This window comes from Pseudocercospora fijiensis, assembly GCF_000340215.1.
Source record: "Pseudocercospora fijiensis CIRAD86 unplaced genomic scaffold MYCFIscaffold_1, whole genome shotgun sequence".
NCBI classification, from domain to species: domain Eukaryota; kingdom Fungi; phylum Ascomycota; class Dothideomycetes; order Mycosphaerellales; family Mycosphaerellaceae; genus Pseudocercospora; species Pseudocercospora fijiensis.
The window spans coordinates 10,032,965-10,103,510 of record NW_006921532.1 but is presented as its reverse complement, the minus strand read 5'-3'; the positions used below and the strand labels follow the sequence as shown (position 1 = coordinate 10,103,510).

The following is a 70,546-nucleotide window of genomic DNA, read 5'->3' as shown; positions in this document are numbered from 1 at the left end:
TATCTAAGTTGTAACGCGAGTTAAAGTACGCGAAGCCGATAACTAAGCTATAACTAAGTATACTAAGCCTTATATAAACAGGGTCTAGAGAGGTTACCCTATAATAGATAGGATCGATAGGATCGCTAGGATCGCTAGGATCGCTAAGATCGCTAGGATCGCTAGGATCGCTAGAATCGATAGGATCGATAGGATCGCTAGGATTGCTTAGGATCGCTAGGATCGCTTAGGATCGCTTAGGATTGCTTAGGATTGCTTAGGATTACTTAGGATCGCTTAGGATCGCTTAGGATCGCTTAGGATCGCTTAGGATCGCTTAGGATCGCTTAGGGTTCGTATAACTTATAACTAAAAAATAATACCTTATTCTCTACTAAAATTAGAACATTTTTCTCTTATATTACTAAGCCGTAAATCTTCTAGATAAAAAGATATAAAGAAAAGAAAAATTGCTTTTCTAGAGATTCTACTTCTAGTTTATTTTTTTCTAGTAGGTTTGTATTACAGTTACTCGCGACAGATCGTTAGGTAACTTCTTATTACGTATAAGCCGAGGCTTCTTTAGAGAGGCTAACGTAAGCGGGAGGCTAAGACAGAATAATTGGTATAAAAGTAATTCCAATTAGTAAGTAGGTAATATAAGTTAAACGCCTCGAGCTATAAGGGCATCCCGGCGTTCCTAAATATAAAGGAGACATCTTGTCTATAGTCGTAAGCGACGCTATCGCTCTCGACCGCTCCTATCGCTCTTAGTAAGATAGAGCGATAGCTTAGCCCGCTAGTCTAGCGTCGCTCTAAGATTATAATAAGGACTCTAACTAATCAGATCCGTAACAGTTTGCGGCTTAGTAATTTAGTAGGAAAGCACTCTATCTTTAGTATATTATTAGAAAAATTTAAAATTTCTAGATTTCCTAAGAAAATAAAGCTAGGAAAAAGAAATAAGTAATATAGTATTTTAGCCTTTCCTAAGTTATACTTTACCATTTTTAGAAATCTAAAAGATAGAGCTTGAAGCTCTACTAAGTAATAAGACTATTGTCAATTTTTCAGTCTTAATACTAAGTAGTTATCTTAGAATCTAGAAAAGAATCTCGAGTGTACTTTTTTTACAAAGTTCTACTTATTAAGCGCCGGCTTTTAAAAAAACTATAACGAAAAAATTTTTATTTATAAAAAACCTTAAAACCGCTAAATTATATATATATTAGTACGTAATATCCCGAAATACCTCGTAGTAGTAGTATAGTAATCGTAGTCGGCTCTAAGCCCCGCGTCCTTTATATTCCTAGGAATTTCGGCTATTCCTAGGAATTTTAGATAGCTCCGTACTTCCTCGAATTTCGGGATAGCCTATCCTAGGGATCGCTTACGATCGATAGGATCGCGACCCTACGATCCTATCTAATAGGATTCTTAACCTATAATCCTAAGGATCCCGAGCGCCGAGCGATTCTATTAATAAGATCCTCGCGATCGGGAAAAATGTTTCCGTAACGTATACTAAGTTTTATTTAGAACGCGCTATATAGTAATTATAATCCTAAACGCTTATACTCAGTCTTATCTAGAACGCGTATAGTAAGTACTATCTAGAACGCGTATAGTATATCTAATTCGGAACGCTAATAGTAAGTACTATTAAGAACCCTTATAGTAAGTAGTACTATCTAAAATACCCATAGTAAGCCTGAGTGCTATTTAGAATGCCTATAGCAAGTCTAATCTAAAACGCCTATAGCAAGTATTACTAGAAACGCTTATAGCGAGTAGTAACATTCGAAACGCCTATAGCGTTAACTATCCGAGATACCTATAGTAAGTACTACTATCTAAAATACCTATAGTAAGTGCTATTTAAAATGCCTATAGCAAGTCTAATCTAAAACGCCTATAGCAAGTACTACTAGAAACGCTTATAGTAAGCAGCAACATTCGAAACGTCTATAGCGGTAACTATCCGAGATACCTATAGTAAGTAGTACTATCTAGAACGCTTATAGCAAGCACTATCTAAAACGCCTATAGCGAGTACTCTATAGAATACCTATAGCGAGTAGTACTATTTAGAACGCGTAGGATAAGCCTTATTTTAAACGCTTAGTATAGTTAGTCCTATATAAACCGGAACGCGTATAGTAAGTCTAATCTAAAACGCTTATAGAAAGTCTTATCTAGGATATATAAAGTAGGTCTAAGTCTAATCCGAGACTAAATACTTATATTAAGTACTGTTTAGAAGGCTTATAGCGAGTAGTACTATAGCGATAACTATCCGAGATATCTATAGCGAGTAGTACTACCCGGAACGCCTATAGCAAATACTATCTAAAACGTATATAGTTAAATAGGATTTAAACTACTTATAGCGAGTAGCCTATATAACGCCTACTACGAGTACCCTATAAAACGCCTATAGCGAGTATTCTATAGAATATCTATAGCAATTAGTACTATCCGGAACGTATAGAATAAGCGTTTCGAGTATACTACCTCGAGTAAATGCCGCTAGATTAGGCGTAAACGACCGATATAGTATTAGAAATACTACTATCGTAGCCTTACGATGTATACTATAACTCCTACGCCCTCCGGACGCCCGCGAACTAAATACTACGACTCCTACGACCTCTAAACCGCTCGCAAACTAAGAAATTTTAAAGTTCCTCGGCTATAACGAATTAGATTTAGCTTTTAGCTTACTTTAAGCTACACTAAGGCTAAAGGGGCCCCATTCTTTGACTTTGTTAAGTTATTATATTTTAGACGTCCTAGTATATTACTTTAGCCTCTTCGAACCTCTCTTTAGCTACTAGTTTAAAATATATTAAGTAATATATAGATAGATCCTTTTCCTACTTAGATAATATTAGAGAAGCCTAATTCGTAACTAATTCGTAAGCTTCTCGGTAACGCTACTTCCCTAATTTATAGGGCTTAGCGTACTATAAAAACTCTTTATTTACTCTCTCTCCTTTCGAGTTCTTTAGCTATTATTATATAGAGAAATCTAACTACTATATCGTTCCTATATACCTATTTAATTACTCCTCTTATAGTATAATACCTCCTATTCCTCCGGGGGAATAGCTATATAGACTCGAGACTCTTTCGAGCCTAGTCCGTTACTAGTATAGTACCCTACCTACTCTTAGCTACTTGCGACGAATACCGTAGTATAAGAGAACTAGGAATAACGTTAAACCCCTAGACGTATCCTTACAATTAAGCTCTCGTAGTACTAGCTAAAAGATCCTAGATACTTATATACCTACTAATAGGAACGTACTACTAGGAACGCGAAGCCCTACCGAGACGGCTACGGAAGATAGCTCGGACCTAGTCGTATCCTCTAAATTTCTAGGCTTCTTAGAAGAAGAAGACGCTAATAGGGACTAATTCGAGGACGCTCCGTCGACGTTCTATACTAATTCCGGTATCTAAACCCTATCGGCTATAACCGATACTATCTAAGAGGAGACTACTCCTTAACTAGTCTACTAGAAAGCTAGGCTTTAGGAAGAAATTAAGAGACTTAACGAGGTCGATATAACTACCCTCGGTAAAGAAGAACTTAAGAGATATCTTAAGCGCTCCTAAGCCCTAGTTAATATCTTTAAATAACGTTACGGGAAGCGTAAGCGTACTAACTCGTCCTCGTTAGAGAACCGAGCCGATAACGAGATCGTACCGAAGTAGGGCTATAACCCCCTTCGAGATCTACTATAACTAAAACCCGCGATCCTAAAGACTAAGCGCTAGGAAGACTATAATATCTAGTATACTAATATTAATACCTAGTAGCGAGTAGCGAATGCGCTATAAGATAGTAATTGCCGTATCCGCTAGGCAATCTAAGGTATCGAAGAAAAGTCGCTAGTAAATATAGTTAGCCGCCGAGCTAATACTAAATCGCCTATATAGCGGCAACTAAGGGATCTTATTAAGGGAACTATTAAACCCGCATCTACGCGACGTAGTAGGCCTACTAGAGCCTACTATAACGTATCCTTTAAGTAAGGCTAGTCTATCGGGGAATTCTTTAGATATATAAAAGTCTAAGAAGACAGTCTATATACGTTCTACGATATTAACGATACTAATACGGGAACTATAAGCTTATACTTTACTAAGCTCCCTAAGTATATTACTAATAAGATAGTAGAGCTAGACTTCTTATCTCGGTACTAGAACCTAGACGAGCTCGACTCCTAGAGGTTAAGGCTAATTATCTCTATCTCGTTAAGACTTAGACTAGCGGAAGCTCGTCTAAGCCCGCGGCTACTAAGGGCTAGAATTAGAGTAACGCTAATAAGGGGTTAAAAGACCGCCGAGGCGACTCTAAGTCCTAAAAGAACCGCTAGTAAAAGGATAAGAAAAGCGACAACGCCTTAGAGTAAAGTAATAAGAAGTACCTAAAGCGGGATAAGGATACTCCTTCCGCTAATAAGAAGGGCTCGGAAAAATAGCTACCCTAGCTACAGATAATAGTACCTAGGACGATATCCTTATTACTAACTTGTCTAAGCTATAGCTAGGGCCAAAGTTAAAAGGACGAGAGAGATATATTTACGTAGATATCTATATCGATAGCGCTCCGAAGCCGCTTCGGGCCCTTATCGACTACGGCGCGTAGCTAAACCTAATATCTACCTATACCTTATAACTTCTAGACCTCTAACCCCTCGATATACCTACGCTAAATACGAGGTTCCTTAATAAAAATAAGATAACGCTCTTTAAAGCGTATCGTCTTTCTATATCTATTTAGGATTACCTTTTAATAGAAAGAAAGATAAACTAGATCTTCTAGGTAGGAGCCTTCTACGGCTATAATATAGTCCTCGGATAAGACTAGCTCGCGGCTACCTCGCCCCTTATTAATTTTCGGAAGGCTACCTTTATATAGAATTCTAATAATAATAGTACTAAAGTAAGAGCGACCGCCGCCTCCGTTCTTACGTCTATTATTAACTATACGAGCTATCTCTCTCTAGAAAATAGCCTATATATAGTATCCCCTAATACCTCCGACGACTCTAACTTTAGGCTAGCTCTAGTACCTATACGTAAGGATATCGCCGTAGTCGCGGAGCCTATAGGCTCTTTCGCCCTTAAGTATATACTCTATACTATAAATAGATAAGACGGAGGTAATCGTAACCCTATATAATATAGATTAGGTAAGTAGGTAGATAGTATAGTTAAGAGCGTATAGTATTCGATAAGGTCTATAAAGGAGGGAGAGGAAGGTAAGGAAATTAGGCTAACGCTAAGCGCTAAGCCCTAGACCCTATAGTAGTTTAGGTTAGTTTAGTTTAGTTTACTAAGCCGAAGATCTAGTCTAGTTTAGGTTGGTTTGCTAAGCAACTATAGGAGTAGTAGGTTCGAACTATAGAATTTATCGGTTTCTAAGAAGTATAAGAATAGATACGTAACTCGAAGCAAGCCCTTTATAAGATACGAGAGTATAGCCGGCAGCGTAGCCGGCATTTTTTAGTTATAGGAAGGTACTTGTATAATCCTAAATCTATAGACAATTAGCTAAGGGCACTAACTAATTAAAAGTATATACATATATAAGCTATTATAGTTTAGTTTAGAAACTATACTTATTAGGTATAAATTTCATCCTTTAGCTCGCTATTTAATTCCCTAACTGCTTAGTAGAATAGCCTTATCTAGATCTAGGTAGAACTTATCGATTTCCCTAGAAGCCCTTCTTAAGAAGTTCTAATACTTTTTTACTAAACTATTCTCTAATATTAAGTACTAGGATAGCTCCTCCCTCGGTATTAGTATAGTATATAAAAGAGCTACAAAGCAGCTCTATACTACGTTCTACTAGTTACTCGCTATACTAAGGCCGAATGCTGGCTCGTTTCTTAGAACTCTAAGTTATTTAGTAGATATAAAGGGTAGGGCAGGTAGTAACTCCGTATTATATAAGGAGGTAGAGGCTACTATAGAGGAGTCCTTTAACCTATAGAAGATAGTAAAAGATATAGAGGCAGCTATAGGTCTAGGTACCTAGTTGAATTTCTAGTAGGTAAAGTATAAGGATATTTAGAGGGAGTATTAGGTAGAGTTACGAAGGCAGGTGTGTAATATAGTCTAGAAAATGGGGATAATGCCTCTAGCTATAAGTATTAGGTTCTTTAACCTTCCTCCTTTTTCCCTATTTTCTCTTTATAAAAATCCAATCTGGTGCAAATTGGCTAGAATGTCTATCTTCTTTCAGTTCTTTAAAAGACCTAGCAGCGTAGCCGGCCTTTTTACTCCTTAGTACTAACGGGATTTTCGAAGACTGCTATTCCGTACGGCTAATAAAGTATACTATACTATATATATATACTTAGAGAGTATTTAGAGCGCGGTATATAGCGCCGTATAATAGCGGCTTATTTCGTATATAGAAACGCTTATAAATAATACTAAGAACATCCTTCCTACTAGAATATCCTTCCTACTAGAACATCCTTCCTACTAGAATATCTATCCTATCTAGTACTATCTCGAATATAGATATTCTAGCCTTTAAGAATCTAATCGAAGGCTTTAAAATCCTTATCTGTAATCGTAATACGCTTTACGTAGATAGCTGTAAGGTTAACCGCTAAAATAGTATTAGTATAGTTCGAAAAGAGGTAGAAGAGAAATATATATCTAAAGATACGAACTAGATAGGCTTCTAAAGCCTCTTAAAGGGCGTCTATTACGGAGGCTTAGAAGCGATAGTCTCGTGTAATATACTAGGCAATTTCGCGAACAAGTCGTTAGAAAGGAGCTTTACGGATTAGGAGTCTAGCGTCCTTCTAATATATCCGAATCTAACGAAGGGCTACGGCTAAAGAAGGATTAGTAAAAAGATAGTAAGAATGCCGGCTACGCTACCGGCTACGCTACCGGCTATAGATAGGACTTACTTCCTAGGCGCTATCGACGCTTCGTACGATTATTACTACTAGTAGTAGAAGCGTTAGTCGTCGTCTTATATAGAGCCTTACCCGCCGTCGTCTTACGCGGAGCCTTACTCGCGACGCCCTTTCTAGTACTAGAGCTAGCGGTAGTAGTAGTAGCCTTCTTACGTTAATATACTATACTCGTTCTACTATTTCCGGTCTTATTACAACCCGTAGAAGTAGTAGGTTCCTTCTTACGAGGCGTCGTAACTTAGTTAAGTAGACTCGGTATTATAAAAGTCGTCGAATTAAGGAAAAAAGTGCGTTACGAAGGTATACGAAGGCGCGCGCGGAGCGAGGGTATTACGGAGTTAGTAGATATAGAGCGTAGAGATATAGGTATCGCTACGAAGGTTAAATATAGCGAGAGAGGTAGTATCGCGGTATCGCTAGGCAATAGAGTAAGCGTCGCGCAAGCCTATATTATAGTAACGTTAGAGTAAGGAAAGAAGGCAAGTACGGCTAAAAAAGGCAGATACGGCAAACTTTAAAATATAGCTAGTATATCTAGCCGGTACAGCAATAGGCAAAAGCCTCCTTTTAATAAATAGTCGGCGTAATAATAGTATCCTACTATAGTATAGATATTCTTTAGTAATTCCCTTACTAGCTATAGTAATCTTATAAGTAACCTAGGCCTATTACTAGGAAATATAAGAAATATTAGGTAGGCTATTGTTAGAGGCTATACGTAATTAGCATATAACTAGCTCGAGTAAAGCTAGGGTCTTAGTGCCTTAGGCAGGGCTTAGCGCTTAGCGTTAGGCTAACTAGCCTGCCTTCCTCCTTCTCCTCCTAGATCTCTATCGAATACTATACTAACCTACTACTACCCTATCTACCCGCTTACATAACCCTGCTTACAGCTATACTAAACAAGCTAGTTATTTAGTAGGAAAAGGCCTACTACCGTCTCTATATGCCGGCTACGAGTGCCGGCTATCGCTCTAAATTCAACTCCGCCCTATCTCGGAGGCTAAAGTACCGAGCGGAAATCCTATAGCTTATATTTACTCGGTTATCGCGGAGCGATTATAGGTAAGGTATTAGAAAAGTATATAAAAAGTACGAGAAGAGCATCCTAGGATATAGGTCGTAAGTAAATAAGAGTAGCACGCCTAGTTATTTATATAGTACGTTACTCTATACGACTAAGAGCCTATATTATCTTATACTTCGCTTATAAGACCTCGACTTTACTAGTATACTATCGATCTCCTCCTCGGTTGCTGTCTTAATTCTTCTTTAAGTTACCGGACTTAGTACGTATCTATAGCTATATAATAGCGCTACGTATTATAGTATACCTCTAGATTTAACTCCGTCGTATCTCGAAGGCTAAAGTACCGAGCGGAAATCCTATAGCTTATATTTACTCGATTGTCGCGGAGCGCTTATAGGTAAGGTATTAGAAAAGAGTATAAAAAGTACGAGAAGAGTATCCTAGGATATAGGTTGTAAGTAAATAAGAGTAGCACGCCTAGTTATTTATATAGTACGTTACTCTAAATAACTAGGAGCCTATATTATCTCGTACTTCGCTTATAAGACCTCGACTCTACTAGTATACTATCGATCTCTTCCTTAGTCGCTAATACGCTATCTTAATTCTTCTTCGAGTTGCCGGACTTAGTACGTATCTATCGCTATATAATAGCGCTATATATTATAGAGAATCTCTCGTTAAAGTTTCTCTCTCGTAGGCTTACTATCTGCCTCGTAGTATAGAGGATTAAAGTACTAATACTAAAGAATCTCCTTATAGTTAGGATACTAGGGCTCCTTAGGACCTTTATATTTTAGGTCTAAATAGAGACGTATTATAAACGTTCTCTCGCCCTTTCGCTTACTACCCGCTAGGTCGCGATATACGAAGAAACTAATCTAAATATAGCTCGTCTCTATAATAGCCGGGTAAATATAGAGCGCTAGGTTTCTACTTCGTACCTTAGATTTAGGGATAGCGCGGAGATAAAATTAGAAATATAGCCGGTACCTATAGCCGGCAAAAGGATACGAAAATAGGCCTCCTCCTAGGTTAATCTAACGACTAAATACAATTTCTAACTAATCCGCTATAAACCGACGCCGAATTTTAGCTAGAAGCTATATATCTTTATTTTAAAGAGGAACCCGCTTCGTATAGATAGTAAGGAGGTTTAAAAGCTTAAGCTCGGTTACGAGAAATGCCTCCGTAGCTTTCTAAAAAGTACTAATCGCCTTAGCCGTAAATTGTATACTAGACCGAAAATCTAATATAATTTCTCGGACGAGTCGCTAGAAGAGAGTCTTAGGGATTAAAAGCTCGGTCCCTCTTTTGTTTTAGAAAAGCCGGATCTAGCGAAGGGCAATAGTATTTAGTTTAAAGCGCCGCTTCTTTATCGTCGAGTACTACCTTATACCCTTTTTTTTAATAGAAAGATAACTTTTCTTCGCGATAGCCTTCGTTTGCCTACTCTTTTTAGCCTTCTTCTATCTACCTAAAGCCTTCTTGTTTTTTAGTACTATTTTCCGAGGAACCCCCTTCCTTCGTATATACTATAGACAGTCTTACTCTTCCGATATTTCGTTCTCGCTACGGTCTCCCTATACTTAGCTTACTTTACCCTTGCCCTTTAGGCTCTAAAGATATTCCTATACGCGTTTAGGCGACGAGGGTATATCGGTAGGACCTAGAAAATTAATAAGCCTATAATCGTAAGGAGACATTTATACTTCTTGCCTTCTAGATTAAATAGTCTTCTATTAAACCGTCCTAGTAGGTTATCGTTAGATTCGTATAAAGGATAGTAGCTTAAGGAAGGAGAGGCGGCCGGCTTAGGAAGGCCCGAAGAGCCGAATCCTTAAGGTATATTTATCTTTAAGAATATAGGGAAAGGGAAGAAGGAGAGGAAAAGCAAATAGAGAATTAGAAATAGTCCGTAGATAAGCGGGGTAGGTTGCTATAGTAACTAGTCTATTTAGGTCCTAAGAATTCGAAATATATTAAAGATATATACTAGCTATATATAACGGCTATATTACCTTCTAAGTAAACGCTTCGTCTCCTTAAAGCTACTCTAAGCCTATATACGTTTCCGCTTCTCGACCTAGTATCGCCTTCTATTTCCGCCTTCCTCCTCTTCGTTATCGCTAATTAGGGTTTCGCTTAGACTAAATTTCGTATTCTCTTCGCGCTCCTAGGTTTCTTCGATCTTAAGGTTTTCTAATTCCTCGATTAAGTCCTTTAGTATAATCTTTAGTATCCTACCTTAGCGACTCTAGTAGAGGAGATAGTATTAGAATACTATAATAGATTCGAAGGTAGTAGGCGAGTATATTCGATTAAAGCGGCCCTAGTAACGAGCGATACTAGAAGACCTCTTATAGCCTATACCTACGCTTAGTATAGCGAGGACGTCCCGAGCGACCGACGCTATCGTTAGAAACTTAGGCTCTAACCGCTACTATATAGCGAGAATATCGTCTCCGAATTCGTCTAGAAGACCGGTAAGATCTAGAGATTATTAGCCCTCTTTCCGAGCCTATAGGTTTAGTCTTTACTCGCGCGCTAATAGAGATCGAACTCTTCTTTATTTACTTTAGTAGTTGCTTCCTCTTCTGCCTCTACTTCCTACCTACGAAATAGGTATAATATCGGAGCCTTCTAAACCTTCTTTTTCTTTATAGAAGCTACATTTAGACTAGTTTCTTTTCGACGCTCGTAGAATATCCTTTCTAGAATAGTCTAGTAATACTTAGACTATTCCTCGTCCCTCTTCTATTCTAGCTTCTACTAGTATATATCCTTTTCTACCGGGTTAAGTAAGTACGTAACGCTATAGATATCCTCGAACGACTAAAAGGTAGCACTATAATATTTATATAACTTAGTATAGGAGGTATCTATAGCTTTCGTTATAGCTACTTTCTAGGGAACGCTCTTCTTAGCTAGCTTAGCTACGGTTTCGTCGAGCTCGTTAAAGAGCTAGTTATAGTATATAAAGATAAGGTAGATCGTCGGTCCTCGGGTTCTTCTAATCGTAGTAGTAACCTTCGCGTAATACTTGCTAATATTAACGAGATACTCTACTTAGCGCTATTCGGCGGTAGTAAGCCCGAGCTACTTAATACCTTCGGAACTCTAATAGATCTCGAGAGCGGTACGTAAAGTATATCCTCTCGTAACTATATAGAAAGTCGAATCGAACTAGGTCTTAACGTCTTAGGTAAAACGGAGTAGGCGCTAAGGAGGCCGCTTTTGCTATCGCTTATTCTATACGATATTCTAGGTATCGGTTTTAGGGCGCTCGATTAGGTTCTTTTAAATAGCCTCGAATCGGTTATATTTCTATAAGCTCGAGTTCGTATATATTACTAGACAACGAAGCTAGAGAAAAAGAGTTAGAACTATACTAGGTTACTAGCTATAGGTACCGGCTACAGATAAAAGTTATACCTTATATAAAACGAGAGCGAGGCTCTCTACCTTATCCCGTCTTATTACTATAACGAGTTTCTCGACTTTCGACTTTGCTTTATCCTTATCTAGGATCTTCTATTAGTTATCGTTTAATAGTGCAATTTTAAGCGTTTTAAAGAGGGCTCGGATCGCGATTTAAACTATATAAGCGAGGTAGGGAAACTTCTATAGGGATATAACTAGTAACGACGTCGGCTCCGATTTAATAGGGCTAGGGCTATTACTAGGCTCCTCTTTATCGTTATTATCGTAGGTATTATTGTACGTATCCGGAATCGTAGCGATCTTAATATTCGGAAGATTAAGCTAGATTATAGACCTTATAATCTCCTCTACGTACTCGACCCTATCGATACAATTAGTAATTTTAAAGATATATACGAGTAAATTGTATATATAACGTCTTATATAATATTCGATTATTACTAGCGTTATCCGTAGTAATCGAGATTAGTTTCGTTATTACGCTAACCCTATCTATTGCCGTATAGATAAGCTTCGCTATATCCTTACTAGTATAGGAACCTAGAATTTTAGGGAATTCGATTATAAGTTCCTAGAGTTTCTAATCTAAATTAATAAAGTATAGTATAATCGAGAGGAAGGAGGCTCTTATAGTCCGGCTTAACTAGCTATCGATAGTAATAGCTACTCGGCGAGTATTACGGAGGATCTCCCGAATATCGTCTAACGTAGCCTCTTTATTCTTTTCGAATATAATACGCTAGGTTGTCGCGCCGAGAAATAGGGAAGGGCAGTTTATAAGATATAGGTATATCTTCTATATAGACTCCCTTTCGTAGAAGTCTTCCGAAAGACTGTTTATAGCTAGTATTTCGTTTACTAGTTACTTAAAGTCTTCGGGGGAGAAATCGGTAGCCTTTAATCCTAGAGCTTCCTTAAGCGTAGCCTATAATAATTAGCTAGATCTCTACGCTTAATTAAAGTAGCCGGCAGCTATAGCCGGCAGCTATAGCCGGTAGCTATAGCCTATAATAGCCGGTAGCTATAGCTAGTATTTTAGAAGACGTACCTCTTTCTAGAACGCTATATCTATATTAACCCTCCTCTCTCCTTAAGATTCCCGATACCGTTTAGAATAGAGATAGTTAGTAGGCGATAAGTTCCTATCCCCTAGTTTCGGGTATTTTAAGATTAAACCGTAGAAGTTATAGACAATTACTAGTTAACCTTTAAGTCGAGAAGTCGTATAACGGTATAATACTCTCTCTATAAAGAACTTCTAGAATATTGTAATAGGGGTTATATTAGCAGGTAGATAGGGTAGTAGTAGGTATAAGTAGTATTCGATAAGGATCTAGAAGGAGAGGGAGGAAGGTAGAAGAGTTAGCCTAATACTAAGCGCTAAGCCCTACCTAAGGCATCGAGACCCTAGCTTCACTCGGCCTAGTTATATACTAATTATATATAGCCTCTTTAGCCCTAATATACGCTTCCCTTCTAAAGGCCGCGCCCTCGTAGCCTTTCTACATTCCAATCTCGACCTCTATTACTACTAACTTAGCAAATCTAACAAGCTGCTTAGCCGCGCTAAATTAAACACTTAACTACCTAATTATATAACTATATTAAACCTTACCTTCTAATCTAATGTCTAACTCTAACTGCGCTATCCTTATATATAATAAAGTAATATATAACTACGAAATTAAGGACTATCGACTAATTACAATACGAGCGCGTCTTCCCTACTATAATAGGTAGACGTACGAGGTATTGTAGCATTGCCTCCGTTCTAAGTAATATTATCCGAGTTCTTTACGTCTACTCTAAAAGACCTAGAAATGTCCGCTTCCGAGGGATTGTTCTTATTATTACGAGGGCTATTATTGTTCGTAGTTTCGCTAGCCCTAATTAGTTAGGTTTAGTAGCCTTTAATTGTTAATTAATCTTATCTTTTTAAAAACACAGTTTGTCTAGTTTCTATAGGTAAAGGCTATTATAAGTGCAATAGTTAAGGTTCGCCTCGCTTAAAGGGTCGGAAAGATCGAGGAGTAATCTATTATCCGTAAGATCGACCCCGGCTAGCTTAGCTCTATATTTTTGCCCTTAGTTAGTCTATTAATTGCTTAATCTTTTAAGCCTCGAGCCCCTCGAATAGCTCAATCTTTTTTAGCTTAGTTAGTATAGTACATTCTGGCCTTAGACCGCGGTATAGGTAAGGTTGTTCTTATAGGTATAGTAACGATAGCAAGTAAGGTTAATAATAGTAGTAGGTAGGTAACGTTAATAATAGCGGCGCTAGCCGTCTTAGCTCTAACTTTACCTTGTTCTTTATTTCCTCCTTTAACTAGTAACACACTTAGTACTACTATTACTAATATAGCCGCGCCGTCCTCTAGCGTAAGCGCGACGCCGTCGTTATTATTATTATTACTATTCGCGCGCGCGCCGTCCTCGCCGACCGCCTAGGCCTCGATAGGATAAAGGAATAAGAGGGGGACCTAAATACTAAGAGGAGGGCCTTATAGGGCGCATTAGTAAAGAGGTAGAGCTCTTAAAAGAGTAGGCGATTAATTAACGCGTTATAGCGCGCTTATTAGTACTCGGTGCGCGTTCGCTATCGTAGTATAGCTTCGTTATCCTTTACTAACAATTGCTTGCCTCTAATTAGCTAGCTAATAGCACCCCGGGGGTAGCATTAATCCTAGGTCTCTTTAGCGACTTCTAGCGACATTATAGGCCCTTAGCCTTCTTCTTGTTCTTTATACTAGTCTAATACTTATCTAACAACTTAGTTATATCCTCGAAGGAGCCTTTAGCTTCCTAGAAGTCCTATTTAGGCGAATAGCCTTACTATCTTAGTAGGTACTCCTTCTTGCCTTGTCTAGTCTAATGCTTTAGTATTCGTTCGACCGACTATAGCTCTTTACTATTAGCTAGGACTTCCTCTAACTTAGTAGGCGCTTTATCGCCTTCGCGCTAGTAGTATAGCTTAAGAAGGGACATATAGAAGGTATTATAGATAGTATAATAAGGAGGAAGCTATAACTAGTAGGCCTATATACCCTTAGCCTCTCGAATACGGAATAGGCTAATATATCTTAGCGCGAGCTTAGGCCTTGTTTTGCTATTAGGTAATAGGTATTTACGGATGCGGAGGTTCTTCGTACTAAGTATAACTATATCGCCTTGAAAGGTTACTAGCGTATAGCGCTTATCGTAGTAGGTCTTTTAGTACTCTTAAGCCTTTATTAGCTTCTTAGCTATCTTAGTATAGATTTCCCGTATCTTCTAGATACGTTCTATTGCCGCTAGTATCTCTAGTACTTAACGCGCTTCCCTTTCCTTACGCTCGGCCTCGAGCGAGGTAAATAGGTCTTGTGGTAAGGCAGCGTTTTAGCCCATTATAGCTATATAGTGTAAAGCCTTAGTTAATAAGTATATACTATTGTTATATACGAATTCTATAGGCTATAGGAGGTTAACCTAGTCTTTAGGGTTCTTATTAATGTAGCGGCGTAGGTACTACTATAAGGTAGCATTCTGCCTCTCTATTTAACCGTTAGTCTATAGGTAGAAGGCTATTAATAGCCGATGCTTTAGTCTTAGCTATAGGCATATTTCGCTCTAATAGTACGATATTAGTGTCGATCTACGATCGGATACTATCCCCTTAGGGGTTCTCTAATAGGTATAGAGGATATTATTCTATAGCGCTTCTGCTATATTAATAGCAGTCTAATCCTTCCGCGCCGGGATATATCGAGCGCCTTTAGTAAATCGATCTACTATAATAAAGATAGTATTATATATATCCTTGCTACCCCTACGCTTAGCAGGAGGAAGGCCTATAATAAAATCTATTATAAGCTCTACGAATAGCTTCCTAGGAATAGGAAGTAAAGACAACTCGCTAAATAGCAAGTGTTTTAGTGCCTTAATACGCTAGCATACTACGTAGGCCTATATATATTCTTTTATATACTGTTTACTATTTAGCTAGTAGTATATACGCGATAGCAGCTCGTACGACCTCTCTATGCTATAGTAACTAGCAAGCTTACTATTATAGTGTCAATTTAAAAGCTCTTATCTAATCGATTTTTTAGCGGGGATATAGTATCTACTCTTAAACTTTAAGTAACCTTTGTCGTCGATCGACTAATTATTACTCTTACTAGATCGAGTCTTTCGCCCACTTACGAGCTTATTAATACGTTTAATAGCAAAGGCGTCCCTCTACTAAGTACGTAATAGCTTATCTATAAACGATTAACTATCCCTATTTGTAAGGTTATTTAATAGCACCCTCGCTATTAAACGAGGTACGTATTATATATATCTAATAGTACTAGTAGCCGGAACTACTGCAACCTCTTCTATAGTACTATCGCTATATAGGCTATTACTATAGATAGCAATGTCTTTAATCGAGTTATTATAGCTTAAGCGATCTACGTCCTTTCTAACGTATACTAGAAGAACGACAACTCCGCTATAGCATTTGTTGCCGCCGCGGGGTCCGGAAGTCCGCTTATCCTACGCTTGCTTATTAATAATATAGGCTATAGCAATCTTATACTATAGGGTTAGAAACAATGAATTAATATACTAAGTCTCGCTATCGTAATTAGGTCGCCTCGATAGGCTATCGGTAGGGTTGCTTACGCCTAGCCGGTATAATATATTAAAATCGAACCTAGCGAGGTAGACGGCCTATCTAGCCTATCGACCTATAACCCTTATAACCTTAGTAATACTACGTAGGTTATTATAGTCTATATAGACCTAAATAGGGTACTAAGCACTATCGAGATAGTAGCGCTAATACTTAAAGGCTTCTACGATTGCTAAGAGCTCTTACTTATAGGTCTCGTAACGACGCTCTATATCGATTATCTTTTGTAAAAAGAAGGCAATCGGGTGCTAATAGGTATTATTAGCCTATTATAACATAATAGCTAATATAGCGAACTATAAAGCGTTAGTCTTTATTCGGATCTGTTTGCTTAGTACAAAATAGTATAATAGAGGGACTTTAGTAAAGCGTTGCTTTAGACCGTTAAAAGCGGCTTGTGTTTTATTAGTCTATTTAAACTCCCTAGAAGGGTTTGCCTTAGTCTTAGTAAGTTCAGTTAGTAGCATTACATGCCTCGAATAGCCCTTAATAAAGCGGCGGTAAAAGTTAGCAAAACCTAGGAACGATTAGAGTTCTTTAACGCTGCTAGGGGTTAGCTATTTAGTAATAGTTTTAACCCGATTAGGGTCGGCCTTAACACTATTAGTTAATACGAGGAATCCGAGGAAGGACACCTCTTTTATAGCAAAGGTGCATTTAGAAGGCTTATAATATAGGCTATAGGCTCGCAGGCGGTTAAGTACCTTACGGACTATAGCCTAGTACTCCGCAATATTAGGTAAGTATATATAAACTAGGATGTTATCTAGGTAAACTATATAGAGGTAGTCTAATAGGCCTAAAAGGGCCCGATTAATATAGGACTAGAATGTTATAGGGGCATTAGCTAGGCCGAATAGCATAACTAAATACTCGAAATAGCTATAGCGAGTACGGAAGGCTGTTTTCTATTCGTCGCCTTTGCGAATACAGATACGATAGTACGTATCCTTAATGTCTAATATAGTATAGAAATAGGCGCTAGAAAGGCGATCGAGGGTCTTATTAATAAGCGGAAGTAGGCAGCGGTCCTTAAGAGTAACAGCGTTAAGCCTACGGTAATTAATATATAGGCGTAGGCTACTATTCTTCTTTAGGACGAAAAGGATTAGTGCACTAGTAGGGCTGTTACTATACCGGATTCGACTATTAGCTAGATTCTTATCTAGATATTTACGCAATATAGCAAGCTCTCGTTTACTAAGGTTATAGAGGGGCCTAAAGGGGACCTCTTTGCCCTCTATAATATTAATCTTATAATCCGTCTCTTTAAATATAGGCAATGTTAATACTAGGTAGTATTTAAATATATTAATATAGGTTTCTCGAATAGGCTATAGTATACGAGCAAGCTAATTAGGGTCTATACTATTAGGGGGTATAGGTTTATCGTTATTACCGCTAAGTAGGTTAGTAGTCGGATTAGCTAAGGCGGAGGCTAGTATTAGGTTGCTAATAAACAGGACCCGAATATCGTTAGGGCACTCGCTAATATTAATATACTTAATGTCTTCTTTCCTAGCGATTCTAAATCGCTACTATTAGAGGCCTAAATCTATAGTTATAGCGTAGTGCTTAAGAATAGGGTTGCCGATAACAATATCGGATAGAAGGTTGTCTATATCTACTACGTAGGTAGTAAAGTCTAATAGGCGCTTATTGCCGAGGTCGTCTCTTAGAACTATAGGAATATAGTAAGCCTTATAGGTTAAGTGCCGAGCGTTATTAAACTAAGCAAGGGTTAGTATATTAGTTCTCTTTAGTTATCGAAGGTCTAATTACTTAGCTAGGCGGTAGTTAATAAGGGCGCTAACTAAATTGCCTAGATCTAGCATAACCTTAGTCTTATAGTTAGTTCTATGCGTGTCCTATATAAGACGGGTACGTATAATAGCTAGTATAATGTCGATAGTCTTACGCCGTACAAGGCTAATAGTTAGTGCGGCGCTTACTCTTTTTTCGACTAGTTAGAAGGGCCTATAGGGGTAGTATTAGCGGCCGAGAGGTATCTCCTATACTTAGCGGAAGTACGATTAATTCGGGCCTAGTCCTTAGGTTTGTCGTATTAGCCTAGTAGATAGCTAGTACTATTATAGTTAAAGCACTTTAATCCGGTTAGGAGATTGCCGTAGCTATTATTGCTACTATTATTAGCCGAGCGGTTAGTACTATAGGGATACGAGCCCCTTCTACGGCCCCTATCGCAGCCTCCTCTATATAGCCGCCGGCTACGGCCTCTTCTACGGTCGTTATTACTGTTCCTATTGTTAGCATCATTGTTCTAGTAGGAACCTTAGTTTCCTCCGCGGCTACGGTTACTACGGTTAGTACTAGCTAGTCGGATCCTCGATTCTAGTCGTTACTAGAGCTAGACAGCTCGTTTAGCTGTTTCTACTTCGACTATAAATTAAATACGTATTAGGTTAGCCTATTTAAATATACGGCGGCGGTCTAATTTAAGGATAAGCTCCTACCTAAGCTTTAGGCGTATTTCCGAGATCTATATAGAATTAGTTTTAGCCGGAAGGTTATCCTCGAGGGTCTTTAAATAGGCCTTAAATAAGCGAGCCGATTAATTAGTCTTTTGTTTAGCTCGAAGGTACTAGTCCTAGGCGTGTTGTTGCCTTAGTATAGGGTTTCTAAGGGTGTCTAGCATAATGGTTTTATAGGTTTGCTACTAAATAGCGGTCTGATTATTAAGGGAGTCGAAATAGTTATCCTAGGTGCGTTTTAGGTCGCTATTAATGTACTATATAGCGTAGACAACTAATAAATAGTCGTCTAGAAGGGCCCTCGGTATATTACGCTAGTTAAGCTTATAGTTACGAATATAGTCGTTATACTGCTTTCGACTAGAGCTATTAAACACGGTATAGTCCTTAAGTTTAGCATCCTTCTTTTAGATAGGGACGGGCAGTAAAGAAGGCCCTACTACTAGTTTAGCATTAGTTGTTAGGAACTCCTAAAGGCGGCGAATCTCGAGGAGGTTATCCTTTAGCTGCTACTCTTAGCGTAGGGCAGTAAGCCTGTTTTAAATAGCTTCTTAAAGTCTCCCTACTAGTTAGGGCCTAAAGGCTAGCTAGCGATATCGTCGATTAACAATATTGTTAAGAATATCGTTAATAGGCAATTCTAGATTATTACCTAGAACTATAGGTTCCTTAATAGGCTCTATACTACTAGTATTATTATTACTAGCGCTACTAGCGGCGCCGCGGTTATTATTGTTGTTATTTCGTAATAAGCCGGCTATTGTAATAAGGTATAGTACTAACGATATATTGTAGCCCCTTATAGTGCGGATATAGCGGAATTAGTAGGTATCGGCGGTTGTTTTTAGTAGAATAGTACGTATAGGTCCTATTATTCGGGCGTAATATAGTTAAATCGATAGTCTTCGTAGCTATACCGCTAAAAGCTTGAAATAAGGACTATCTAGCTGCTACCCTTAAAGGGTAGATCGAATACTATATAATAGGGGTTATATTAGTAGGTAGATAGGGTAGTAGTAGGTACAAGTAGTATTCGATAAGAATCTAGGAGAAGAGGGAGGAAGGTAGGAGAGTTAGCCTAATACTAAGCGCTAAGCCCTATCTAAGGCATCGAGACCCTAGCTTTACTCGGCCTAGTTATATACTAATTACGTATAGCCTCTTTAGCCCTAACAAATATATCCGTTCGCTCCTTACTACCCTATCGTATCGAGTACTTTTAGAGTTTATACTACTTTAAGCGTAAGTATAAAGGGAACTATATCTTATAGACCTATTAATTAAACTACTCGGTATACTCGGGTTTCTAAAGATACGCCTAGCTAGCCTTTTTAAAGATATCCGGGTTAATATACGATATTCTTATATCTCCGAATAACCTTCTACTTAGACTCCGTAAAGGTAAGGACTAGGTAGTAGCACCCTATAATAAATTCCTACTACTAGGATTAGGAGAGGATAAATCTAGCCCTAACCGTCGTCTAGTACTCGATAGGCTCGAAGGCGAGTATATAACCTCCTCTCGACGTTATCGCAATCTCGTTCGTATAGTAGACTATTTCGACTATCGTCTCGTTATTACGCTTCCTAGTATAGCGCCTAGTATATATATAATGTCGGTCGGCATGTTTTAAAGTTTTATATAGTAAGGTAAAGAGTAGTAGATATATACTAGTAGCTATAGGGAAACACCCTTTCTTTTATAGTATCGTATCGTTAGGAATAGCTAGGTAGTAAATAGCTAGCTACCTTTTTTTTGTTTCCTAGCTACCCTAGCTAGCCTAACTACTAGACTTTTTTTCCTAGCTACCCTAGCTATCCTAACTACCTAAAATTTGCCTTCTATACGGCGGCTCTCTCCTACTAACGGAACCGAGCTACTATACCTAACGAATCTAAGCTCGTTTTTAGTCTTAATCTATCCTCTTTCGGTATAAGATACTCGATAAGCAAATACTTAGGCCGAGTCTAACTACGAAATCTAATACTAACTAATAGCTCTATTAACTAATCCTAATCCTCGAACTCCTTCCGCTTCTTAGTAAAGACCTTAAAGAGCGCTCGAGCTTCGTCGGGTATCTATAAAGTAGTCGAGATAAAGCCGTATCGCTAAAATAGGTAATCCTTCGGAGGCTTATATAGAGATTTAGAGAATTCTAACGCTAACCTATCCTACTAGTAGCTTAGATTCCGGATATAAGCCCTCTCTGCCTTAGTAAAGATTTTATATAGTAGTAGTATTCTACCCTCGAGAAACGCTTTCTATTTAACTATTAGTATCTGCCGGCTACGAACGCCGGCTATATATACCGAGTATAGAATAATTACCTATACCCCTTCCTCCTTTAGTAACTCTTCCGCCGTCCCTAGATACCTAGCCCCGATTGCATTAATCGTAAGCTACTTTGCCTTTATAGGCGCAAAGGCATCGCTCTAATACTAATAAAGAAATTTCTACTCTATATCGAGGATATAAAGACGACTAGTCTCGATTCTAATCCTTACTAGCTTTTCGTAGTAGCTTTAACGATAATTTTCTAGATTAATAGGACTTATGCCTTAGCCCTTTACTAGTACCTCGTCTCTTTAACTATACTCAATCTACTCCTAGCGCTTATCGTCTATAGCGTTAGGCTCTAAGACTATACCTATTACTAGATCGACGTAAAGTATCTCCTCGCTTTTTTTAGTCCCTTTATTCGTAGTATTAAGCTGTTTCGCGGCATTCTAAACTCTAGTATTATTATTCTTAGGTATCTAAATATCTCCGTTACTATCGGTCGTATCGATAGAGGTAGCGGCTATAGGTCTAAATGCTATTAGTTAACGTCTTAAAGAAAAAAATGCCGGCTATAGCTGCCGGCTATCGCTGCCGGCTATCGCTGCCGGCTATAGCTACTAGCTATAGCTACTAGCTACGGCTATCGGCTAGATTAACTTACGCTACTAGAAACTTACGCTCGAAAACTAGACGTAATTCCTTCCTCCTCTTAGCCTTCTTTTAGGTTATCTTCTTATTCTAACCTTTACTTTTTTCTATAGGCGCTAGCTATCGATAGAATACCTTATTCCGAGCCTTTCTTCTCTTATCCTTCGATCTTTTATTCTTATCTATCTTCTACTTTCTCTCGCGGTCTCGTACGGAATTCTTCTTCGTAGAGTACTCCTCTTTTGTCTTACGCTTTTTTCTTAGATACTTAGGCAAAATAGTACTAGTTATTCGAATTAGTAATAGATATACGCTTATAGAAAAAGAGAAATAGACAAAGAGAAATAGACAATTTAGTAGGCGTTTACTAACAAATTAGTCGCTAAGCCTTTCTTAGCCTAAGACTAAACCCTATTTATAAGAATCCGACGCCCTATATTTATAATTTCCCTAATATAATAGGGCTAAAAGTATATAACCCTACGTATACTTAGTAGTTACAAAAGCGCTTAAGAATAAAAGATTATTAAAGGCTCTTATAAGGCGATTATAGTCATTTCTACACTCTTTAAGAAGGAATACGATCTACAAGTAGGATATATAGAAAGTGTTAGGGCTAGAACGAGAAGAGATAGAGTAGATCTTTAATATTATAGGTAAGGTTAAGTAGTAGAGATATACGATTTAATCTAAGACTACTACTAATTCCGCCTCTTCTAACCTTCTTAGATCGAGACAGAAATAGTAATATTAGCCTTAAAGAAGAGTAACAATCTTAACTATTAATTATAGTCTTAAACGGCGAGATTGAGCTAGTAGTATTTAGAATATATCGATAGCAATTTTAGTACTTAATAAGATTCTAAGTATAGGCGTAGTTCGGTAAGTAAAAGCGAGTATAAATATATACTAACGGGCCGTACTAAAGCAAATCTAGCGATTGTCTGTTTATATACTCTCTTTCCTTTTTAGTAAAGCTTTCGTAATAAAAAGCGGCTAGGTCTAGACGTCCGTAGGAAGCCTAGCTTTTAGTGTTAGTAGTATAGTAACGGAATTACTTGCCTCCTATTAGGAACTAAGAAAGAGTTAAAACTTAGATACTTTCTAGCTTACCTACTACTACTTCCTAGTATTTTCTTATTCGTTAGATATTATTAGTATATTTTACTAGGGGCTGTTCTCTCTAAAAGCGCTTCGATCTTCGCGAAATACTAGGACTCTATTAGTTATTAAGCTGTGCTCTAGAAATGCTAGTATATCTACTAACTAAATGCTTTACTAGCCTACGATATTAGAGGCCGCGTTAATATTAAGAAGTAATAAATTATTATTAAGTATATAAGGTTAATATACTCGATCTTTAAACGAGTAGATATTAATAGTATTATACTAATACCTCGTTAGCTTAACTCGAGTCTCTAATACGAAATAAACGTCGCTTTTTTTAATTAGATAGATAATATCGCTAGTATATTATAGATCGAGAATATAACCCGTAGTAAAGCTATAATATAATATATCGAAGTTAAGATTATATAATTTATATTAGGTACTAAAATAGAAGATATACTCGCTCTATATAACTTAGGCTACTCGTCTACTAATAAGGGACCTTAACTTAGAACTTCTCTAGAGAAAGATATAGAAGTCTTCGTTAGTAAGCCTACTACCTACTATAACTTCCTTCCTAAGGCTAAAATTAAACTTCGCTCCGTTAGGGACCTTTACGCTTTTAAGATTCGTATCGAAGTTAGATATAAATCTAACTAGTCTTATAAATCGACCTAACCCCTCCGTCGTTATAAGTTTAAAGTAGAGCTTTTTAACGCTATTAAGTAGGTTAAAATTAAAAAGCCTTTATTATTCCTATTAATTAAATAATAAGGAGATACTTAAATAGTAAAGGACTAAGGCGAAGACAGTCTCTAGTTAGACCTGCCGCGTAGGCTAGTTTGCTAGCGCCTCCGCAGGGTAAAGAAGGCCCGAGATCCGAGATAAGATAAAGGAAGTCACATACGAGCTTACAAGCGATGCAGCCTAAGAAGGAGGCAGGGCGGAGAAGGCAGGGAAGTACAAGCAGTGGATTCAAGCAAGCGCAAAAGGCTCATTGCCGAGCAAGGACGCAATTACAGCTCTAGCAATGTTTCCTGGCTAAACAAGCGCAATTATGGAGAGCAGGATAGAGGCGTAGGAAGGAGGCCGAGTATCTGGGCAAGTCTGATGGGTTAGAGGAACAACAGCACCTGTGAGATATTTTCTAACCTCGCACTAGCTGTATACAGTCGCCTATGCGAGACGAGAAAGCTGTTGTGAAGTGCTCTTACGGCTTTGATAGAGATATGGATACGGTGCGACTATTGTTAGAACTGCAAAACGTCAATTTCCGAACGACCTTGCATTGTTTTGTCATAGTGTGTCGATGTTTCTCCAGCATTTGGATCCTTGATGAGATCTCGGTTCAGATCCACAGCCGCTATAACAAGCATTGAACAGGATCGAGAATCCATCAAAGTATATTAAATAGTCAGATGATGTGACCTGGGTTCGTAAGCATTGAGCATTATACAGGTTGATGCATATTTCACATGACATGCCAAGCAATTCTTCTGGCGCTTGCACTCCTTCATCTGGCGTATGATGCCATGCTTTTGATGGTGCTAACAACGCACTTCCTAGGGCCCGGGCCCTGCACCTGCGTTGGAGGTCTGAGATTGACGACAACCACAGGCTGATGTTGAGGCCTCCCAATTCAGTTAGCGCGGCCGGACCTGCATGACGACTTCCGGATTTGTTGACGGTCGATGCGAAGCTTCTCTTTACTTCCACGCCTCCCAAATACCGCCGCTCCTTTCATCAAGCTGTCGAATCCCCGACGACTACCTCGAATCCCGCAACCAATAGGCCCGGCGGCTCAGCCAAGCAAGTATGGCGGATATACCGATCAAGGTGAAGCATCAAGGCAAGACCTACGATGTAGAGGTCTCACCTGACGGTACTGGTGAGGAGCTCAAGATGCAGCTCTACTCTCTCACGAATGTCGAGCCTGAGAATCAGAAAATCCTCGCGAAGAAGATGGTCAAGGATGATACGCCATTGTCGACGCTCGGGCTCAAGGCTGGACAAACGATCACTCTGGTTGGAAATCCTTCGGATAAAATCATGAAAATTGCGCCGAGGGAGAAAATGAAGTTTGCAGAGGACATGACTGAGGCAGAATTGGCGCAGCAAGAAGGTGCAACGCCTGCTGGCTTGCAGAATATGGGCAATACATGCTACGCAAACGCCACACTCCAAACGCTGCGATCTGTACCAGAGCTGCTCAGCGAACTCAAGACCTATCGACCTGCTGCACCGACGGCTGGATCCTCTTCATCTTCGCTGTTCTCTCCAGAACAACTCGCGCAGGCCGGGATCTCTGGCCTCGGTGGTGGACAGGACCTGACGCGTGCCCTTGGCGACCTATTCCAGCAGATGAACGAGACACAACAAGGCTTCCCGCCGATCATGTTCCTGACCGCTCTCCGACAGCAATTCCCTCAATTTGCAGAGAAGGCGAAGAACGGACATGGGTACGCGCAGCAAGATGCAGAAGAGGTGTGGTCTCAGTTGGTGCATGTGTTGCACGAGAAGCTCAAGCTTGAAGGAGATCCAGAAGGCTTTAAGACGTGGGTAGACAAATACATGGGGGGAAAATTCGTGGTCACAACTAAATGCGAAGAGGCGCCGGAGGAGGAAGCTGTTGTTAACACCGAGAGCTTCAATGACTTGAAGTGCAACATCCAGTCGGACACGAATCACATGCGAGAAGGTCTCAAAATTGCCCTGGACGAGAAGTTGGAGAAGAACTCGGAGTCTTTGGGTCGAACGGCAGTCTACACTCGCGAATCGCGGATCGATCGCCTGCCAAAATACTTGCCGATTCACTTCATTCGCTTTTTCTGGCGAAAAGACACCGGAAAGAAGGCCAAGATTTTACGCAAAGTCACATTCCAGCACGAGATCGATGTCACCGAGTTCTGCACCGATGAACTCCGAAAGAAGCTAATTCCTGTTCGTGATCGCATACGTGAGGTGCGCAAAGAGGAAGAGGACGTAGAACGTGCCAAGAAACGGCAGAAGCGCATGCAAAAGGAAATGCAAGAAGCAGCTAAGACAGGGGCAAGCGTGCGTAGCGACGAACCGCTTCAAAAGAAAAAGGAAAAAGAGGAGCGGGATCGGGATCGGGAGGTGAAGGCCAAGGGACCTGCAGACGAGTCGGGGCTCGCTGAAGAGAAGAAGAGCAACGGAGCGCAGCAGGATACCGAGATGGGCGGCACCGAGGAGAAGTTCAAGACCGACGAGGAAATCGAAGCAGAGCGAGCAGCATCAATTCTCGCCTCGAAGAAGGAACTGCTGTCGCTGGTGCACCCTGACTTGAAGCAGGATCCTACTGCTAACCAGACCGGTCTGTACGAGCTTCGCGGCGTCGTCACGCACCAAGGCTCTTCGGCAGATTCTGGTCACTACACGTCGTACGTGAAGAAGTCTGCACCAGCAGGCAAGGCTGAGGATGGCAAGTGGTGGTGGTTCAATGATGATAAGGTACAGGAAGTGGAGAGTGAGAAGATCGAAACGCTCTCGGGCGGTGGCGAAAGCCACAGTGCACTCATTCTGCTGTATCGCGCCGTTGAGCTGCCGGTCGTGGAGGAGAAGTAGGGGAAGTGCAGGTGTGCAACGGATCATCAGCAGGACGTCGCACTCCCGTTGTGTATAAAATGATCGAGACACACGACAGGCCAGGCCAGGCGTGCTTGGTACGTTCACAAGTGCATTGATGGCATGGCATGCGAACAGAGAACCGCGTTCCTTCCTTCCGTACGTACCTGTCTTCAGTATGCAAGTGGGTCCCTGGCCGTTTCACACGCGACAAGCACAAAGCTCCCGTCTTCCGAGCCCGCCTGCTCCCTCTCCCTCTCTCCCTCTCCCCTCTCTGGCGATATCCTCCAAATACTCATCAACCAGACCGCATTTCACCTGGCATTCCCAAGCGCCATGGTCCGTTGACTATCATTCGCGCATTCTTCGTGACTTTCTCTCATCCTCACATCATTCGTTGCTGCTCGACCCGCCGCCTACTTGCGGTCACCATGTTCTACAGCGCTGAAGGTGACGAGTCAACGCGCTTCACGCATCTGAGGGCATGCATGCACTGACGCTGAAGTAGTTCTTACCAGCCGCAAGTATGGCGTGGCAACAGTTTGGTAGGTCGTTCAGCATGACCAGTATAGACGTGTCGACTAATGCCCATGCGAAGGCTCGTCGCCACTCTGGGCTCAAAGTCAACCCTCAAAAAAGTGTCACGCAAAGCCATCCTCGACGTGGACGTCGTCAAGGCATGCGAGACCATCGAGAATCCAGACGCACCCATGGCCTTACGCCTCCAGAGTAATCTGCTGCAAGTATTTCCTCTGCGTGGCTTGACAGCAGTACTGACGCGTGCGCAGGTACGGTGTGACGCGTGTCTACGCGCAGCAGTGCGTCTATGTCTTAAGCGATGCAGAGTCTGCGCGCAATAATATGCGCGCTATGCTCCGAGTGGTGCATCAGGCTGAGCTTGAGAAGGAAGGAGTGAACAAAAGCCGGTATGTTCTGGACCGCGACCTTCACGCTCATCGCGCGAACCCACTCTGACACTATCACAGCGTGGAGCAACTCGTATTACAAGATGACCCGAACTTCTTGCCAGGACTGGATCTTATGCCACAGGACTTGGAGGATCTCGACCTTCGCATCGACCTCAACGACACACAGATGAGCATTACGCCCGGAAGCTTACGGTCGCACCGCAACAATGGCTCGCAGCAAAGCATCGGTGGACTGAACCTGCCACCTTCGCACAGCTCCCCCATTGGCGATGCAATGGGAGGTCGCGATATATTCAGCCTTCGCGGCCACTCTGGTCCGGGCAGTGGTTTGAGATCCGCGCCAAAGCTGCTCGAGGACGATGATCTGGGCCTTGACCTTGGAGTTGAGACTGTGCGCCAACGGATGACACCGTCTGGCAAGCTCCTTTCAACTTCTGATGTTGCAAACGACGCAGGAGATAATGGTGCGCCTGATCAGCCAATGGTGAGTGCTCAATTCTGACATACATATGTACACGTGCAATGCTGAACTCGCGCAGCTTGATGAATCCATGAACAGCAACAATGATGAGAATAATCTCGACACAGTCTTTGCAGACACAGCTGCGTTCAACAACGGCGGAGACCAGGATGCAGGCAACAGCGAATCAGCCAGCGCAATGGCAGCTGTGCGCAAGGATGGAAAAGCACGCACGAAGAAAATCACTGCAATGGACAAGCATACCACACTACACAACTCCGAACTCGCCGAGTGGAGTCGCAACTACGTGTCAAACATGCTCAAGGAGGGCCAAGGCAAGGAGACCGCTCGCCTCAACCGTATCGCCAAGAAGAATGCCGAGCACTGGGTTCTGGAAGCTGGTCTAATTTTCGGTCAAGGCCTGCGTGGACCTCTCGACATGTTCTCCGGTGCAGCCCTTATTGAAGTCTTCACGGGCATGGAGCCTAACAATGGCAAGAAGCGAAATCTCGATGACCCGGAAACGGCAAGCAGTAGTCCCAAGCGCTCCCGAATCAGTGGTCCGTACTTGGATGAAATTGGTGCCGGCGAGATTGTTCGATACGATAACGATGACGTCCAAACGAACCTTGACAGCGATCAGGAAATCGAACACGGGCGAGAAGCTCCTACTCCTCTCGGAGATCGCCAAAATTCTAGCATCTTTCCGTGGAACAGCCAGGGCGGCATCAAAGATTCTCGCGGTGGGGGTCTTCCAACTTCAGTCTCATTTGGTGGTGCGGCACTCGACCTTGTACATTCCCGCCGCGGCAGTCGGTTTACATCAGCATCGCCACTACTCGGTCGCGGCATCAATCCTGACGAGGTCAACTTCCAGCTCTCAGAGATCCATTTGTCCGGCGAGGATGAATTCGAACTTTACGGCGCAGCAGCAGTCGTCGACACTCAGAAAGCGGCAGAGTCTCAGTGGCAGCGTGCCGCCTTGACCGGGGAAGCATCGAATTTCCTGGACTTTGTGCAGAGTGCTATCGACCGTGAGGATGATGGTATGCGTAGTGGCATTGCATTCGAGACACTGCTGCCACCGGCGAACAATACTTACATTGTGGCGGCCCAAGCTTTACTGCATATTCTGAGCCTGGGATCTAAGGGAATATTGGAGATTGAGCAGCGCGAGCATTTCGACGAAATCTGGCTTAAGACTACGGCGATATAAGATCGCAGTAGAGGATCTTATACGAATTATACTACTCTCGCTCGACTAATAGATTCTAAGAGTAAGTAGAATAATAATATGTAGATAGTAGTTTAATATAATATAGGTTAGGTAAGCAGGTAGATAGTATAGTTAAGAGCGTATAGTATTCGATAAAGTCTATAAAGTAGGGAGAGGAAGGTTAGGAAGTTAGGCTAACGCTAAGCGCTAAGCCCTACCTAAGGCACTAAGACCCTAGCTTTACTTAGCCGCGGCGGTTATATACCTTCTATATACCCTCTAATATAGGCTTCCCTTCTAAAGGCTACGCCCTTATAGCTATTTCCTATTACTCCCCTCGCTAAGTTACTAATTATAATAAGCCGCGCTTCTTACGCGCTAAATCGAACGCTTAACTAAATAATTACGTTACTATTAGTCTTACTCTTAAACCCTACTTTAATATCTATTATATAATAACTACTCTTCTAACTAAGCTATTACTACTAACCCCGTAGTAACGGTATATTAACGCTATTATAATATAGTAGCCTTAACTAATAACGACGCGTATACCTAGCTATAACTAGGTATAGGGAGTTATAGTAATCCCTTTACGCTTAGTTATTAGTCTCTCGAGGTCTTATCCTATTTCCTTAGTAATAAGAACTATTCCTATTACGTATAGTTTACTTTAGCTTCCCCTAATTAGCTTAGAGCGTAACCGTAGGTATAGGTACTTAGGCTTCGGCACTTTTCTAAGGTTACTAGGCCTAATAATCTAGTAGCGACGACCGCCTAGGTCCTAGTTAGGTAGCTATTAATTTTACTAAAATTCGTGCGGCTAATTTCCTATAGCGGCACTTTACTTCGAAGTATATAAGGTCGAAATTGTAAGAAGGGTATGTTAGCAGGTAGATAGGGTAGTAGTAGGTACAAGTAGTATTCGATAAGGATCTAGGAGGAGAGGGAGGAAGGTAGGAGAGTTAGCCTATTACTAAGCGCTAAGCCCTACCTAAGGCATTAAGGCCCTAGCTTCACTCGAGCCTAGTTATATACTAATTACGTATAATCTCTTTAGTCCTAATATACGCTTCCCTTCTAAAGGCCGCGCCCTCGTAGCTAGTCTATATTCTAACCTTAACCTCTATTACTACTAACTTAGCAAATCTAATAAGCTGCTTAGCCGCGCTAAATTAAATACTTAACTACCTAATTATGTAACTATATTAAACCTTACCTTCTAATATAATGTCTAACTCTAACTGCGCTATCCTTATATATAATAAAGTAATATATAACTACGAGAATTAAGGACTATCGACTAATTATAATACGAGCGCGCCTTCCCTACTATAATAGGTAGGCGTACGAGGTATTATAGCACTGCCTCCGTTCTAAGTAATATTATATCGAGTTCTTTGCGTCTACTTTTAAAAGACCTAGCAATGTCCGCTTCCGAGGGTTATTCTTATTATTACGAGGGCTATTATTTACTATCGTAGTTTTACTAGCCCTAATTAGTTAGGTTTAGCAGCCTTTAATTATTAATTAATCTTATCTTTTTAAAAACACAGTTCGTCTAGTTTCTATAAGTAAAGGCTATTATAAGTGCAATAGTTAAGGTTCGCCTCGCTTAAAGGGTCGGAAAGATTAAGGAGTAACCTATTATCCGTAAGATCGACCCCGGCTAGCTTAGCTCTATAGTTTTTGCCCTTAGTTAGCCTACTTAATCTTTTAAGCGGCTTAAAGTTTTAATTAAACCCTTAGCAGGTTCAATCTTTTAACTTAGTTAGTATAGTGCTTTAGGCTCGTAGTATAGGTAAGGTTGTATCTATAGGCGTGGTAACAATAGCAAGTAATGTTAACAATAGCGGCGCTAGCCGTCTTAGATCTTTAGGGTTCTTATTAATATAGCTGCGTAGGTACTACTATAGGGTAGCATTCTGCCTCTCTATTTAACCGTTAGTCTATAGATAGAAGGCTGTTAATAGCCGATGCTTTAGTCTTAGCTGCAGGCATATTTCGCTCTAATAGTACGATATTAGTATCGATCTACGATCGGATACTATCCCCTTAGGGGTTCCCTAATAGGTATAGAAGATATTAGTCTATAGCGCCTCTGCTATATTAATAGCAGTCTAATCTTTGCGCGCCGGGATGTATCGAGCGCCTTTAGTAAATTGATCTACTATAACAAGGATAGTATTATATATATAATATATCCTTACTACCCCTACGCTTAGCAGGCGGAAGGCCTATAATAAAATCTATTATAAGCTTAGCAAATAGCTTCTTTAGAACAGGGAGTAAAGACAACTCGCTAAATAGTAAGTACTTTAGTGCTTTAACTCGCTAGTATACTACATAGGTCTGTATATACTCCTTTATATACCGCTTACTATTTAGCTAGTAGTATATACGCGATAGTAACTCGTGCGACCTCTCTATACTATAGTAACTAGCGAGCTTACTATTATAGTGCCTCTTTAAAAGCTCTTATCTAATCGATTGTTTAGCGGGGACATAGTATCTGCCCTTAAACTTTAAGTAACCTTTGTCGTCGATCGACTAATTATTACTCTTACTAGATCGAGTCGTTCGCCTACTTACAAGCTTATTAATACGTTTAGCAGCAAAGGCGTCTCTCTACTAAGTACGTAATAGCTTATCTATAAACGATTAACTATCCCTATTTATAAGGTTATTTAATAGCATCCGTACTATCGAACGAGGTACGTATTATATATATCTAATAGCACTAGCAGCCGGATTAACTATAGCAGTGCTTTAATCGCTGTTACTATATATAGCGATATCGACTAGGGAGTTATTATAACTTCTCCTATCTATATCCTTAGCCCTTGCCTTAATACGCACTATTAATATAGTAAGAGCATTAATATGCTTTAAGCCGTCGCGGAGTCCGGTAAGCCGCTTATCCTACGCTTGCTTATTAACAATACGGGCTATAGCAATCTTATACTATAGGGTTAGAAACAAAGAATTGATATGTTAGGTCTCGCTATCGTAATTAGGTCGCCTCGATAGGCTATTAGCAGGGTTGCTTACGCCTAGCCGATATAATATATTAAAATCAAACCTAGCGAGGTAGACGGCCTATCTAGCCTATCGACCTATAACCCTAGTAACCTTAGTAATACTACGGAGGTTGTTATAGTCTATATAGACCTATATCGTATATTAAGCCCTATCGAGGTAGTGCCTCTAATACTTAAAGGCCTCGACAATAGCTAGCAACTCTTGCTCGTAGGTCTCGTAGCGACGCTTAGCGTTAATTATCTTCCTCGAAAAGAAGGCAATCGGGTACTAATAGTAGTCCTTGTCCGATTATTGTAATATAATAGCTAATATAGCAAACTGCGAAGCGTTAGTCTTAATACAGATTAGTTTGCTTAGTACGAAGTAGTATAACAAGGGGACTTTAGTAAAGCGCTTCTTTAAACCGTTAAAAGCGGCTTATGCTCTACTAGTCCACTTGAACTCTCTAGTAGGGTTAGCCTTGGTTTTAGTAAGCTTAGTTAGCAGCACTACATGCCTCGAATAGCCCTTAATAAACCGACGGTAGAAGTTAGCGAAGCCGAGGAATAACTAAAGTTCCTTAATACTAGTAGGTATTAGCTACTTAGTAATAGTCTTAATCCGATTAGGATTAGCCTTAATACTATTAGTTAATACGATAAAGCTAAGGAAGGCTACCTCCTTAGTAGCAAAGGTACATTTAGAGGGCTTGTAATACAAGCTATAGGTTCTTAGGCGATCGAGTACCTTACGGACTATAGCCTAGTACTCCGCAATGTTAGGTAAGTATATATAAACTAGGATATTATCTAGGTAAACTATATAGAGGTAGTCTAACAGGCCGGACAAGGCCCGATTAATATAGGACTAGAATATTATAGGGGTATTAGCTAAGCCAAATAGCATAACTAAGTACTCGAAATAGCTATAGCGGGTACGGAAGGCTGTTTTCTATTTATCGCCCTTGCGAATACAGATGCGATAATAGGCATCTTTAATATCTAATATAGTATAAAAACGGGCGCTAGATAGGCGATCGAGGGTCTTATTAATAAACGGAAGTAGACAACGGTCCTTAATAGTAATAGCATTAAGCCTACGGTAATTAACGTATAAACGCAGGCTACTATCCTTCTTAGGGACAAACAGGATTAGTGTACTAGTAGGGCTATTGCTATACTAAATTCGACTATTAGCTAGGTTCTTATCTAGGTACTTACGCAATATAGTAAGCTCTCGTTTACTAAGGTTATAGAGCGGCCTAAAAGGTACCTCTATGCCCTATATAATATCGATCTTGTAGTCCGTCTCTTTAAACATAGGCAATGTCGATACTAGGTAGTGTTTGAATATATTAATATAGGTCTCTCGAATAGGCTATAGTATACGAGCAAGCTAATTAGGGTCTATGCTATTAGGGGGCACAGGTTTATCGTTATCTCCGCCGAGAAGGTTAGCTATCGGATTAGCTAAGGCAGGTGTTAGGTTGCTAATAAATAGGACCCTAATATCGTTAGGGCACTCGCTAGTATTAATGTGTTTAATGTCCTCTTTCCTAGCGATTCCGAATCGCTACTATTAGCTACCTAGGTCTATAGCTATAGCGTAGTGCTTAAGAACAGGGTTGCTAATAATAATAGTAGCTCCCCTATATAGGTTGTCTATATCTACTACGTAGGCAGTAAAATCTAGTAAGCGCTCGTTGCCGAGGTCGTCTCTTAGAACTATAGGAATATAGTAGGCTCTATAGGTTAAGTGCCGAGCGTTATTAAACTAAGCAAAGGTTAGTAGGTTAGCCCTATTTAATTGTCGAAGGTCTAGTTGCTTAGCTAGGCGATAGCTAATAAGGGCACTAACTAAATTTCCTAGGTCTAGTATAACCTTAGTTTTATAGTTAGTTCTATACGTGTCCTATATAAGACAGGTGCGTATAATAGCTAGTACAATTTCGATAGTTTTACGCTGCACAAGGCTAATAGTTAGTGCTGCGCTTATTCTTTTTTCGACTAATTAGAAGGTTAGCCTATAGGGGTAGCGTTAGCTGCTAAAAGGTGCTTTCGGTAATCGGCGGCAGTACGGTCGATTCGGGCCTAATCCCTAGGTTTGCCGCATTAGCCTAGAAGATAGCTAGTACTATTATAGTTGAAGCACTTTAATCTAGTTAGGAGGTTGCTATAGCTGCTATTAGTCGAGCGGTTAGCGTTATAAGGATACGAGCCCCTTCTACGGCCCCTATTACGGCCTCCTCTATATAGCCGTCGGCTACGGCCTCTTCTACGGTCGTTGTTACTATTCCTATTGTTAGTATTATTGTCTTAGTAGGAACCTTAGTTTCCTCCGCGGCTACGGTTGCTACGGTTAGTACTAGCAGGTCGGATCCTTAATTCCAGTCGTTACTAGAGCTAGACAGCTCGTTTAGCTATTTCTACCTCGACTATAAATTAAATGCGTGTTAGGTTAGCCTGTTTAAATACACGGCGGCGGTCCAATTCGAGAAAAAGCTCCTATCTAAGTTTTAGGCGTATCTCGGAAATCTATATAGAATTAGTCTTAGCCGGAAGGTTATCCTCGAGGGTCTTTAAATAGGCCTTAAATAAGCGAGCCGATTGATTAGTCTTTTATTTAGCCTAAAGGTACTAGTCCTAAGCATATTGTTGCCTTAGTATAGGGTTTCTAAGGGTGTCTAGTATAATGGTTTTATAGGTTTGCTACTAAATAGTAGTCTAATTATCGAGGGAGTTAAAATAGTCATCCTAGGTGCGCTTTAGGTCGCTATTAATGTACTATATAGCATAGACAACTAGTAAATAGTCGTCTAGAAGAGCCCTTAGTGCATTTCGTTAGTTAAGCTTACAATTACGTATATAGTTATTATATTGCTTGCGACTAGAGCCGTTGAATATAGTGCAGTCCTTAAGTTTAGTATCCTTCTTTTAGATAGATAGTAAAGAAGGTCCTACTATTAGTTTAGCAGTAGTTGTCGGGGCTTCCTAAAGGCGGCGAAGCTCGAGGAGGTTATCCTTTAGCTATTGTTTCTAACGCAAGGTAGCGAGCCTGTTTTAGGTGGCTTCTTAAAGTCTCGCTACTAGCTAGGGGCCGAAGGCTAGTTAGCTATATCGACGGTTAACAATGTTATTAAGAATATTGTTAACGGGTAACGATAGGTTATCCCCTTCGATTATAGGTTCTTTAGTAGGCCCTCTAGTAGGCTCTTTAGCAGGCACTTTAGCAGGCACTTTAGCGGGAACTATGCTACTAGCGTTGTTATTGCTAGCGCTACTAGCGGCGCCGCGGTTGCTGTTGTTTCGTAATAAGCCGGCTATTATAAGGGGTAACACTAATAATATATTATAGGCCCCTAAGATACGGATATAGCGGAATTAGTAGATATCGGCTTAGTGCGATTAATTTAGTATAATAGGCCGTATAGAAGGCCTTACTTAATAATTGGTACGGTTGTTTTAATAGAATAGTACGTATAGGTCCCGTTCTTTAGGCGCAATATAGTTAGATTAACGGTTTTCGTAGCTATACCGCTAAAAGCTTGAAATAAGGACTATCTAGCTACTGCCCTTAAAGGGTAGATCGAATACTATATAAGAAGGGTATGTTAGCAGGTAGATAGGGTAGTAGTAGGTATAAGTAGTATTCGATAAGGATCTAGGAGGAGAGGGAGGAAGGTAGGAGAGTTAGCCTATTGCTAAGCGCTAAGCCCTGCCTAAGGCATTAAGGCCCTAGCTTCACTCGAGCCTAGTTACATGCTAATTACGTATAATCTCTTTAGTCCTAACAGAAATCTAGTAGTTAGATTTACTTAGTCGATTTGTAACGTACCTTAAAGGGTTATAAGCTCGAGGTCTATATCGTATCGATAAGAGCGATTCCGGGTATTACCTATCTATAGTTTTGCTAGCACTAGGCAATATTAATAATCGGTAATAGCCGGTAGTTAGCGCGCCTTAGCGCTAGCTTTACTTCTTCCGCTTTCTAGACTTTATCCTCTTTATTACGCTTATAAAGCAACTACGATTAGCTATTACCCTTTTTCGTATTTCTAGTATTATTATTACTATAATAACTAATCGCCTACGCTCCGCTAGCGCCGTCTTTGTCCTTATCGAGTAAGGCGCTATTAGGATAAGAGGTAGATATAGGAAGTAGATATAAGTATAGTTAAAGGATAGCTACTATAGGCGGTATAGTCTTAGGTTCTATAAGCACGTTATTTGCTATCGGCTAATAATAGAAGTAGTAGAATAGGCTATTAATAGTAAATAGCTAATACTACCCCCGGGGTATTATTATTTCTACGTAGCGATACTGTCTTATATAGTCCTCTTAGCCTTTTTCCTACTATCCTTAGTAGCCTTATATTCTTATAATAACTCAGTTATATCCTTAAAGGATTTTTTAGTCTCTTACGAGTCCTACTTAGGGGTATAGCCTTACTAGCGTAGTAGGTACTCCTTCTTGCTATTTCTTATCCGATCTTTCAGTATACGCTCTACCTACTATATCTCTCTACTATTAGCTAATATGTCTTTATACTCGGTAGGGGCTTCGTAGTCCTCTCGGTAGCAATATAGTTTAAGGAGCGATATATAGAAGATATTAAAGACAGTATAGTATAGTAGAAGCTATAATTAGTAGGCCTAGCTATTGCCCTTCGGTTCTTAAATACGGAAGGGGCTAATAAGCCGTAGTGCTAATTTAGAGCGTGTTTTGCTATTAGGAGAAGGTTATTTACGGATACGGAGGTTCCTAGTATTTAGTATAACTATATCGCCTTATCGAAAGGTTATTAGCGTATAATACTTACTATAGTAGGTCTTTTAGTAGGCCTATACTTTTTTTAATTTGTTAGCTATCTTAGTATAGATTTCTCGTATCTTCTATATACGCTCTATAGCCGCTAATGTTTCTAATTAACCGGCTTCCCTTCCCTAGCGCTTAGCCTCGAGCGGTAGTTATTATAGTATAGCTAGGTTATAGCCTATAGTAGTATAGTAGGGTAATACCTTAGTTAATAAATAGATAGAGCTACGATATATAAACTCGGCTAGTTATAGGAGGTCTACCTATTTAGTATTAGGATCTTCGTTAATAAAACTACGTAGGTACTACTAGAGGGTAGTATTCTATCTCTTAGTCTAACTATCGGTCTATAGATAGAAGGCTATCGATAGCTAATGCCTTAGTCTTAGCTATAGGCACTTTTCGCTCTAATAGTGCGATATAAAGATCGAGCTACGGTCTAATACTAGTCCTTTAGGGGTGCTCTACTAGGTATAGAAGATATTATTCTTAGGCTATAGCGCTTCTACTAGGTTAACTAATAACTAATCTTTCCTAGTAGGAATATATCGAGCGCTCTTAGTAAAGCGGTCTACGACAACTAGAATAGCATTAAATATATCCTTACTACTACGCCTCTTAGCGGTAGGAAGACCTATAATAAAATTAAGGGTAAGCTTAGCGAATAGCTTATTTAGAATAGGAAGTAAAGACAGCTCGCCGGATAGCAGGTATCGTAGTGCTTTAACCCTCTAGTAAATAGTATATATATTTATATAGTTCTTTATATCCCGCTTACTATTTAGCTAAAAGTATATACGCGATAGTAGCTCGTACGACTTCTATATATTATAGTAACTAGTAAGCTTACTATTATAGTATTACTTAAGAATCTCCTATCTAATCGATTGCTTAGCGGCTATATATTAGCGGCCTTATAGCGTAGGTAACTAGCACTATCGACTAACTAGTTATTACTCTTACTAGATCGAGTCTCGCGTCTATTTATAAGTCGAGTAAGGCGGGCAATAGCAAAGGCGTCCCTCTACTAAGTACGTAGCAGCTTACTTATAAAGGCTTAACTGTTACCTTATATAAGGTCGCTTAATAGCACTCTCGGTATTTTACGTAGTACGTACTATATATATCTAGTAGTACTAGTAGCCGGATTAACTATATTAGTACTATCGTCGCTATTACTATAAATAGCGGCGTTAATTATAGTATCCCTATAGTCTATATTAGCGTATTTGTTCTTCTTTACGCGCACTATTAATATAGTAGGAATACCCTTATACTATATACCGTCGCGGTATCCGGAGGTCCGCTTATCCTACTACTATATAGTAATATCTATAGCAATCTAATATAATAGGGTAGGAAACAATAAGTTAATAGACTAGGTTTTGCTATCGTAATTAAGTCGTCCTAATAGACTATTAGCAGGGTTACTTACGCCTAGCCGATATAGAATATCGAAATCAAACCTAGCGAGGTAGACGGCCTATCTAGCCTATCGACCTATAACTCTAGTAACCCTAGTAATTCTACGAAGGCTGTTATAGTCCGTATAGATCTAAATAGTGTGCTATATACCGTTAAGATAGTGCCGCTAATGCTTAAAGGCTTCTACGATTGCTAATAGCTCTTACTTATACGTCTCGTACTAGCGTTCTATATTAATTATCTTCCTCGAGAAGAAGGCAATCGGGTACTAGTAGCTATCGTTACTACTGCCTTATTGTAATAGAATAGCGGATATAGTATACTATAAAGCGTTAGTCTCAATTTTTAATAGCTTAATTAGGTTAAAATAGTATACTATATAGCAAAGGAGTAGTAGTAAATCGCTCCTTTAAATAGTTGAAAGCGGCTTATGCTTTATTACTCTTTCTAAGCTCTTTCGAAGGATTGTTTTTAGTTTTAGTAAGTATAGTTAGTAGTACTATATAGCGTAAATAGCCCTTAATAAACCGACGGTAGAAGTTAGTAAAACTAAGGAACGATTAGAGCTCTTTAACCGATATTAGCGTAGGCTACTTAGTAATAGCTTTAATACGATTAGGATTAGCCTTAATACCTTTAATTAAAACTAAGAAGCCTAAGAAAGGTACCTCCTTAGTAGTAAAGGTATATTTTAAAGGCTTACAATATAGGCTATAGGCTCGTAGGTGATTAATAACCTTTCTAATAGTAGCCTAATAGTTAGCAATATTAGGTAAATAAGTATAAATTAGTATATTATTAAGATAGAAAATATATAGGTAGTCTATTAGGCTAGATAAGGCCCTATTAATATAGGATTAGAATATAGTAGGGGCATTAGCTAGCCTAAAAGGCATTACTGCGTATTAGAAATAACTATAACGGGTATAGAATATAGTCTTCTATTCGTTACCCTTACGGATACGGATACGATAGTATATATCCTTTAAATCTAACGTAGTATAGAAATAGGCACCTAATAGGCGGTCTAATGTCTTATTAATAAGCGGAAGTAGATAGCGGTCCTTAGTAGTAATAGTATTAGTCTACGATAATTATATATAGGCGTAGGCTACTATCCTTCTTTAGAATAAATAGGATTAGTATACTACTAGTAGGACTGTTACTATATCTTATCCGCCTATTAGCGAGGTTCCTATCTAGATATTTACTAAGAATAGCTAGCTCTCTTTTACTAATATTATATAGGAGGCTAAAAGGAACCTCGTTGCCCTCTATTACTTTAATCTTATAATCTATTTTTTTAATAGCGGAAGTATAGCGGCTAGATAGTACTTAAACATATTAATATAGGGTTCTCGGATTAGTAGAGGAATACGCTCGACTCGGCTCGAGTTAGTTAGGCTCGATACTATTAGGATTATTGGGGCATTTACTAGGGTTAATATAGTTAATATCTTTAAATCTAGTTTTTCTAAAGCGCTATTGTTAGCTACCGAGGTCTGTTTTTATAGTATAGCGCTTTAGTATAGGGTTACTAAGCACGATAATAGCTCCGTAGTAGAGATTGTCTATATCGATAGTATAGGTAGTAAAGTCTAGAAGCCTCTCGTTACCGATATTATCCTTTAAGACTATATAGATATAGTATACTCTATAGGTCTCGTATCTAGCCTTATTAAACTAAGCAAGGGTTAGTATAGTAGCTCGGTATAATAGCTTTAGGTCTAGGTACTTAGTAGTACGGTAGTTAGTAAGGGTACTAAATAAATTTCCTAGATCTAGTATAACCTTAGTCTTATAGTTGCTATTATATATACTATAGATAGGGCAGTCTCGTATAATTGCTAGCTATATGTTAGTAATCTTACGCCGTGCTAGGCTAGCAGTTAGTGTAGCGCTTATTCTTTTTTTAAGCGGTTAGGAAGGCTTACTACTATAGGGGTAGTATTCGCTACTATAAACTTCCTTCTATAGTCGGTAGTAGCACGCTTAATTTAAGCCTAGTCCTTCGGCTTATCGTATATACTAAGTAAGTAGCTAGTACTATTATAATTAAAGCACTTAAGGCTAGTTAGTAGAACGCTACTACTAGCTATAGGCCGCTTAGTTTGTTAGTAGGGGTATCTACCTCTTCCGCGGCCCCTAATACGCTAGTTGTTGCCTAGGACTATATATACTAACTAAGAATACGAAGGTAGTAAACCGCTATAGCGGCTAGGTTTATAGCGGCGGCTTACATATTTCTCTAGTTGTTTATAGGCTATATATAGACTACTAAGAGGTCTAATTTCGAGCTAAATTAAAACCTTATAATCGTATAGTATAGGGCTCTAAATTAGGAAGCTAAACTAGACCTTATATAGCGGCTATTTCTACCTCTTATTTATCGATCTATTCTACCTCTTTCTCGCGGTTACGTATCGCGCTTGTTTTAACCTTACTATCGCTAGTATAGGTAATTATTCTAGGTATTTAGCGCCTAAAGATGTTAACGCGTTGCTTAGTAAGCTAGAGTATAAACAGTCGGTACGTAGTCGTTATTATCGCTCGTTCTCGTAGATAATCGCTAAGGTAATACTATCGTAATTTTAGAGCCCTTTTCTACTAAATATATATTAGTAAAGGCACTAATTCTTCTACCCTAGTAACTGCTAATACTGTCTAGAAGTAGACGATATTTGCCTTCCTTCTAGTCGTTTAGTATATAACTAGGTAGGCGTACGAATAAGCGGCTTCGAATACGATAAATATCAAGCTTTTATAACTAATATTTAGCTTCCTCCTAAAGAGTCGACTAGTAAAGCTATCTATAGATCTAGCAAAGCGGCTATTTCGTAGGGTAAAGTTCGAGTATCGCCTTTATAAGCGGTTTATAGACTATTAGCGCGCAGAAAGTCGTAATAGTAGTAGTAGTAGTAGTAGTAGTAGTAGTAGTAGTAGTAGTAGTAGTAGTAGTAGTAGTAGTAGTAGTAGTAGTAGTAGTAGTAGTAGTAGTAGTAGTAGTAGTAGTAGTAGTAGTAGTAGTAGTAGTAGTAGTAGTAGTAGTAGTAGTAGTAGTAGTAGTAGTAGTAGTAGTAGTAGTAGTAGTAGTAGTAGTAGTAGTAGTAGTAGTAGTAGTAGTAGTAGTAGTAGTAGTAGCCGCCCTATAAAACTAACCGTTATCGAGTTCTACGAAAAGGATTAAAACAGCTATTTAGGGGTGTTTCTTAATAACACTATACTAGCGGACTTACCTATAGACTTAGTAACGGTAACTAAGGCCTTTCTACGTTATCCTCTTACTACTAGAGTATTGTTATTCGTATACTCTCGAGTTTATAGATAGAATATAGGTTAGTAACGATATAGGGGCTATTTAGAAGGAAATACTAGATTTTCGAGTAGGTAAGTGCGTTCTTAGCGGCTTATATACTAATATTAACCTGTTTCTAGGCTCTTCGACTATTTCTAAGTTAGTTAGTAAAAAAAGAAGACCTAAGCAAGCGACAGTATAGCGAGACGTAGGTACTATTAAAATTATACGTAATCGAGTCCTTAATACTAATAAAGCCGCTATTGCTTAAATAAGCGATAAACGTAGGTCTAGCGTTAACGAGTCGATTTAACGATAGTTATAACGAGATCTAGAATACTTAACTACTAAATTCGGTCTATATTGCGTAAATCTAGTTAGACAAGCTTAGGCAATCTATTTAGTAAGCGATAAGGATAGGAAGGGTACCCTCTAATCTAGTCTTATATAGGCTTCCGACTAGCAATTATAGCTTCTTCGTAATTATAGTAGCTTATTCTTGCTAGACTCTATATTTAGTACTAATAAGCCTCTCCAGCTATTGTTTACGGTCTACGCCCGCAATTAGTACCTAGAGTAGCTTCCGGCTAGCTATATACTTCTATCTTATAAGTAGGCGTACCTTCTTAGCGCGGCAATAAGAGCCCTTCGTTTAATAGCTAAAACTAACTTCTAGGTTAAAATCCGCTCTTATAATAGCTACGATAGAAGGCAATACTTCTACTAGTAAATATACGTAAGCAAAGGACCTAACGACCTCTTTAAGCAGTCTAACTAGATACTACTTTAGTCTGCTATAGACGACTCGGCTAGTAAGCAACGTACTATTAGCTAAGCGCTTAGCGATCGCTATTTTTAATAGCGGCTTTGCTAACGCTCCGTTATTAAGATCTTTAAACAACTATAGGTCCTTAAGGCTATATCTAATACTATATTTATTGCTAGAGACTAAGACGAGTATTAGCAATTTATTAAGCGAGCGACGAGTATTCTAGAGCCTTAGAAAGCAGTTAAGAAGCTAGAATACCTCCGTAATAACTAGCCGGCTTTATAGAGCGATCGATATACAACTTAGATACGGCTCGGAGACTCCCTTTTAATAGCGATTCGAAGAACGTTACTACTAGAGGGCTATTACGTATACCCAAAGCGCCGAGATAAGCGTAAGATACGCTAATAGAGCTTAAGAGGTGCGTATTCTTCCTATTCTTACGGTATAGTCGGAATTCTATATAAAGTATGTTTCTCGGTACGGCTGTATTCCTTAGAACGGCTAAAGATTTATCGACTATCTTCCTTCTATATTCTTTCTACTAATAACTGTACTATTTACTAACTATTTCTAGGCTTAGTAATGTATCTAATTTACCTCGATAAATATATCTGTAAGCGCGCGGTTTAAAATAGCTAAATTAACAGTTAGGGCTAGCTTCCGCTTTAGAAGGAAGAATACTATCTATTCTTTAAGAATTTGCCGCTTTCTATATAGAAGAACATAGCCGATAAGCTTATATAGGCTTATAAGGACCGCGATAATGCTAAGCCTATATAGCGGATATACCTACCTACTATAGACGAGATTGCTTATACTAAATGCTTCTACTGTTTCTAGTATAGCTATTATCTTCCTTATAAATATATATAGCGCTTCTATATCGATAGAACGAGCCGTCTAACTCCTTAGCGCTATAGGCTCTATATTAGTCGCTTCTAAGGACCTAATAGGAACCTTATCTATCTAGACTAGTATAATAGCAAGCTAATTCTTAACTATAACGACGATAACTATCGATCTACTAGATAGCTTATCGACCTTAATAAAGGACCTAGTATCTATAGGCTCCGTATAGCAAAGGAATGCTTCTATTCTATATAACAAGGGATTATATAGACCTCCTTCCGCTTCTATACTAGCTAGGCTTCTAAGCTAGGCGATAAACAGTAGTATAAAGCCTTGCCTTAGTAGGTAACGCACTACGGCAATATAGCTTAATTAGTAATAGAGATTTATATATAAGACTACCTTAATAAGGGCGCTCCGTAGGCCTATTAAATACCTCGTCGTAAAGCTAAGTAGCGCTTAGCAGTCGACGATAGGCTATCGTAATATCTAGTCTTTAGACAACCCCTAGCACCGCTTACTCTAGTACGTTTAACTCTAGTACCTTTAGCCGCCGACGACGCTCCGCGGCAGCTATTTATTATCGTTAATAGTAGTGCGCTGCCTATCTACGGTCTAGTTAATAAGTGTAGTATTATTCACAACGTTAACTTTACTCTAGTCGTTATAGATAGTGACAACGACGCCGATATAAACCTCTCCGACCTTAATAATAATAATACGCCTTATATAAGCAACGAGGACTTCTTTTAAGGCCTATCCGATATAGACCTTCTATAATCTATACTACTTAAAGCTAGTCGACTCGAGAGCAGTCGATTGCTACTATCTTTGCTAAAAGACGCTAGCAAAAGTAATTAATACGATAACGACGAGGTATTAAGGCATTAATAGCCGTTACTATCGTCCTTACTAGACGACGATTTGCCCTTACTAAGTAAGCTGTTTCTACCTTCTATAGTAGAGCTATCTTCTATAGTAGAGCTACCTTCTATAGTAGAGCTACCTTCTATAGTAGAGCTACCTTCTATAGTAGAGCTACTGTCTAAAGCTCTATATTATTTGCCTATATAGTCGCCTAGTAAGGAGACTTTAGTTAATCTACTATAGCTATTAGGTAGCTCTTATAAATCTCTTCGTTAGAAGCCTTTAATTAGTAAGCCTATAGTACCCTCGAAACGCACTCGTAGAACGTTATACGTAGGTATACTACCTAAACCGTACCGGATAGATTAATCCTCTCGTACGCTATCTCCTATGCTAATTAGACTACGAAAACGACGGATCTAAAGAGGAGTTATCGCTTCTAAGCGGTAGCAATAGTGCTACTAAGGTATAGTCGTAGACTTAGTCGTTTTCGAGCGATTACGGCTATTCGGAATAGTAGAAATCCGAGGTAATTAGCTTTTATAGGGCTAATTTGCAACACCCCGATTTGTATACTAATTTGCGTAGTTTTAGGGCTCTTTATAGGGTCGTATAGAACCCTCGAGGTATACTAAAGGTACTTTAAGTTTAACTTCTTAGTTAGTATACGTAGACCTATATTGCCTCCTCGATATAGCCTAGACCGGTAGTTGCTGTTGCTGGGGGCTATCGGGTTATTAGCTCTGTCCTAGTAGCTACCTCTTCTACGGTAGCTACGGTTGTTATTATTACTATTAGACCGGATCTTCGATTCTAGTCGTTTCTAGGTCTATATAGCCTATTCGGCTAGGTTAGCCTCGACTATAAATTCGACGCGACTATAGTATTATTTAAACATACGGCGGCGGTTTAATTTAAGGGTAATCTCCTATATAAATTTAGGTCGTACTTCTATAATCTATAATAAATTAGGCTTAGGTAGTAGGTCGCCCTTAATAGCCCTTAGTCGGTTTTAGAAGGCTCGAGCGGTCTTACCGGGTCTCTATTTAGCGTAGAGGAATTGTTCCTAAGTACGCTATTGTCTTAAATAGGGGTTGCTAAGCGTGTTTAGTATAGTATCCTTATAGGTTTGCTAGTCGATTATAGATAGATCTTTACGGGAATTAAAGTAATTATCCTAGGCTCTCTTAGGGTCGCTATAGATATATTATATAGCGTAGACGACTAAGGCGAATTCGGTAAATAGCGCTTTTAGTATATTGCGCTAGTTAAGCTAGTAGTTACGGACTTCCTTAGCTTATAGGAGGGCCTAAAGTTTACCGTTTAAACAGGTTCTTAGGGCCCCGAAGTTAGGTAGGCGGAACACTAGAAAGCTATCCTATTAGCCTATAACGTAGCCCTTGTTTGTAATATTGTTTGTTATAGTCTTCTATTTTGCTAATACGTATTATTTAGTAGATAATACCTATTGGTCTCCTAGTAACGCGGATATAGCGGAATTAGTACGTCTAAAACAAGCACGACTAACCTAGTCGAACAGGCCGTATAGAAGGCCTAAGTTAGTAATTAGCGCGGTTGAGTTAGTAGTTTCTTAGCGTATAGGTCCTGTTTTAGTAGGACGCCCGTTCTAGTACGAATTTTGAGCTATATTACTAAATTAACTAACTATCTAGCTATAGCCCTTAAAGGGTAGATCGAATGCTATATAGTATAGGTTAGGTAAGCAGGTACATAGTATAGTTAAAAGCGTATAGTACTCGATAAGGTCTATAAAGGAGGGAGAGGAAGGTATAGGAAGTCAGGCTAACGCTAAGCGCTAAGCCCTGCCTAAGGCACTAAGACTTAGCCGGTTATATAACTTTTATGTACCCTCTAGCATATAATCGACTTTTTATATTATTATATACTAATTAGTAACCGGTTAATTTAGATATTAGACAACCGACTTTACTTTAGTACTATTATTAGGAATATAAGAGAAATCTTACTAATAAGACTAAAGTAAAAGTAATTTATTAACTCTAGATTAAATATATTTTGCCTTTCATTTCCTCTTCTAGTAAGTCTATTAATAATATATTTAGCAACAGATTTAATATTTCAAAGAACCCAAATCTCTAGATAGTAGTATAGATGCTATATAAACCTCGAGTTTGTATAGTTTAGACTTTTGTTTAATAGAGAAGTAGGTAGAATAGACTAGACTCTAGCTACTGTTTAAGCTATAGTTAAGGAAAGTGTTTTTTTAGTCTAGTCTTTAGAGAGCTTTGTTCTACAGCTATGTTATAGAGTGTAATGACTAGTATGCTATAGAGTCTAATAAGATAATTCTAAGAGGATATAGTATATAGTTCTATATCTTCTGTGTTTTTTTTATATTTACTAATCTTTATTGTAAAATTTCTATAGGAAGATCTAATCGCCTAGCTTTGTTATAATAAGAATTTCTAAGTTTTATATATTCTCTGCCTTCAACTACTATAAGTAAACTTATACCTAAGCCTTTAGTAAATAAAGCTGGTTTACTTTTAGTAGTATAATATATACTTAGTTAATTAATGTCTTTAGAGATATCTACTTGTATCTATAGTATATATTCTAAGCTTTTAAAGTCTCTCTATTATCTATACTCCTAGCCTTACTTTTCAAATGCCTAAAAGTTTTTATATTATTAGTACTAGTAAGAATAGCGGTTATATAAGATATCGTAGTTAGTATATTTAAAATTTCTCTATAGTAGAAGGAATACATCTTTATATAGCTAGCAGCGATATAAATATCTATACTATAGTTTGAGATCTCGATCTTTAAACGTTTTAGTCCAATAATTAGCTATTATTCTTTATCTAGTATTACGTCGCTTCTTATTATATATCTATAAACTATAGAAGAGTATCTATATTCTCTTTAGCTTTATATATTAACTCGCCGAGGCGGAAGAGGCCTCTAAATACTAGTATAATCGCGGTATTAAAGTTCAGTTAGTCCCTATTTTATAGGGAATCGTAGAGGATCGTAAAGCATTATTTTAACTATTATCTTTATTACTAGTTGTCTCTTCTTTCGTATTATAGCATTCATATTAATAGCGTCTTATAGATAGTTTTAGTCGATAGCTTATTAGAGATATATTATAGTAAGTAGTAATCTATATAATTAGGTCTAATCGCGTTAATATAGGCTATTAATGTCTCTTCTACTACAAAATCTATACTAGTAGTTTTATACTAGCTAGAGGCTATAAGATCTTATAGGCGACTAGCTATACTTATTTACTACGCTTTGTGTATAACGCTATATACTACCTAATTACTATCCTCTATACCTCTCGAGTTATAGGGTCTTATACTCGCTATATTATATACTTATAGGCGGCTCTACGTATCTGTAAAGTATAAGAGAAGCTTCCGCCTTGTGCTATCTTAGACTACGCTTTAATTATAGACTATAGTAAGTTTTCTTTTATTTAATTATAGTAATAGAAGTAACTACCGCTATAGTATCGTTTTTATCGCTGTTTTACTAATCGCTTACTAGCTATCGCGTCGTTCGCTAGTTATCGCGGTCTGCTATCGCTAGTCGGAATAGGTTACGGTATTGCGGCTACTAATTATAGAAGTTACTAGTCGTCGCGGATGCTAGTCGTCGCTATCTTAACGTCGTTTTTTTAATTCAATCTAAGTATTGCTTTCTCTAAGTAGTGTCTTTAGCCTAGAATAATAGCTCTGTTAGTTCGATCCTTAGTATTCTCGATTCCTAGATAGTACTTTATAGGAATTAGATCGCTCAGCTCCAAATATCCAAATAATTCTAGAATCTTAAAGTTCTTTTACTAGGATGTTATTTTAACTAAATACAAGTATATTATATAAGAATAATATTTTCCTCTAAGGCTTTTTTATTATTCCTAAACGCTAATTTGTCTTCATTTAAGGGGGTTCAAAGCTTAATTTAGTGAGTAGGTTTTTTGAATATAAATATAGTACTATTATCTAGAGGCTTGTTCTAAGCTATATCTAGCAGTATCTAGACAATAAACTTTAGTCTTATCTTTCGAAATCTATAGAATATTTTATATAGATTTCCTTATCTATAAAGCTATTAGGAAACGCTAGTTTGACGTCCTACTACTCTAGTTCCTAGTTGGTTAAAGCCGCGTTATTTAATAAAGATTACTAGCTTTCGAGACAATAAGTATTACTAAAGATCTACTTACAATGTATATTATTTCTTTAACTAAATCTCTTAGTAATCTAAAGGGGGGTTTTTATATTCTTAGAATACTTTTAGGACCTCGCTTGTCTTTCTAGAAAAATCTAACCTTCTTTAAGTACTTTTCTACTAGGCGGTAGTTCTACTAAATCCTAAGTTAAACTTTAAGTTCGTAAAATCGCCGATTTCGGAGTATATTAAATCCTACTAACTTAACTCGATAGCTTCTTTATAAAACGTGGGTTTATTACTATAAGAATCTTTGTTCGCTAGAATAGCTAACTTATCTTCTAGATCGTTATTTTCTAAAGTATAAAAGGCTCTATCTAATATTAAGCGATTGCTTTATAGTATTATTTCCTAGATTTTGTATTCTTTTAATAAGGGAATCTATTTTTCCATTCAAAGTAGTACTACTTCTAGAAAGATAGAATTACCTACTACTTAGATTTAGAGTTTAATTTCTAGAAGAATTGTTATTATTCTCTATAGATATATTGTCTTTAGACAAGTTTCTATCTATAGAACTAATTAGATCTATATCTACTAAGGATTTGGCTTTACTAGTATTTAATTCCCTAGACTAAGTAATATATAATCTTTCTAAGACTATAACATCTCGGATATATACGATTCTCCTAGATTCTAGATCTAACAGTTTTTAACTATTAAAGTATAGATAGCATAGTAGAATCCCTTTCTTAGTTTAAGATTTCAACTTCTTAGATTAAGCATATTTATAAACAAGCTATAGATCAAAGGACTTTCAGTCTACTAATATCGGGTTTAATATTTTATCTAACTCTATAAATAGACTTAAAATTAAGCCTAGAATATATTATTCTGTTTTAGATAATTAGAGCTACTCTTAAACCCTCGCTCTAAAGACATTTAGATAAATTAGACTTTCATAGTAAAGTCTTAACGCGCCTTATAAAGATCCTATTTAGTCTTTCTATAAGCCTACTTTTTCCCGGAACTATAATAGATCGAAGGATACTTCGTATATTACGCTACTATCTTTTGAAAGGATTTGTTCTCCGACGGTACTAGATATAAATTCCTTAGCCTTATCCGACTTAACTTCAAGGCGTTTATTACTATTACCAGTTAAGTTTTAGGCTCTAGCTCTAAATTATTTTAAGGTCTTATAAGCTTTAGATTTCTATAAAATTAATTTTATATCTATTATAGTAGCTGCCTAGAATGCATCGACAAGTCCTATAAGCTAGCCGCTATACTATAAAGTAATATCGGATTTGAGTTACCTTAGCGGTAGGGGCCCCTAGCGAAGCAGGTCGCCTAGTTAGCCGCCTATTTAGCCGTATAACGTAATATCTTAGAGACTTCCGCGGAGGCCGTACGTAGTAGAATAATACGTTATACCTTAATATACGAACGACGGGACTATACCGAACGACGCGTACGTATATACGAACGACGGTAAGTAAGATATATAGAGTCGTAGGATCGATCCGAGTAGTAGGAAGGAGCCGGAAGATAGGGAAGAGCTTAGAGAAACATATTTACTTAAAAGCGGGTAAACGAGTTCGCTCTCGCGCGCTATAAGATAGCGGATAAGCGGGATATACTCGCTCGCGCTTAGCGCGTAAGGAAGAACCTAGAAGTAGAGGTTTGCTAAGAAGTAAGTAAGCAAGATATATATACCTACGCTTACGCGATAGACGCGCTAGATGCCTATAAGGCGGGATACCTAGAAAGGGGCTCTCCCTCTAAAGCACGTTTCTTTCTTTTCTTCGTAGTTCGTCTTATATAGACAGTAGCTATATTAATTTAGTGTTCCCTTTAGTTCCGGTTTAAAAGTTTAGTATATATTCGTACTACTTAGCCTCTAACCCTTATAATAGTACCTTCTCGTACCTTTTCTATCTTAGGGGCTTCTAGTTTTTAGGGAGATCTTTCTCTCCTAGCTTTAGTTAGTAGCGCTCCTTTCTTAGTACTATAAAACTCTATTATACCCTTTAAAGGTCGGTAGAAACCTCGCTGTTATTACAATCCTTACTAGAACTAAAACTTCTATTTATATCTATATTACCTACTATAGATAGATTATCTATAGACGAGGAAGGATATACCGCTTTGTCTAAAAATTCTTTATCGTCTAGTTCTTCGATTCTAGTAGGGTATATATATATCTTCTCTAGTAGTTCTAGAGGTTTTATTCTTATTATAGCTAAACTATTTCGTAGCTTTAGAAGGTTGTTTATAAAAGTAATTATTCTCTAAGTATTTATCTTCTTAATAAAACAACTATTTCTTTATAGGAGCGCTTTTAGGTTCTTTAGTTCTAAGGCGTTTAATAGGCTTTTAAGTAAATTTATTCTTAAACTGTCCTAGTAAGTCCTCGTTAGATTCGTAATTAGGATAATTACTATAAGAAGGGGAGGCGGCCGACTTAGTAAGGCCCGAAAAGCCGAATCCGTAAGGTATATTTGTCTTTTCGAGTATAAGGAAAGGGAAGAAGGAAAGGGTAGAAGGAGTAGAAGAGCGAATTAAGATTTCGAAATAGTTAGTAGGTAAGCGGGGTAGGTTGCTATAGCAACTAGTTTGTTTAGGAATTTAAAATATATTACAAATACATACCGGCTATACACGGCGGCTATATATACCGACTATATAGGTTAGTTATATATCAAAACTCTAGTATAGGTAGTAATTTGCCGGCTATACCTACTAGCTGTATTACCTTCTACGTAAACGCTTCGTCTCCCTAAAGCTACTCTAAGCCTATATACGCTTCCGCTTTTCGACCTAATATCGCCTTTAACTAGATTTCTTCGATCTTAAGCTTTTCTAATTCCTCGATTACGTCCTTTAATATAATATTTAGTATCTTACTATAGCGACTCTAGTAGAGGAGGTAGTATTAGAATACTATAATAGATTTAAAGGTAGTCGGCGAGTATATACGATTAAAGCGGCTCTAGTAACGAGCGATACTAAAATACTTCCTACTAGGTTTCTCGGCTTACGTAAGAATACTAAGACCTCGTACTTTCTAAGACGTATTTTAAATCTATACCCTCTTATTAGGTAGAGGTATATAAGTACTCTCTTTGCTTCTAGCCTAGATAGTATAATATAGTATAATTACTATAGATCTTATTATAGCCTATATATACGCCTAATCGTCGAGATACGAATCTTATAATCCTCCTTCTCCTAAAGTTCGGATTGCGACAAAAGTCTTAGTATTTCGAGAAACGAACCTATCCCTAAAAGAATTCTATAGAATGTTTCAAAAATCTAGAAATATATACTATATATGCTATATATCCTATCTATCTTTGAAAATAGTATTCTAGTAGCGTATCGCTACTCTATCGAGATATTTATTATAGAGCTCGAGAAATGTATAAGGTCTTAGTATTCTTAGGTAGCCCGAGAAACCTAGTATAGCCTATATCTACGCTCGGAATAGCGAGGACGTCCTAAGCGATCGAAGCTATCGTTAGAAACTTAGGCTCTAACCGCTATTATATAGCGAGAATATTATCTCCGGATTCGTCTTAAAGACCGGTAAGATCTAGAGATTATTAGCGCTCTTTCCGAGCCTATAAGCTTAGTATTCACTTACGCCCTAATAGTAATCGAACTAATCTTTATTTGCTTTAGTACTAACTTTCTCTTCTACCTCTACTTTCTACCTATGAAATAGGTAGGATATCGGGGCCTTCTTAGCCTTCTTTTTCTTTATACGAGCTACATTTAGACTAGTTTCTTTCCGACGCTTATTAAATATCTTTTCTAGAATAGTCTAGTAATACTTAGACTATTCCTCGTCCCCCTCCTATTCCTACTTCTTCTAGTATATACCCTTTTCTACTAGGCTTAGTAAGTACGTAACGCTATAGAGACCCCTAAACGACCCGAATACAGCACTTTATCTTCTTTATAAAACGAATATTTCTTTCTAGAAGCGCCCCTAGGATCTTTAGCCCTAAGGCGTTTAATAGGCTTTTAAGTGAATTTATCTTAGACTTATTAGACTTCGTAAATAGTAGTCTTTCTTTCTTCTTAGTACTATATCGTCTAGCTTTTTCTAGTAAATTAAAGAGTAAATCTTCTAACTTAAAGCTATCCTTACCTTTTTGTAGTAACTATATAAGACTTGCTATAAAAGGCCCGTATTTATAACTTGATTACTAAGAGCCTAAGCTGTTATAACTTACTTAAGAAGTTTCATTTCCCTAAATTTTATTCCGTTATTTAGGCAGCGAATAGTATATTATAAATATAGTTCTCCCTTTAAACTTCTCTACCCTTGCATCCCTAAATCCTCTTGCCTTTACTTAGGTAGCTAGCCTTATACTATATATCTTAGACTAAGTAGGGTAGCTGCCTTTAAAGTTGCTATATATATATTTACTACTAGGGCATTTGTCTACTCTATATTCCTCTACGTATTTTCCGTACACCTAGCTCTTATTATAGTATTTAACTATAAATCTAAACTACTAGTATTTAAGGCACTATACTGTCCTTTATTACTAGGTAAAGGGTTCTACTAGGAGGATTGTTCCTTAGACTAGTAGTCCCTTCCTTATAATTTCTTCTATCTAGCTAGCGCTCTATATATAGAGTACTATTAAGGAGTGTGTTTATCCTTTCCTAGCTTTAGGGCTCTTTAGCTAGAAGGCTCTTCCTACTTTAAGGTTAGGGTACTATCTAGCCTTATCTTCCTATAATCTTTCTATAGTTTCCTTTTTTAGGACTATAGTCCCCTATATATAACCTATAAACTAGTATAAAGTAGGTTACTTATAATATCTCTCCTCCTAGGAATATCTCTTATATCTATTCCTTACTCCCCTAGAGCTAGGCCTTTACTATTTATAATATTATAAGTATAGTAATATCTCTACTAGGTTATCTCCTAACCCTAATTACTCTAGGGTCTCCTATCTCTTTTAAGAGCTCTATATTGCTCTTATTAAGAGTCTTTTCCTTATTTGAGGTATCCCCTAGTATTATATATACTATATATACCTCCTATAGGATAGATCTAGCTAGGGGGGAGGGGGAGAAGCTAGCCTAAAGGGCAACCTATGCCTAAGATACTAGCTACTAGCCCCTATAGGAAGGTTTCTGTTTTCGTAGGTAGTCGCTAAGGCCTTTAATTAACTATACTATTATAGCGTTTTATTAGTAGTAGAGGATTATAGTTATATATCTCTAGAGGAGGAAGGAGAGGAGGGCCTCCTATTTATTAGCTAGGCCCTTAGGATAAGAGGTAGCGGCCTTTCTTTCTTAGATTAAAGAGTTTGTATTCTCTTATATCTAGTAGTTCTCTTTTTCTAATCGAATGCCTGCCCTAGCCTAGCTCCCTCTTAGGGTAGGTTAGAGCTTTCCTAGGCCGGAGGAGCTAGCTAATAGAAGCTAGGGACTTCTACCTCCTTTATACCTCTTAGTATTTTCCTAAATCTTCGCGGGTCTGTCTAGATAGGCTCTAGTATACTAAGATGCCTAGAGGCCTTGTTATAGAGCTATATATAAGGTCTCGTATTAACTCTAGATATATAAAAGAGCCTATAGAGCTTATAGTCCCTACTACGCTCTATCTTCGAAAGAAGGAGATCTATAGTTACCGAGAGTAACGGGAAACCCTAATTAAAGCCCTCTAGGAAAAACTAGCGGTCTACTATCGCTTAAGTAGGAGAAATCGGGAACGTAAAAGTATCTAAAGTATCGTATATATCCTCTTTATAAGATACTATTAAAGTAGAGTTTAAAGATCTTAATATATATATATTAGAGAGTATCTCTTATATATTCGAGACTCTAGTTGTCTATCTATTTATAGATCTATATTTAAAGATCTAAGCGCTAGATAATACTACTTCTAGATAGCCTATCTATAGGTAGATATATCTTATCTAAGACAATATCTATAGATACGTAAAATCTCGGGTATCTATATACTATCTAAGAGCAAGTTAATAAAGATAATATTCTATCTATATATCGATTATATCGATACTATAAGTCCTAATAGCGATAGATATTAAAAGAGGACTAATAGAGCATTAAAACCTAGGTTAAAGCGTATATTGCCTATTTGGGCCTAGTGGCTTCCGAATCGGGAATCCAACGCGAATCTAACGCGAGTCTAACGAATCCAACGATTAATCAAATGTCAATCAATTTTGATTGAAATTCTTAATCAAATATTTAGTATTAGCTATATTAGCTAGTGTTAGCTCGGCTTAGTTAGCGATAACTAAGCAACCTCGGATATTAATATTAGTATTTAGAGAATAGAGCATGTTTACTATAGGTTAGCTATATAATTAGTAGTCCTATAGATCCGTACATACGGCTAATTTAGCAGTAGCGCTTAATTACAAGCGGTTAAGTAAATGATCTCGTCCCGTACGCCCTATAAGCTACCCGTACGTATAATTTAAGGCCTTAGCAGGCTCTTAGTCGCGTTTACGTTACTAAACGCGTCTTCCGCAATACGTAGAATTGCTATAGACATACTAGATATAGCGTAGATAGCTATATTGCTAGAACAAGAAGAGTTAGAGCTTCTAGCACTATAGCGACAGGTCCGCTATATACTAGGCTAAGAGTCGTACTAGTTTCCGCACTACGAATAGCGACTCGACGACTAAGATCTAGTAAATTGTCGTAAAGAATGTCGCTTCTATCTATAGTAAATACGTCGATTGGCGCCGCTCTTGCTTAGTAACGAAGAGATAAGAATATTTAACTCGCTAGGCTATTATTACGTATCTAGTCCTAAGAAAGCGCTGTATACCGTATATAGGCGTCTTGCCTATCTAGCTCGTTACTACGACTTTAACTAGAACGGCCGTAGACATACCTAGCTATCTAGAGTGTTTAATAGAGTGTGTTACATTATATATAACAACTTCCGAGATCTTATCTATTAGTAGCTAGGTTTAGACCGCGAGAACCTAGAGAGATATACCTGCAAAGCGACAGACGCAGGTTACGGTCTCGGTATAGTTTAGGGCTTCGTAGATAGCACTTTCCTCGAGTTTATAAGGCCTCTTAACGCTACCCTGCAGATAGGGACATACTCTAGGTATTATAGAGCAAACGGGCAGAAGATACAGTATATAACTGCGCCTAATAGCCTTATTGTCGCCTCTAGTGTACCCGATCTCGGTCTAGCGAACGACGGAGCGGTATAGGATAGATCGGGTGTCTAGGAGCGAATAATAGCCTTAAACTTCAACTAGGACCTAATGCTCTTCCTATTCGGTAATAGCGCTTATAGTAACAAGTACGGCATTATCGACCCTATATCGCACGATGCCGGGCATCGTTTCTTAACGGACGAACAGCGTAGGGCGAGTTAGTAGCATTCGAAGGCTCGTATCGGCGTAGAGATAGCGTTTAGACAGAACTTTACGCAGTTTACGTACGTCTACTAAGGCAAAGGAGTGCGAGCGACGGTGCAACCGGCGGGTGTCTATTTCTTAGTATTAGTATTGTTGCAGAACTTGTTAACGTGTTTACGTAGCGAAGAAGGAAAAGCGACTGCTATTAACGGTATGTTTAGCTACTAGCCTCCTACCGCCGAGGATTTCCTTGCTAGCTTACCTAGGCGCGATTAAGTGCGTATTTTTTTTATCGGACTACGCGGTAATGAAAATGAATATAATAACCGATTTTTTAGCGCCGCCGCCGCCGCCGTAGCGGTATTGTAAGGTATTGTATTAATGTCCGAATAATAGTTGGAATTGAAGATATATATTACCCTTACATACCGCAACGGCATAACGTAATTGCTAGAAATCTCGATAGTAAGGTTGCTAGATTTGATAGCTAGCTAAGAGGACTTCTACGATATAACAATATTGACTTTACTATATTATTCGCTATACTACCACCTAATAGACCTAGGATCCGGTACTAGGCGTTATTAGATGTTAGTCCGTAGATCCTAATGCTCCTAGACCTGTATTCTACTTTTTGTAGATAGTAGCTAGTATCGCGGCCAATCCTAAATCTAGCTTGTTCTCTAACCCGAGAAGCCCGCTTTGTAGCTTTGTTACGTCTTCTCGTAACGACGACACCTCTGCGCCGCTAGTAGTACGGCTAGCGAGCTTACGCTCCCTTATAGCTATCTTCTCTTTATGTATTCTGCGAGCCTAAGACAGGTTAGCCTCCTAGTATTCCCTTTGCTAGTCCTAGAGCGACTTAAGTGCCTTCTCGGTACGAGAACCTACCCTCTCTTTAGCCTCTATAGCAAGCTTCCGCTTCTGTCTAATACGACTAACGTTCAATGGATTAGACTAATTATTATTAATTGCTAAGCTCGCGGCACTTATTAAGCCCTTCCGGAATTGGTCTATATTCTCTTAAGCCTTAGCTATATAAGCATACTGTTCCTTAGAGACCTTATTGTTTAGTTCTACGGTCTTTGGCTTAGCAATAATTGAGTCTAATCTTCGCTAGAATTCACTCCTATTGCGGCTAGTGCCTACCTCTCGTCGTTTCTAGGCATTAATGCGAGCTAGTATCTAACTAACAAGACGAGGCTTATTAGGTCCTTAAGAGCTACTAAAGAGAGTACGGAATAGGTTAGTAACGAAGATCTCTCGCCGCTTTCTAAGCTTAGTTTGTATAACTATATACTAGGTTTGAATAGACATACTATTATCTAGAGAGTGAGTATTATTATCGAGATAAGCGGCCGCTTGCTTACACCTAATCTCGTCCTATTACATAGGCTTCTTAACGTTGCGTAACTTGCTAGTCTTCTTACTGCGAGTTAACTTATTAATAGCAATCTCTTCGTTCTAACAGTCTTCTTCTAGCTAAGCGTTACCGTCCGGTACGTCGTCTAAATCGGCTTCGTCTATTGCCTAGATCATCTTATTAATTAACGGCTAGCGGACAGTCTCTTTACTAGGAGCTTGTAAAGAAGGTCTAGCTTGCTAAGAAGATGCCGCTTATTAAGAAGATTAAATAACAACTAGCGTAGAACCGCCGGATTTAGCTTATAGAGGTTGTGTCTTAGGTCGAGGAGCGAGTCGCACTAGCGGAGCAACCTGTCTACCTCCGGATTCGCTAGAAGCACTCCTACTACTGTTTTTGTTAGCACTCGGAGCTCTCGGTAGAACCGCCGGCGTACCTTCCTACTCCGTAGACGTAGTAGTAATCTCTAGAGCCGGTACTAGAAGGCTCTCGGTCTCGGACTAGAGGTTTCTAGTACTCCGCTTAGGCACCTCCGCCCTCTCCGCTAGCGCCGCTAAGCTCTCGGCTCCCGCCGGGGTACCTAAATAACGTAGTTCCTAAATTTCTAGACGGGCAGGTTAGAGCACTAGTTAGCTAGTAGGAGGTGCCTCCTAGGGTCGAGGGAGAAACTCGCCGCTAGTAGCTCTCTAACCTAGCCGCTATTCGCGAGGCGTTATCCTAGCGGCTTCTAGATAGTGCGTACGATATATAGGGTTACTTAAGTAGCTCAGATCGACCTTATCGTAACCCTCCGCCTGTAGAAACGCTAGACCTTGCTATCGCTATAGTTATAGCGCTAGAATTAGACCTCTTAGTACAGGAATTAGTAAACTTCTAAGGAATGCGCGCACCTCCTATTCTGCGAGAATCTCGAGGACTATTCCTTATAGTGTAGCTCTCTTAATAATATATAACTAGCGGCCGGAGCTAGTATTTACTCTATTAATAGCTCTTTCTGCCTCTATAGATTAGCACCTATTACGGAGTGTGGTTTTCGTACGAATATATAGGTATAGGCGGTAACGATGCTAGACCTGCTAGACTGCTAGATATATAATTGCCGTTGCTATTATTCACTTAACCGTGGTTGCTATTAAAGTTCTAGGTGTTCTACTACTACGGTTAGCTCGGAGGTAGCTGCTAACCTAAAGAAGATAGCGCCTGCTATAAAGAACTCTAGTAATTCGGAGGTAGGAGACCTATTAATAGAGCCTGTAGTTAATATATTACTACTATACTGCAATTGCTAACGGACAGTATATAATCTTTGCAACAAGACACGTATAACGCGTACGGAAAACCGTAGTCTTCTCGACCCTAAGTATACGCTATATATACGCTAACGGATACGCTAACAACGCGTTGCTAACCTATTCGATTACTACTAGCATACGATTAGCCGCTTTCTATTATGAAAACCTCTACTACTAGGTAGCAGCGTATTGCGCTTTAGTAAGTGCCCTAGCCCTTATCGAGAATAGTTACCGAGCGCGGATTATCGGGTAGTAATATTAGTATTTACTCGGCGTACGTACGGACTCGATAACCTAACCTATCAATCGATAGTATTCGCTTAGAAATCTGTAGTAAATATGCTCTAATGCTCGCGACGAGGCGAATAAGATCGGCCACTATTTCCTATTTGGGACTAGTGCGACCGGGGGTTCGGCATAGCCGGATACCTCGGACATTTCTTATCCGGGGAGTCCCCGATCGAGTCTAACGCCTAGCCTCTTAGTATAAGCATTAATCAAACTTGGCTAATACTCCGAGTCTCGGCACGTAAGCCTACGTAAGCCCTAATTAAATATAGAAGGGCTAGAACCGAGAAATCCTCGTATCTATAGAGCGAGAACCTCCTATAGGTTCGATCGCCTCTAGAGCCTAGAATTCTAGAGATCTAATTACGAGGAATACGAGGTAGTACGCGTAGGCTAAGACGCTTACTTAGAACGTACTAGTATATCTCTAGCTAATATATATGCGCGAGTAGAATCGCTCTTTAGCTAGTTAGACAATTTAACTACTATCTACTCTACGACTACTACTACGATTCCTATACTACTACTACTACGACTTCTAACACTAGTTACGACTTCCGTACGCCTCTATATATCGCCCTCGAAGACTATACTAGTATCTATCTAATTCGATCGCTATTATCGAAAACATAACTATTCTATTAGCAGATAAGAAGTATCTATAAATTATCTATTAATACCTATAGAACGAGATACCTCTCCTTATTCTAGAGATAATCTTAAATAGAATCTAAGAGAAGTATAGATTCTTTAGAAATAGAAACTCTTCGTCTCTATTAGTAAAGTATAAGATAATATTATTAAAACATTAGTAGACTTTTATAACCTAATAAAAGAAGTAGATTTTAAAGATACTATACTTAGTATATAGTAAGACTAGTCTCTCTTAAATGGATAGGGCTAGCTATGTCCTTAGTATCTAAGGTCCTTATAATTTAGAACTCTAGTATTAGAAGTTTTTACTTGAAAACTAAATAGGTTAATCTCGCTAAAAAATATCTAGGTAAACCTAGGCTTCGAAAATATATCTAAGAGAGATATTATAAGAAATATAAGACCTAAGCGCTAAGTAGCAGCAGAGATAGCTCTTAGCGAAAAGTCTTTTACGTTTATCCGCCTTAAAGAATAATAGTATTAAACGTTTTAGTCTTTAAGGGTAGTATCGTACTTAGTAGATAAAGGCTATTTTAAAACTATTTCCGATAGTAATAGAAGTAAAGATATTAAAGAAAGGCGATACTTTACTATAAATATTTACCGAGGCTTAAAATACTCTTCTAGAATTATACTCTTCTAGGGGATTTAACTCCTAATATCTCTTACTTAAAGATATTATAAACTACTTAGAAATCCTCTAATTGCATTAGGAAGTCTGTATATACTATTCGCGGCTTATACGACGAATTCGAGTTTAAGAAAGTTTTAGTAACTAAATCACAACAGCTTAGACTCTTAGTAGTTTAAACGACGAAAAGTTAAAACTAGTTTCCTATAACTAATTTATTCTAATTATTATAAAGAGATAAGAATAGCTTTAAGTTAGACTATTTATTCTCTAACTTACTAGACGAAGCTAGATAATTAAGTACTGTTTATTAAGTCTAATAATTCTAAGAACAAATTATTAGAAAAAGCCTACTAGACCTTAAAAATAAAGGACCTAGAAGCGCTCCTATAAAGAAGCATTCGTATTCTTAAAAGCCGGATACTTAAAGCTATATAACATTCTACTACTACTCTATACTCTACCGTAACCTTTATAATAACCAGTCTAGTAGTATTATAGAAGCTCACTATCTACTATTAGTACTATAAACGCCGGCTATATATGCCGAGTATAGAATAATTACCTATACCCCTTCCTCCTTTAGTAACTCTTCCGCCGTCCCTAGATACCTAGCCCCGATTGCATTAATCGTAAGCTACTTTGCCTTTATAGGCGCAAAGGCATCGCTCTAATACTAATAAAGAAATTTCTACTCTATATCGAGGATATAAAGACGACTAGTCTCGATTCTAACCCTTGCTAGCTTTTTATAGTAGCTTTAACGATAATTATCTAGATTGATAGGACTTATACCTTAGCCCTTTACTAGTACCTCGTCTCTTTAACTATACTCGATCTACTCCTAGCGCTTATCGTCTATAGCGTTAGGCCCTAAGACTATACCTATTACTAGACCGACGTATAGTATCTCCTTGCTTTTTTAGTCCCTTTATTCGTAGTATTAAGCTCTTTCGCGGTATCCTAAACTCTAGTATTATTATTCTTAGGTATCTGAACATCTCCGTTACTATCGGTCGTATCGATAGAGGTAGCGGCTATAGGTCTAAATGCTATTAATTAACGTTTAAAAGAAAAAGATACCGGCTATAGCTACCGGCTATAGCTGCTAGCTACGCCTATCGGCTAGATTAACTTACGCTACTAGAAACTTACGCTCGAAAACTAGACGTAATTCCTTCCTCCTCTTAGTCTTCTCTTAGGTTGTCTTCTTATTCTAACCTTTAGTTTTTTCTATAGGCGCTAGCTATTAATAGAATGCCTTATTCCGCGCCTTTCTTCTCTTAGCCTTCGATCTTTTATCCTTATCTATCTTCTCCTTTCTTTCGCGGTCTCGTATAGAATTCTTCTTTATAGAGTACTCCTCTTTAGTCTTACGCTTTTTTCTTAGATACTTAGGCAAAATAAACTCGTAGTCTTTAGTTCTATCTTCTATTTAGCGCGCGGCGCGCTTCTCTCTTACTATCTTAAGGAAGGAGGGCAGGGGCGTAGCGTATAATAGTTATTATAGGTATAGGTATAGAGGAAGAAGTTAAAAGGTATAAGAATATCGCAAACCTCTAATTGTTACCGCCTATATAACGTTATATAGGTAAGCTTTCGCAACTACAGTAACTACGCCCTAGTAACGGTAATAGCTATTATTAAGGCAACCGCGAGCGTAGTAAATGTAACCTAGTTACTATTATAGCCGGCAATCGTAGCCGGCAGTTGAATAAGAGTATCCTTATAGTAAGACTAATACAGTCTCTAGTTTAAACTAGGAATCTATATAGTTTAAAAAAACCAAACCGGAACTAGGGAGCTAGTTTGCCGCTAAGAAACCAAACTATATACGTTTAGTAGTTCGTAAACCGAACTACTACGGTAAGATCCAAGTATATTAACCTACAAAGTAAATTCGAGGTAGCTCTAGCACACCCTATAGGTTCTATATACCCCTATAGAGTGCCCTAAAACCACCGAAATTAGTATACAAATCGGGGTATTGCGAACACCCCTTGTATAACCTAATTACCTCGGATTTCTACCGTTCCGAACAGCCGTAATCGCTCGAAAACGACTAAGTCTACGCCTACACCTTAGCACTACTACTACTACCGCTTAGAAGCGACAACCTTTCCTTAGATCCGTCGGTTTAGTAGTCTAATTAGTGTAGGAGATAGCGTACGAGAGGATTGATCTATCCGGTACGGTTTAGGTAGTATACCTACGTATAACTTTCTACGAGCGCGTTTCGAAGGTATTATAGGCTTACTAATTAAAGGCTTCTAACGACGAGGTTTATAAGAGCTACCTAATAGCTATAGTAGATTAATTGAACTGTCCTAACTAGGCGACTATATAGGTAAAGAATATAGAGCTATAGATAGTGCTATAGAAGGTAGCTCTACTATAGAAGGTAGCTCTACTATAGAAGGTAGCTCTACTATAGAAGGTAGCTCTACTATAGAAGGTAGCTCTACTATAGAAGGTAGAAACAGCTTACTTAGTAAGGGCAAATCGTCTAGTAAGGACGACAGCAACGGCTATTAGTGCCTTAATGCCTCGTCGTTATTATATTAATCACTTTTACTAGCGTCCTTTAGTAAAGATAGCGGCAATCGACTAATTAGCGTTAATTGTAGAAGAAGGTCTGTATCTAAGAGGCTATTAAATAGGTACTTATTAACCTCGTATAGTACGTCTTCTTTATCTTTAACCTAAGTAACAACGCCGTTGCTATTAGGTAGACCGTAGACTAGTAGAGCGTAGCCTTCGATAATAAGGCGAGGCCGATATGTAAGTTTAGTTATAGAAGCGACAGGTGCTAGTAGCGATAGTAATAGAGCTAGAGCTAGAGCTAGAGCTATATAGAAGACTAGTTGCCGCAACGGCTTGTCGTTAACAACTCGCTACTTTGTAGTACGACGAGGTGTTAGTTTAGCCTACTAAGTACTATTCTTGAACTACTAGTCTATCTAAGCGACTCGCGAGTCGTAGCTAAGTGCTTCAAAGTTAGTAATCTACTATAGAAGGGCCTCGTATTGCTAAGCGTCGGTTAGGTTAGAAGCCTACGAGTCGTAGAACCGGAAGAAGGCTTGTAAGACTGCTTCTTATATAGAATAGAAGTATTCCTTAACCTAGCGCTTCCGAGACACTCCTAGTGCCTTATTAACGTAGAAGACCTATACTAACTGCTCGTCTTTAATAATAAGCTTTATATTAAGCTAGTCGGAGTAAACAAGGTTGCTATTTAGACCTTAGAAGCGACTAATATAGAGGCTACAACGGTGTAGTGTAAGGCGACTAATACCTTCCTTATAAAAGCGCTAAACATACTTATAAGGAAGGTAAAAGCTATACTAGAAGTAATAGAAGCACTTAGTGTATATATTGTCGTCCGTAGCCGGTAGAGCTATTCGCTAAGTAGGCTTGTTATTGTCTATACCCTTATAGCACTATGTAAGCTTATCCGCTATCTTCTTCTATATAGAAAGAGGTAACCGTCGAAATTCAGAAGTCTTCTCTTAACGCTATATTAGAAGCTAGCTATTCTTATCGACAACGCTATTTTAACGAACGCGCTCGCGGATATAGCTATTAAGCTAAACGAGGTATAGGACGGTACCTAGAACAGTTAGTTGTTGTTATATAGAAGAGATAAGAAGCCGTATAAGTCTAAGAATAATACTAGAGGCTAAAAGCTAGCCTATTCTAAGGAATCCGCCTATACTAAAGAATATAGTAGGAGGACTCTATTCTTATAGAATTCCGACGGCACTATAAGAATAGGACGAATACGCACCTCGTAAGCTCTATTTACGTATCTAACGCTTATCTCGGTGCTTTAAGTATATATAATATCCCTCTAGTAGACTAGTAGTGCGAACGGCTATTAAAATCGGGTCTCCGAGCCTTGCCTAAGTCGCCTAGCGATCGCTTTCTAAAGCCTTCTAATTTGCCTTTAAATAAGCCAACTCTTCCGTAGCTTTAACCGTATTATTATAGGTCTTAAAGGCCGCTATTGCCTAGTTAATAAAGGCCTAGCATTCTTCTTAGTCTCGAGCAATAAACAGAGCCTTATTTATTGCCTTTAATATAGCTAGAAAGCGCTTAAAATGCTTCTCGAGGGTTTTAATAAGGTAGCGTTAGTAGAGGCGCTAGACAATACTATAGTCTATAAGACTTTAACTAACTCCGAGTTGCTTACTTACTAAGTTATTAGTAATTAACTATAGTAGTATCTAGGAAGACTGCTTAGTATAATTAAAATAGTCTTAATCTTTAGCTTTAGAAGAACAATAGTTGTCCGCGTTAAAGAAGAAGTACTTCTTATAGCTATTAAATCCGCTAATTTATTGCTTGAAGTCTAATTTAGCTATTTCTCGAAGGCTCGAGATTGCCCTCTTAATTAGGTATACTTACTCGCAGTCGAGAAGGAAGTAAGCCGCTAGAAGCCACTCTAAATAGCTATTACGGACGTATATAGTTAAGAGAGGCTATTTAAGCCTATTCGTAAGGTATATAGAATCTAGCAAGAATAAGGACCTATAGTTACGAAGGGCTCGAAGTTACTAGTCCGCTACCTAAACAAGGCCTCTATAGACTAGTCTATCGCTTCTACGAGATTGAATTATCTCTATAAAGCCACTTCCACTACTAAATTTAGCAGACAAGTACTAGTAAGCCTGCTATAACTGCTCCTCGAAGGCTAGTTTAGCGCCTTGTCTTCGCTTATTACTTAGTCGTTTAAGGCCTTCTCGATTAGCGCTAGAAATACGGTCTCGAGTAATGCTAACCGTACTAGCATTATACCAAATTTGCCGCTATTTAGGCCTTCTTATTTCCTTAACTAACTAAGCGACTAACGTTAAGCTACCTCGAGAAGCGATTAGGTCCTTCTATACCGCCTTTACGCTATCGTTAGTTTATAAAGAATCGACGAATTCGAGACCGTACGAATAGCGGTTAGTAAGCGGCTTTAACACTACGTAGACTAGCCTTACAAACGTCAAATTCGCACTTAAAGTCGAAGGTAGCTCGGCCGGTACGCAATTATCGAGAAACTCGCCTATTTTGCGATTTAGTCGCTTCTTATAGACCTTAATAATTACTAGCTTCGCGCAACAGTCGTATATATACATCGTACGCGCCGCGCGCTTCCGCTAAGGCCTGCTACGCTTAAAAACAACCTCTCTGCTATCTGCGCGGTTATAGTCTATATAGCGCTTATAGATACGACACTCGAAGCCGAGTCGTCGATATAACCGACCTTGCGAGTCCTTCGATAGCTTATTCGGTCGATTCTTATAATACTATATATTAGTTACGAAATAGCGGTATTCGTCGTATTCGAAGCCTTCTATCTATAGACCCTCGTACGCCTTAATACTACTTAACTCGCCTATAGGAGGGTAGAAGAATAGGCGCCTTCGGTTATATATATTTAGTAGAAATAGGCTTTTAAACTATACTAATTTAGCGCTATTCTCGACCTTACCGACCTTACGTTAACTACGTACCGGCCGCTCTACCTCGAGCTTAGCAAGCAACGCTTCTATATCCTTAGAAGGGAGGTGTTTCTTATATATCGTAAAGAGCGTAGGATTTGGCGACAGTGAGGTCGAAACAAGCGTAATACGTAACCGCGAGGAAGAGGTAGAATAGGTCGATAAACAAGAGGTAGAAATAGCCTCTAGATAAGGTCTAGTTTAGCTTTATTCTAACTCCTTATTTACAGGCCTATACTATGCGATTATAAGGCTTTAAATTAGCTCGAGATTGGACCTCTTAGCGGTCTATATATAGCCTGTAAACAACTATAGAAGTAGTTAAGCGGCCTTACAAACCTAGCCGCTATAGCGGCGCGATCTATACCCTTATATAGGTTAATATACTTACACCTACTACGGTGTCTATTCCTAAATTATAAAGCGGCCTAGTAGCTATAAGCGGAATACCTACTAGTACTTTTACCTACTATTTATAGGAGGTAGCGAACTTAGTAGAATCCCTAGCCTAGGTAAATCTTAATACGAAAGCAATATAGCGGGTTAGGGAGGTCCTTAACGCTAAGATACTAAAGGAATTAGGATAGATCTACTAGTTCCCCGACCCTAAATACCCTAAAGCCCCTTTAGTTAATGTCTTTACTATACGGAAGATCTATTCCGACTTAGATAGCAAGTGCTAGATATACGGCGGATTTAAATATATCTAATCGGACTACCCTATCTAGAAAGAGCTTCTTAATAGGAAGCTCGTTATATAAGTAAATAGCCGATTCTACTATACCGATAACGGCAATAAAATCGACTTCGAATAGGTCCGTAGAGTACTAAAACTCCCTTAACTTAAAGCCCTTCTAGAGAAGAAGTATAGTAATAAGATCGAGTTCGAGGAGGCTAGAAATAGCACCCTTACCGCTATTACTAAGCGAGAGACTTAGAGGGTTAGGGCAAACTAAGTTAAGGAGCGAAGCAAACATAGCACTACTAAAGCTATAAAGGTTAACTTTGTCTCCTAGGACTAGGAATAGGTCGCTAATATCTATATAGTTACTAATAATAGTATAGGTGCCTATACTACTACGAGGTCCTAAACCTAGTCTTAGTCCTAAACACTAGGCAAGAATAAGAGCCCTTAGAACCCTTCTCGCCCTAGTATAGCGGCCCCTACTAGAGTACTTAAGAACAAGGCTATTAATAAGGCTAAATAATAGCGAGAATCAACCGTAAAGACTTAGAGCCTCTAGATAGCCGAAGACCGTACCGCCCGAGCTAGTAGTACTATATCTATAGGAAGCTTAGCTATTCTAGTAATACTAGAAACTCTAGACGTTAATATCGAGGATAGTTCTACCGAAATTAGTAGGACTCCTAGCCTAGCTAATCTACCGGCCTATAAGTAGAAGCTAGCTAATCCGAAGAGCTTTCGCTTTAATAGGTACCTAAAGAAGTATAGCGCTAGTCCTACTAAGTCGTACGATACGAAAGCAAATGCTCTCTTTTAGGCTTTATAGTTCCTAGACCTTAAGTTGAATATGTCTATAAGAGACCTACTAGCGTACGGCTTGCCTACTAACCTATTCTAGAGTCGAATCCCTAATATTACTATCTTTATAAAAGACCTCGCTACCCTCTAATAGAAATAGGGACGATAGGACTATATTAATATCTCCTCCCTATAGTTTCTCCCTAGATTCTAAGGTACTATAGAGTTAGTAGACAGATCGGTAATTATTTAGAGCTAAGATAATATCGATAATACTAACGATAAGGAGGTCGAGGAAATAGGCCGGGGTAACGATACCTTAGAGCCTGTTTTAGTTAACGCTATCCGATTTATTAGCTAACAAATTAGTCGCGTAGTACCTCTCCGACCTAAAGAACTAAACTCTATTTCTAATAATATAGAACTTTTAGCAGTTACCCGATCCTTCGGCGTCGTTCCTAGAATCTATATCGATATTACTATTAGGAGCTACGGTTAGTAAATGCTAGCAATGCTTAATAATAGTTTAGAGTCCCTTATTATATCTAAGGACACTGCTAAATAGCTTAGGCTACTAATAAATAGAAATATCGCCCTCGGTATATAGAGGGTAAATAGGGAAGTTATACTAGTAGGTGCCTACTATAATATTATAGTAGACGCCTTAGGTATATACTTTGCCTTTACCTTCTAGATTGCCGCTAACCTAAATATACTAATCCTACTAGGTCGACTATAGTCTCGTATAGTCCGAGGCGTCTAGCGTAACTATAATAATAGTTTCTAGGAAGGAACTATTACTAACTAGAAGGGCAACCGAATTGTTTTTACTAGTTATATTAGCAATACTAGCTATAGGACCTACGAAGACATTCTTGCTATACTAAGGCGGGTTTCGGGAAACGTTAGGGCGCGGTTATTAGACCTACAATCTACGCTAGAAATTAGTATAGCTTAAATAGGTTATATCTAGAAGTGCGCCGAAGCGTATACTAAGGCAAGTTTCTAGGCTCTATACTAAGACGAGGAATACTCGAGGCGATAGCGAGTATGCTAACAAAAAGGCTACTAAGCGCGCTAATCTCGGTAATAATATTATAATACTATCGTATACGTCGATAAAGGTAGATACTATCTCCGATCTGCCCGAGACCGACCTAACTAATTAGAGCGCGAGTCTAATACTATCTCCGGGATATTATTATAAAACTAACGTTTTCGCTAGTATTATAGATTAGGACTACTAGCTATATACGTATCGACTTAAGGAAACTTCTAACGAAGTTTATACGCTGTTTTGTTATACTAGTCTCCGGGCCTAGCGTTAAAAAGAGAGGGCTCCGGTTTTACGAGCGATTAGTACGTATATCCTATATAAGAGGATAGCTAATAAGATTAAACCTATAAAGGGTAGTATATATATTACCGATAGGTCTAGCCCTAGCGGGAATCCTAACTAGCGATAAAAGTACCTTAACCGAGAAGCCGTATTGCTACTTAGGGATAGTCTATATAACCGGAGATATATTACTAAAAAGTTCTCTACTATTCCTAGGGGGCTAAGGCTAATACTAGAGAGGCTTGCTAATATTAAACCTAGTATAGAGCTTTCGGACCTTAGGTAGGACCTACTATATAAGCCTCCGTTTAATTGTAAAGCTATATTAGTATACGATATTACTTACCTAGGCAGAATTAATCTAGAGGTTAAGCGCTCCTCCGTAGAGGATCTAAACAATCGAATATAAGCCCTAGGCCTATCTAGGTTTTAAGCTAAACCTAAGCCTACGAGACATAGTTAAAGACATAGTACGATAAAGTAGAGAGGCAGACACTCTAGAGCCTTCCTATACTTTGTATTATAATCTATACTTCCTAGTCTAGAAGAAGACGGCTCCTAGGGAACCTAAGAAGTACCGACTAATTAACGCGTCTTAGAACTTTAATATAGTTACAATTAGAGATACTAACCTTCCCTCGGAGACTAATAGGTTCTCCGAAGCCTTCGCTAACTATATAGTAGCCTTACTAGTTAATGTATTCTCGGGCTATAACTAGATTCCCCTCTACCCTAATAGTAGAGACCTAACTAGTTTCGAGACTCCTCTTAGGCTATATAGACAAACTACCCTTCCCTAAGGGGCGACTAACTTAGTAGCCTAGTTCGTTCGTATAATAAACTAAGTCCTCGCCGCCTATATCTCCTATACTACGATACTATTCCTCGACGATATTAGGATTAAAGGCCCTAAGACTAGGTACGATAATAAAGAAGTAGAGCCTAGTATCTAGAGGTTCTTTCTCGAGTATATCTAGAACCTTAATAGTATTCTCTACGACTTAGGGCGAGCTAACTTAATAGTATATAGAGAGAAGCTTTAGCTCCTATATAAGCGAATAAATATTGTCGGGTTTGTAACCGATAAAAACGGCCGCTATCCTAATAGTATACGGGTTCTAAAGATTGTTTCCTAGCTAGACCCTACCTATTAGAAAGATATCCGAATCTAGCTTAGAGTAGTCTCCTACTTCCGTATCTAGGTCGAGAACTTTATACTAGTAGATAAACCTTTATACGCCTTACTTAAGAAGGATTCTGAGTTCGAATAGACCTCTATATACTAATCGGCTAAGGACAAGGTTACTAAAGCACTCGTTAGCGCGCCTATACTTATATCTATTAACTATTTAGAAGGTACTAGTTTGCTAGTAGTAGCTATCGACTCGAGCGGGCAGGGCTATAGGGAAATACTAATATAGTATAACCGTAAGAAGCCGTCCTTACGCTACCCTATACGGTATAACTTAGGTCTATAGAAACCTATCAAGGCCCGATATAATGCTAGTAAGAGAGAGTGCCTTAGGGTCTATAAGGCTCTTAAGAAGTTCCGACCTTAGCTTTTTAGAGTGTTCTTTCGCCTAGAGGTCGACGCTTATACGCTAGTCTATTAGCTTAACCGTATAGCCTCCGACTTGCCTAACTCTACGATAGCTCGGTAGGTTGCCTAAATCTACTTATTTAACTTCGACGTCTTCTATATTCCTAGAAAGAAGCACTCTAGACCGGATAGCCTCTCGTAAAGGCCTACTATAGAAGTAGATATCGCCGAAATAATAGAAGAAGAGGATATCGATACTATTATTACCCGTACCTTCTTTACTACCTTCTATATTAATACTATACTAGCAATTGCTAGCCCCGCTACCGACGACTAAGCTAACGACCGACCTAAAGACTAAGCCGAAGAAGGCTAACTAGAAGAAGACCCTACTACTAGCGACTAAGATAGTAATAGCTAGGCTAATACTAAGGCAGATAAACAAGACAGGGATAATATCCTTAATAGGGTCTACTTAGACGACTCCTATTATATCGACTACTTTCAAACCTATATAAAGAAAAGAATGCACCTAGTCTATTAAAGAGCTAGTACCGCTATATTATTCGCTAATCTTGCAGGTTTCTAATTAAGGATCGCATCCTTTAGCGATAAGCTATAATTAATATACCTCTTTAGCGTATTATTAATAATCTAGTAGTACGATAAGAAATCCTTTATATAGTATACGAGGAACTTAGCTACTAGGCGGTAGAGGGCACTTTCGACGTCCTTAGTCGGCGATACTAGTAGGATAGTATATAGGCTAATGTCTCTCGTTACTATAAGAGCTATCCTAAGTGCAACTTTAGGAATAGCTATCGCTAACTAGGAGAACTGCGTATCCCTACTGCCTAATTAGTTAGCGAGCGTTAGTATAGCGATATAGTCTATCTTAGCGGTAAGAATAGCTTATATATTATTCGAGAGGGTCTTTCTCGATAGCCGGAGGCCTATAATTTTTCTATAAGGGCTGCGGTACTATTAATACCTACGATATCGCTACCTTCCTATTTAAGAACCTATTCTATAGATAGGGTTTACTATCGAAATTATCTTAGATAATGCTACTACTAATATACCTAAG

At 38.7% G+C, this 70,546-nt stretch overlaps 4 protein-coding genes across 4 annotated transcripts; 3 read left to right on the top strand and 1 right to left on the bottom strand.

Annotated features, from left to right (window-relative positions):
- Positions 1–23,517: 23,517 nt before the first annotated feature.
- Positions 23,518–23,748, top strand: MYCFIDRAFT_170844 (uncharacterized protein; the record flags this gene model as incomplete). Its single annotated transcript, XM_007923844.1, has 3 exons — positions 23,518–23,566; positions 23,607–23,711; positions 23,738–23,748. The coding sequence occupies 3 exons, from the start codon at positions 23,518–23,520 to the stop codon at positions 23,746–23,748; spliced, it is 165 nt and encodes a 54-aa protein (XP_007922035.1).
- Positions 23,749–23,773: 25 nt separating this feature from the next.
- MYCFIDRAFT_170843 (uncharacterized protein) lies at positions 23,774–24,341 on the bottom strand (the record flags this gene model as incomplete). Its single annotated transcript, XM_007923843.1, has 6 exons — positions 23,774–23,841; positions 23,877–23,939; positions 23,968–24,132; positions 24,180–24,228; positions 24,256–24,266; positions 24,314–24,341. 6 exons carry the CDS (start codon positions 24,339–24,341, stop codon positions 23,774–23,776), a joined length of 384 nt encoding a protein of 127 aa, XP_007922034.1.
- Positions 24,342–24,345: 4 nt separating this feature from the next.
- Positions 24,346–26,340, top strand: MYCFIDRAFT_71494 (uncharacterized protein). The gene has a single exon (XM_007922138.1). The coding sequence runs from the start codon at positions 24,413–24,415 to the stop codon at positions 26,180–26,182; it is 1,770 nt and encodes a 589-aa protein (XP_007920329.1). The 5' UTR covers positions 24,346–24,412; the 3' UTR covers positions 26,183–26,340.
- Positions 26,341–26,613: 273 nt separating this feature from the next.
- Positions 26,614–28,787, top strand: MYCFIDRAFT_76725 (uncharacterized protein; the record flags this gene model as incomplete). Its single annotated transcript, XM_007922292.1, has 5 exons — positions 26,614–26,632; positions 26,691–26,727; positions 26,971–27,108; positions 27,169–27,595; positions 27,651–28,787. 5 exons carry the CDS (start codon positions 26,614–26,616, stop codon positions 28,785–28,787), a joined length of 1,758 nt encoding a protein of 585 aa, XP_007920483.1.
- Positions 28,788–70,546: the final 41,759 nt, after the last annotated feature.

What these genes read in the sequence shown, in the direction of transcription:
- MYCFIDRAFT_71494 (XM_007922138.1), top strand. Translation starts at nt 24,413, where the DNA reads ATGGCGGATATACCGATCAAGGTGAAGCATCAAGGCAAGACCTACGAT.